General features: G+C 40.8%; 2 protein-coding genes across 15 annotated transcripts; one reads left to right on the top strand and one right to left on the bottom strand.

Annotated features, from left to right (window-relative positions):
- The first annotated feature begins 6,131 nt into the window (after positions 1-6,131).
- NFE2L2 (NFE2 like bZIP transcription factor 2) lies at positions 6,132-37,421 on the top strand. Of its 8 annotated transcripts, XM_062005057.1 has the most exons (7): positions 6,132-6,521; positions 7,492-7,629; positions 23,083-23,211; positions 32,064-32,333; positions 32,503-32,607; positions 33,243-33,422; positions 35,162-37,421. In XM_062005057.1, exons 3-7 carry the CDS (start codon positions 23,209-23,211, stop codon positions 36,356-36,358), a joined length of 1,755 nt encoding a protein of 584 aa, XP_061861041.1. In that variant the 5' UTR covers positions 6,132-6,521; positions 7,492-7,629; positions 23,083-23,208; the 3' UTR covers positions 36,359-37,421. The 8 variants fall into 8 exon arrangements, with proteins under 8 accessions (XP_061861041.1, XP_061861044.1, XP_061861045.1 ...); XM_062005060.1 differs by lacking the exon at positions 23,083-23,211; XM_062005058.1 differs by lacking the exons at positions 6,132-6,521; positions 7,492-7,629 and adding an exon at positions 12,202-12,348.
- Positions 37,422-39,045: 1,624 nt separating this feature from the next.
- On the bottom strand, positions 39,046-57,318 carry HNRNPA3 (heterogeneous nuclear ribonucleoprotein A3). 7 transcript variants are annotated; one of them, XR_009819462.1, is made up of 13 exons: positions 57,212-57,318; positions 54,066-54,178; positions 49,342-49,464; positions 49,103-49,249; positions 48,810-49,020; positions 48,472-48,561; positions 48,303-48,410; positions 48,104-48,184; positions 46,912-47,058; positions 45,947-46,072; positions 45,788-45,860; positions 42,655-42,729; positions 39,046-39,481 (listed from the first exon to the last, which is right to left on the bottom strand). XR_009819462.1 is itself a non-coding variant. In XM_062005066.1 (12 exons), exons 2-11 carry the CDS (start codon positions 54,129-54,131, stop codon positions 45,808-45,810), a joined length of 1,152 nt encoding a protein of 383 aa, XP_061861050.1. In that variant the 5' UTR covers positions 54,132-54,178; positions 57,212-57,318; the 3' UTR covers positions 39,900-42,729; positions 45,788-45,807. The 7 variants fall into 7 exon arrangements, 4 of the variants coding, with proteins under 4 accessions (XP_061861050.1, XP_061861048.1, XP_061861051.1 ...); XR_009819460.1 differs by lacking the exon at positions 39,046-39,481 and adding an exon at positions 39,900-42,454; XR_009819461.1 differs by lacking the exon at positions 39,046-39,481 and adding an exon at positions 39,900-40,553.
- Positions 57,319-65,001: the final 7,683 nt, after the last annotated feature.

Here is a 65,001-nt window from a genome sequence, read left to right as displayed (position 1 = left end):
TGCAGGAGTCAAGGGATGCTAGCTGCATTCTGCTATAGTTTCTGACATGCACATAATTACTTACTGTAATTACAGCATAAATTAGAGCCACAATAGGTGTGGAAAACTGAGGAACATTTATTAACTAAATATCCTCACCAATTTTCACAAGAAAAGTGATCAGTACTTGGCATCTGTCTCTCTTAAGCATAATTTCTGTTCCTAGTGAGTAACACTAGAAACATTGTACAGCAATCATGCAACATCTGGAAGGTTCTAGGACCACAGTCACCCAACATTATGGTCTTATTAAAAAAAAATCTTGCTGTGCAAGCTTAAGTGATCTGTTCAGACAGATTTATCAAAAGGAGTAGCTGAAGAAGTGGCAGTGGATGTAATGTAGTAGATTTTTTTTAAAGGCTTCAAATAATCTTCCATAAAAATCTTATTGTGAAGCCTGACATCAGGAAAGGACAACCCCTCTCAGCTCAGTGCTGTAGGTGCTAGAGGCAGGAGGCTTTGCAGGCTCTAGGTGCCAGGCTGGCCTCCTCCAACAGTCAATCTGCAGGAGTAAAGTGACTGCTTTATGGCTTCCTCAGAACACTCCCTTAAGCACAATTAACTCTTAACACTGGGAATGTTATCAGCTCTGCAGCTGAATCTCAAATGGGGGTTATGATCGTATGGGGTGGGCCTTGTTGGGACCATTTGACACCAGTCTTCTGCCAGTCACATTTGCAGATTTGTGTCTCCTGCCTCCTTATGTCCTCCTGCTGCTACTACTGACACTCTGCCAGCAGCAAGCTATTTCCCTGGGAAGCTCTCAGGCTGTTTACAGCCCAGTTGCCTCCTTCTGCCAGCTCCCAAACTGCTGCTCCCACTCCTATGTAGGCTTCTCACTCTCAAACATGGCTTACAGTATGCTGGAAACCCCAGTACATACTGGGAACCTGAATGCAGTGCTGCAAAGACATATGATATGTTGAACTGTGAGATGTTTGGGATATGATATGGGTGTGAGGGTTGATTTTTTAAAACTATTTTCATCAGGAAAATAAACTTCAGCATGCTGCTGATGTTTACAGTTGTACATCGCAAGAAGCTGCAGATACCAATGAAGACAGAATTACAGATGGTGTGTAAAGAAGTAGTACACTCAGAAAGTAACAGTTTTGATCTAGAAAAAGGGAAGTAAATAGCGTACAAATAATCCAAATAATTTTTTTGTGAAAAAATATATCCTGTAAAGCATGAATTGGAAATGAGAATGATGGGAAATTCCTTCTTCTCCCTTGGCAACTAGATGGGAGTTTGCATAGGATATGGCAAGGCAAAAAAGCAATGTCATTTTGGACTCCACATGAAGAGCTATAGCAGCATCAGGTTAAGTAATTTTCTTTATGATTTGGGACTAAAATATCCATTTCTATCCACAGCACTACCTAAAAGACAAAAGATAAATGAGAAAGAGTTTTGAAAAAAGATGGAAAACCAATCAATGGCTGGGCACCAGATTTATATGTAAATATGTGTATATATGTATATATATTTAACTTGATGAAACGTTTCAGGGTGATTAAGGGGAACCCATAATGGATGACTTCTCTAGGAACAGAGTACTTAGAAATACAAAGTAGAAATAAAAAAGGTTAGTAGGTCATGGGCTGCCAGAGATCTCTACACTGTGTTGTTAGCTGCTGCTGCTGAGAAGCTGCCAGACTGCTCGAGTAGCAGATCACAAAAGAATGCATAAAAAAGGAGGATTGCATTTATATAATGAGAATTAAGCTTAGCTTTTGTTTCCTCAGAAACACACTTCCAGAGAAAAGCCTTCCTTTTTCTACTACACATTTAAATACAAAGTAGGCGCAAAGTCTAATATAGTGCTGAGGATCACACCAATTGCTTGATATTCAATTATAGTCTTCGCTCATCCCTAGGCCTCTGTGTTACCCTCTCCCTATAGCACAGTAATGGAGATGAGATTTGGAGTAGGGCTAATGGATGGCAACATCATGTACATAACAACATATTTAGGAGAGAAGAAAGAAAGGCAAGTTAAACTAGGGTGGAAAAAAAAATAATAATAAGAAGAAGGACCAGGCAAAATACCAACAGAAACACCATGAGTCCAGGGTTTCTGCATTTCTGAACTTTGCCTTCATGCTGAGGCACAGAGGACATGACACTGTTAGCTGGTCTGTGCAACTTGCTCTATGTATTACCTCTGCTGCCTAGCCAGCAGGGGGGCTGCACAAGCATTCCTACACAGCATCGGTGTCTGCCCTCCCGCCTATGCCCATCTTCAGCAACCTGAGTGCATTTAGCAGTCAGCACCCTGCCAGGTATGTGAGGACGGGCTCAGCACCGGCGGCTGCCGACAGCTAACCGGCTGCCGGCAGAACAGCCCTGCGGGTAAGAGCATCTTGTGCGTTCGGCTGCTCCGAGACACAGCAGCGCGCTTGCACAACAGCGCGAGCAGAGTCAGCAGGTTGCTTATATTTTAAACATGGTCAGTAAGGACTGCTTGCTGGGTTAGCAGAATATATGGGGCGTGACAAGAGGCTGACAGAGTAAACAACATATATTCCCATGTCATCTGACTATCAAGAGGAAAATCTCAAAAAAGGAGAAAAGGCAAGAAAAAACAGTGGCAATAAAGCAGCCAGCTTCTCCCTTTCTCTTTGAAAATCAGAACAGGAAAAGAAGGTTTCCGATGTTCGGCAAACGCTTTTGTTTTAGCAGAGGACATACCGAATGATGTTAGCAGATAAGGCATTTCCTAGAAGACACTATAAATGTAGCATTGATTAAACATCATTTGAGTTACTCTATTTGTACAGATACTGCTGGTATACTAAAATACTTTGATGGAACAGATGTTCTATTCAATGTTTGTGCTACCTCTTGCATCAGAAAATGAAAGTCAAAGAGACTTTATTGTTATTCTTGTTTTCATACTTTCTGGATTTTTGGGGGAGTGGAAGGGGTAACAAAAACCTCGTGAAAAATTATACTATTCATTTGAGAGGTTCTCTGAGCTCCTGGGAAGACTTGAGAATTTAAAGGGAAAGACAGATAGTCAGGAGCTGGATCAGATCACCTATGGTATAAATGTATTCCAGCACTTAGGATGGTGGGAAATTCGATAGCATGTCAGACATGGGGTCTTTACTCAAAAACACATAATGCACTTGGGACTCTTTGAGTATTTTTATCTATAGTTAGTCTGGCTTCAGCAGCTGAAGTCACAAAAGTAAGTCTTCAAATTATTCTCAGGATATTCAATTCAATGCAGGTTGCAAACTCTTCTGTGCATGGAATTTAACTTAGATTTTAAATCACTGTATATACACGGTCATTCATTTTGGAAATAAGTTCCATTATCTATTTTAGCTTATTTCAAAATTTCATTCTAGTATAGTTGTTTGATTCCAGAGCTATTCCAGAAATGCCTTGGTTCCAGAAGGTCACAGAAGTATCTTTCACCAGACGTACTGATATTGTAGTATGCCCTGGCTAAAATAAGAATTAGGATCATTCTAACAAGAGTTAGGAGCACAGATCATATAATTTATTATCTGCAGATGCCAGGACATTAAAACTTTCAATTGTTTTCCCACTGAACTGAATGAGGTGGTTCATTAATACAATTACCTCTGTATAATTGGAAACTAAATCAACGACTGCGTGATTTGAATATTACTTTACATAATTTCATTTTTATGATGCTGTTTTGTTGTACATGGTATCACCAAATAGCTTATTCATTTTCCTGATGACTGTAATTTGAGTTTGCACCTTTCTTGGAGAGGGAAGAAGCACATTTTCAACTTTTCTAGTTTTTTGGGTTATAGTGTGTGTTGCTTTTAATTACTTAGGCTGACACACATTAATACAAAAAGTCCATAGTCCATATTGAGTGAAACAAGAGGGAAAGACCAGATGGATTATATCTACCCCAGGAAGAGGAGCAAGCATCAGAGGTCTTTGGTATGGTCCTTAGGGGAAAATAGGAATTTATGGTAGACAACCAACACAGAACTTGAGTGCCGTGAAGAATTTCACCTGCTCCTTTCAGAGAAGCATCCATAGTCACCGCCAGTTCACTCTTTTGGAAAAAGCAGTGTTAAAGTATTTGGATAGGTAACAGGGAGAAGGGCCACATACTTCTCACTCTGTGTCACAGTCTGTTTGGAATTCTCAAATTTACAGGACAATGTACTCTGTAAATAAACTTTATGTTATGATTAGGAAAGAAAACAAATGAAATTAACAAGGGTTAATTCAATCTCCTTTTTATAGGCTGATCTAGGACATCAATTCACTAATTTATCACTTAAAACTTGTGGTTTCTAACTCATAAGTTCTCTAATTCATTAACTTGTAACTTTTAACTTGTAACTCAGCAAAACTCATGTAACTTCTAACTTGTAACTCATGTAACTATGACCAAAATACCTAGTTAACAGAGTACTGATTCTCCCCTGTTGTGGTGTGGGAGTGCCCTGTATCACACTGGGAAATGCAAACAACACTGTTTTATCAACATCATTTTCATCACAAATCCAAAACATTGCACAGTAGAAGCTACCATGCAGAAAATTAACTCTGTCCTAGTCAAAACTAGTACAATCTCCACACCTTATTTCATACCATTTACTTCATGCTCAGGTACTACGCTAGCTCCCCATTAACCACTTTCTCCCTTCCCATCCTTTGATATATACACAGATATCATTCCCTGAGTCTATGGACCACTCTGGTAAAATGTCCATAAAATGTCCATGAAATCTCCATTGAGTTTGTTACTCCATGACTTGGATTTTGTCTTTTATGGTGGTCACTCAGGTCAGGGAAAGTGGTATGTTGTGTGGAGTTATTTGGCACTCAAGCAAGCTCATTCTGTATCACTGCTGCAGTCACACTGCTTCTTGAAAGGCTCATCCTCCACGGGGGGCTGTTCCTGCTGTGGTACTTCCAGTAACATGTAACTCAAATAATGGATTACAATAATTTTAGGGTATATCCATTACAATCTCCACCTCTTGGTCCTGTTGGACACCACAGTGTACTCTTCCTTTTGTCTCTACTCCAGGATGGACTTACTCACAGACCATAGTCCCACCTGCTCCAGCATGGGCTTACTCATGGGCCACTGTCATGGTTTAGCAAGGAGCAGCTTTTGCTTGGTAACAGGGTGAGGGAGTTGCAGTGAAGACCCAGTAAAGAGTTTGTGGACTTTCCCCCAGCTCTTGTGTTCACACCCACCTCTGGCCCAGCTGGGCCAATCTGACACCTCTGTAATCACTATTTAGGGATGTGAATTTGAAGTGCTGGCAGGAGGTGTAAGAGGGATACAAGATGGAGGCAACCATGTGGACACCACAGACAGAGAAGGAGAAAGGAAGGAGAAGCACTAGACCAGAGACCCCTCTGCAAGCCGTGGCGAGAATGCAAGCTGTACTCTTGCAGCCTATGGAGGGCCATGGCAGAACTGAGAGTTACCAGCAGCTCCATGTGAGTGCACCCGGATGGGCGAGGGAGAGGAGGTGTGGCAAGAAGGTGTTCTTAAAGGGCTGGTTGGACTCTTCAGTGTTGTTTTATTTTGGTTATGTTTTGGGGTTTTATAGTTATGTTTTAGTTGATGTTTCCCCAAGCCCAGTAGCCTGGTCTGTTTTGTCCTGAACCTTAAGCAGCAATTAGGCTCTCCCTGCCCTTTGGCAATTCTCAGCCTCTTTGGTACTTGAGGCTAATCGTGGTCTTTTGTTCCCTGATGGGCCTAAACCACAACAGCCGCAGCCTCTTCAGGAGTGTATCTGCTGTGGCATGGACTTATCCACAGCCTAAGAACCTTTGGGATGTCCTGCTTCCATGTGGGCTTATCCACAGGCCATCATCATAATCATCTCGACTCAAGTTGTCACTGGAGCTCCAGCCTGTTCAGCACAGCAGCACAGGAACAGCAGTGATACCCTGGCCATCAGTTACCCCACACACATGGCCACTGCTGTTATCAAAATGCTCCCAGGAACAGCAGGGTGAGGTGATAAGCTCTACAGGAAACTGCCAGAGCAAAAAGCAACCACTAACAAGAACTGTACTGTAAAGTACTATAAGGCAAACAAGCCCAATGGCAAGCATAAGAACCTGCTAATCATCAGATAAACAGCTAAAACAGGTATCAATTTGGTGTTGCAAACCCCAGTCAAGTCTGACATTACCTCAAACCCTTCAGGCCCCACATTAGGCAAAAAGACTGTCAGGGTTTAATCCTAGTGGGCAGCTCAGCCCAATGCAGTCACAGGACTACTTTCCCCCAGTGGGAGGGTGTGATAATCGCAAGGATAAAAGTGAGAAAACTTGTGGGCTGAGATAAAGATGGTTAGTAAAAGAGATAAAGATAGTAAGTAAAGCTGTGTGCACAAGCAAGGCCAAACAAGGAACAAATTCATTACTGCCCAATGCCAGGCAGGTGTTCAGCCATCCTGAGGAAAAGAAGACTCCATCATCCATAATGGTGACTTGTGAAGACAAATGTGGTAAGTCTGAACATCCCTCCTTCCTCCTTCTTCGCTTCAGCTTTTATTGTTGACCATAATGCCGTATTGTGTAGGATATCCCTTTGGCCCATCCCAGCTGAGTCTCCCCTCCCACCTTCTTGTGTACCCCCAGCCTGTTGTGGCAGCCTGAGAAGCAGAGAAGGCTTTGATGCTGTATGAGCCTTGCTCAGCTGTAGCCAAAACATCCTGGTGTTATCAATAGTTTTCATCACAAATCCAAAACATAGCACCATACAAGCTACTGTGAAAAAAATTAACTCTATCCCCACCAAAACCAGTTCAGTAAATGAAAAAAGTTTTTTAATTGGCCAAAAAGTCAACATAATTTTTCACTGCATGAAAGACATAATGAGCTCAACAACTAAGAAATGTCCTTGATCTTGTTTTTTATCAAGCTAGTAGTGAGAGTGAATTGTTAATGTGCAATGTTGATAAAATGTACACCCAGAATTGCCTGTACATAAGTATCTGTACATTACAAAAAAGTCTCCTGAAAATTGTTATCTGCTGAGCAGATCAGGCTGCTCTTGCAAAACGAAATTACCACAGAGTGATACTGTCACAACAGTCCTTCCTCTTTGTGAATGAAACCGGGGGGGGGTCATGCAGAGTGCCTCCAGAGGCTTCTAAAATACAGTCAAAAAGCGGCTATATCATCCTTACAAGTTCTTTCCTTTCTGAAATGCATTGTTCACAAGAATTTTTAAGCTTGAAAAGAAATTAATTTCAAAATCATCAAGCCACAATAAGAAACTCTGACAATCACTCATTCAAAACTTTTCAAAGTCAGTTCATTCTACAGGATGAGACAAGTATAAGCAGAAGATAAACCATTTATGATTCCTCAGAGCTAAATTCAGATCTGAACTTTCCTTAGGAAGAATAAAGGTCTATATTCTTCTTGTTCTTACTCATGTGGTAAGTCCTGCTACTTCTTGTATTTCTGCAGTTCCTGGGAATGAGATCATAACCAATACCTAACCTCTGGCATGTGGGAAAAGGTTGTAGACATATGGTTACTATTTCACTAGGACTAAAGACAGCATCTTCTCCATGAAGTGAAGGACCAGCTGCTCTACATTAGACTGTAAGTTAATCTCATCTAATTTTTAGATGGCAAGGGTTAGGGAAGATGAATTCCAACCACTGTGGCTGAGGGTATACCATTTTATGCTGTTCCCTGCCCACAGGGTAATGGCAGCAAACTCGGGAAGTATAGCGAATCAGGAATTTATATTTACACAATAACAGTATGATTGCAATTGGACATCTATTTTATGTACAGTCTCAATCAGGATAAAAATACAGGTTTTCTGTTTAAGTTGGCAATATGTTAGAAGAATATTTTCTACACAGTACTGTAGAACTTGTTATTAACTGAATTAACAGTTCAAAGTAGCTTAATCATTACTTATTTCATAGATTACTTTTTTTCATTTCTAGAGAATGATGTTACCCATATTGCTGACAGTGGGTTATTCCCTCAGTGAAAGGGAATAACCCTCAGTGGCTCTAGAGGGTAATCCTGAATCCTGTCCCCACTCAAGGAAGGAATTTCCAGACATATTCCAAGGAAGAGTATGTAGGAATCCCCAGCCCTCAGAAATGGGACTAGGCCTTTAAAGTGATTGACTGTCAGTCATCTCTTGCTGAATTTACATCTCAGCAGAGCTAGCAGAAACATCTGTTTTCTAGCAACAATGTTATCTCAGAGATGTTTCACAGCCCACTAGCTCAGGAATTTTCTTTTCCTCTCCTGATATTATTGGGAATAGCCAGGTCAGGCTGGTCTGTAACTGCCTTTGCCACTAAAGACAGCAGTGACTTTCCTCATCTTGTATCTTTTCACTAGGCAGAGTGCCCTGCTACAATACTAACACCCGAGTAGGGATCCATTTTACCACTTTACTATGTAAGAAGGGAACAGAGCTTGTGCTGCATGTAATGCTGGTTCCAGGGCCATTGGTTTACAACTGGTGCGGACCTCTCTGAAAAGCAGAGGATGTCTCCTTGTCGCCAAGTGAAAGATAAGTTTTGTTTCACCAAGTGCTTTCATCAGTGTTTTTCCAGTACCTCACAGGGACCAATTTTAAAATGAAAGTTTTTATTAAAAAGGTAACATCAAAAAAACTTCTTATTGCTGTCTCAGTCAAAAGACTCACCGATTCAAAGCTCAGAAATTCAGTGTGATGAAAATTCACTTCTCAAGTCAAGAATTGTCCCTGTCATTTTTCAGAGGTTTGAAAGACTCTATTCCAACAGATATTTTCCTCCGTTGCCCTTTTATTTGAAGGTACCTAAACTAGCAAGTTTTTTAAAACGTGTATTTTCAGCAGTAGGTGGCACTATGAAGTTTCTTTCTTCATGTTATAATAGAAAAGAATTAATATAATATAATTTAATTTAATATAATATAATGTAACATAACATATTATAGTTATATAGCTACATTGGAAAGAACTTCAACAAAACATCATCAGTCATTCATTATCTGAAAATATGACCAGATCTTTCCACTTTCCTAACATCTAAAAAAGAGCATGAAAATACATTAGAACAAATTCTGAAGAGTAAAATAAATGTTTTTCTAAGTATTATGATTGACAAAAGCCTAGTGTAAGAATAGGAGTAATTAGAATATCTAACATAAACCCAGGCAACTAATAAAACTTTAAATTATGTGTGTCATAAAAAGTTTTCTATACTCTTTGTCACATTTCAGTAAAGCACCACTGTGGATTCTTAAATGTACTAGTTTAGCTACTTCAAATTTCCTGGAAATTATTTCTATCCAGATTGTATATAAGCCCTAATATTGCAGCAATGAGTGTCAATACATTTAGGCTAGGTATGTAAGAAATAGAAGGTAAATGAATATATACTAACAGGAACATAGGAAATAGAAAAGTGTCTGGATTTTTCTGTGCTTGATCAAAAGTTCATATTTACAAGTGGAGACCAAAGAATTACATGTGGGCCTATATTCGCTTCTGTAAACCGTATGGAGATGTGACTACATCCCAAATAAACTCCAGGATTAGAAAGATGCAATGTTAGTTTAAAACATTTTCTTTGGAACTTTATAAAAAAATTATAAAGGGCAACTAACAAACAAGCCTGTATTTCCAGGTATTTCATGTTGTCTAGTCAAATGAAAATGACAATGTTGCAAAAGTATTGCTCACGGGCTGTTTCAAAAAGCTCCTGATGCCATACACCTCATTCATCAGCAGCACAGAGTGGGACTAGCGCAGTGAGATACAGCATTTTCATTAAGCTGATTTTTGAATGGTTGCTTTGCTCATCAGACGGTTGGTCTGCCTGAGCTCAAGGTACGAAGATAAGGAAAGGAGAAAGAAATTAAGCAAGGAACACAAATGAAATATATAGTCAATGCACTTTTATCTGGCCTGGCCAGAAAGTGTCCTTGCCTTTTTTTTTTCACCCCAGGCTCCAAATAAGCTGCTTAGCTTTGCATATTATTTCTGTTCTATGATACAATCTATGCCAACACCTATGATTCACGTCTGCTTCTATTTTGCTTTCTATTAAATAAAGACTGTAGAAAAGACACCTTTATAGTTCAGGGCAATTTTTCACAAATTGACATTGTGTATTACTCATTTTGTGCTAACATGGTCTGCTTGCCGTTTCTTTTGTAATAACAAAAAAGTAAAAAGCTGGTTCTTAATAAAAATGTAATTTGCAAAGAGCTGGCAGCAGCTGTACTGAAAGGTTTTTAACTTGTGACAGCCCACTTCTGTTTCTCCAGAGTCTCCAACAGAGTCCTTTCAGTTGGATTCAGCTGTGTTCACTTTTAGACCCCAGAATAAGGTGGTACTATAAAAATAATACACAATAATATACTTTATACTTTACTGCCAGTTCTCCATTACAAATGATTTATTGTCACCATGCATTCTCCCTCCAAGGAATCAAGGCCATAGTACTGTAAGACCTCCTTCAATACACCTTGATCATTCAGTGATGCAGCACATGTTGGGCTTAGACCTCCATAATGTTTACTGGCACTACAGATGTGTTTTAACTAAGCTTTCATTGTAAGGCAAGTGCTTGCACTCTATCTCGTAGACTTATCAAACATGCATATAATAAATCTACTTAGACTGCAGGTTCTTCTTCCTTCAACTGGATATACCAATTTCATATAATCACAGCAAGCAATATATTTGGGTAGATACACACCTTCAACGTGATGGTGCAAAGAATGTAATTATTACAGATTTATCAAATTGATACACTTCTGCTATTTTTAATTTATAAAGTCGTGCTTTTATACCTTGAAGGGCAAATGTGAAAATGAGATGTTCACACTAACGGCATGTAAATTGCAAGGTGCAGTAACACAGCACAGTGGTTGTGAATACCCAAAGTGGGCTTAGTGCCAGTCTGAGAAAGGCTATAGCAGCACCCCAGCTGACAGACACAGAAGCTAACTTAGCACCTGCAAAGGAGTAGTTAGGTCTTCTCTTATGGCTAGTAAGTGTCCTAATTCCACATTATTTAGTTCTATTAGATTGTTGAAAGTAGCCTCAAAAGTGAGCCTTAAGGGTGACCAAAGGATCATTTGAAAGGTATATATTGTCATATGTTGTCAGCCAGGCTACAAACAGAATGGCAGTGGTCATACTCTTTTCAAAGCTGTATTCAGTGCACTGAACTGAACAACTATTTTACTGCTATTTGTATTTCCAAGCGGAATTGGAAACAGCTTGCTCTCTGATTAATGTCATTTACTAAATAATGACAAATGTTTTAAGACAAGACACTGATAATTTGGTAAGTATGACATAGAGGTAGGAATCCAGGCCTGTGGCCTGTCTGCTCTAAAGTTTCCTCTCCTACTTTTAGGAGTGCTGTAGCACATGCTCACTGTTTCCCCTGAGCAATACACTGTGCTGCTGAATGCCTATTATATAGTTGAAAAAGCCAAAAGGTTGACAGAAATATTATCAGAACCAGTGACATTACCACTCTGTGGCACCCTCGTCTGAATGTACAAATAGATTCAAAACAATTTGTGGCTATCGAACCCCAAATCCCTTTATCTTTGCCTTGTCTGGTTTGCGAGTCTGGTCACTGTTCGGCGTTTCCCTGCGTGACCGAGGGCGATCGGTACCCAGGCTGTTACAGCCTCGTTCTGCCTTTCTGCTCCACCGCACGCTTCCTAGGGCTACCGCTGCGCCAGCCCCAGGTGTATTGCCGCACCAGCCCCACGGCTTCTCTTCCCCAGCGCGCTCCACTGCGTCCCGCCGCCGCTGCCATCCTTGCCGCCGCAGCGCCCAGCTCGCTGCCCGCTCACACCGGGGTGACGAGCGCTCTGTGGCTATGACACAGATATAAGCACGTACGAGCGCGGACGGGCAGCTGCGTGAAGGCACAAGGAAGGACATAGCAACGCCTGGCCAGTGCAGGGAAAACACCGACGGCCGCCAGGTGCAGGCGGCCCAGACGCCGCTTGCCGTTACTGCGCTGGCCCCGCGGCGGGGGCCGGTAGGGAAAGCCCCTCACGGGAAGGAGGCGCCGGAGGCGGGCAGGGTTCCCGGCACGGCCGCCGCTGCCGGGAAAGGAGCCGCCTCCCCGGGCTCCCGCTGCCGCTGAGTGGCTGGGCGGCGGCGGGGCGGAGCGCGGGGGCGGCCGCTGGTCCGGCCCGGGACGCGTTCGTCCCCAAACAGCGGCGGAGCGAGCCGGCAGGCGGAGTCGGGCAGTCGCCACCGCGCCGCAGCGGCCTCCAGTATTCTCCCGGGCCTCCGCCATGGAGATTGAGCTGCCCGCCGCCAACCAGGTGAGAGCACGGCCAGTGGGCGCGGGAGGGGGCGCGGGGACGGGCGCGTGTCGCCCCCCGCTCCTGCCGCGGGGCCCGGCGCGGTCCGGGCCGGCGTCCGGGCACGGGGCGGGGCGGGCGGTCACGAGGCCGGCGGAGCACGTGGCGCCGCCCCGCCCCCGCCAACGCGCTGAGTCACGGCGGGGGCGGGGCGGCGCCGCGGAAGCCTCCGCAGCCCTCCCCCGCAGCCCTCCCCCGCAGCCCTCCCCCGCAGCCCTCCCCCGCAGCCCTCCCCCGCAGCCCTCCCCCACCCTGTGACCCGGGGAGCGGGGGTCGAGTCGGTGCAGGGTCTCATCTCTTCGCCCCGGTCGCGGACAGGCCAGTTAGGGCCTCCCGGAGTCGGCGGCTCAGCGGTAGCTGTTTGCTGCGGGCAGCCTCGGGCGGCGGCAGCGCTCGGTGGAGCTGGGGAGGGCCGCCTCCGGCCGCTGCGGGAGCGGCTGGGAAGGCGCCCGCAGCTCGGCGCCGCTGCCCGCGGCGTCGCTGCCCGCGGCGTGCCCCAGCGCCGTTTGCTCCGCACCGGGTGAGTTCCCACAGGTTTCCTTCTACTGCATCGCGACCTCACGTCGAGGATGCTCCGGCGGGGCCTCGTCTCCGTTAGCGTGCGGCCCGGGCCAGGACCGCGGGAGACGTTGCATCATCATACGCTTCTCCAGGGGCGGCTCTGGGTTGGGTTCGGCCTCTGACACGCAACCGGAGGAGCCTAAACCGCAGTGACCCCGCGGCCTCGGCCGGGGCCGCCGTGGGGCTGTGAGCCGGGAGCCCCCCTCTCACCTCAGCCGCTGGAGACGCCGCCCGAGGGGTTCGAGGTGGAGCGCTGCACGGGGGCTGTGACACGGGAGGAGGCTAAGCTGTGGTGATCTCCTCCAAGGCAGATCTCTTCGAGACTTAGGGTGGTTTGGGTACATTTGTGTCTTGGTACTCTTGGATTGTGAAGTCTCTTCTCAGCGAGCCCGGGGAAGTTCGGTACTTCTGTATTGCAGGCTGGTTGCACAAGAGTGGGGTGAATAGCTGAAAACGTGACTCCATTTAAAATTTATGTAATAGCTGCATACTTTTCTTGGGCTTTTAAATGGGAAATGTGCCTTTATCAACTAAGTATTAGGTTTCAAGAAGCATTACTTGAAACTTAATCTGGAGCTGTTTTAATTCTTTTAATACCACAAATTTAAGGTTTGAGAGTTTTGGGGCTCTTTTAGTTGTTGTGTGTACAATATGCTACATTTCTTCTAACATTGTCAATTCTTTAGGACATGCAGGGGAGTACTTCCTATAACTACCATCTCTTTAGCAGTGCTGCTCTGCATTCTGTTCCTTGAATTATGTTTTTCTGTCTTAGGCCACTTGTAGCTCTGCCTGGCCCATCTGTTTCTCAAGCCTCAGGCAGCACAGTCATAACCTCCACCTTGCCTCCTCTGCTTCTTGGACAATCCTGCAAAAAAAATCAGGTTATTGGCCTGTGCTCTGTAAACACCCTGTGAATTTCTTTTTACCGTGGCATCTTTCTTCTCATTTCCAAGAGAAATTTGACAGACTCATTCCTGTGTACCTGCTTTGCTATGTTCTTCCTCAATCTGCAATGACTCCTTTGCCAGCAAACCTAGCTTTTGTTGCTTGTTTACCTGCTTTGTCAAATGCTTTCTACCAAGCCACCTGTTGCAGTTTCTCAACAGTTACTGGTTTGTTCTTTTGCAGACTAGCCTGAAAAGGCACTGCATTTTCTATATAGTAAATGATTACTATCTTTGATATACAGTTTTAAATGTATTTAGTAAATGGAAAATACAAATACTCTTTCCTGTGAAGTGTTTACTCAAAATGAGAGAAAGGGAACGCAGTCTTCATTTAGCCTCTCAGATCTTGCACAGCAGCAGTTGGGAAGGGTGAGTGCTTGTGCAAATATGGTGTGAGCTCTTAGTCTTTTATGTGCCTGGTAGCAATTGTCATAGTAGTGAAGGACTTGAATTGATCTATTTCTTTAACCATATCATAAAATTGCCACTTTGTGTTCTGTACTTCTTTGGGAATTAGTGCTATCACCTGCAATATTCTTTAAAAAAAAGTATTTCTCTACTGTGCCTGACTGTCTGGAAATAGGATGCACCTCTGTATGCAGAGGTGAAATGGGATGTTGCCTATTACCTGCTAACAACACAGACATCAAAACATCTAAGACAATAGAATGCAAGGGAACAAGTGTCAAGATGTTTGAAATCGCACTAGCAGAAGCAGGGTATTCTCATAGTAGCTTCGAGTAAATGTGAAGTTATCAAAATGGTTGCTTGTAACCTTGTAACAAGCTCATCAGTTATTAAATTTCAAGCTTCACAATAAGACCAGAACAAAAGGAGTTTGCTTTCCAACACAAAGAATAAAGCTGTGGGTTGCACTTAGGCTAAATAAGACCAATGGTAACAACTGGCAAAACCAAGTGGGCAAATAATTGTGTAAATGTATCTGTTAGATTTTTCTATGTAGGTAACTGTCCTGAAGAGTCTCTAGCTCAATTACTGTGATCCCTTTAAAGGGCTTTAACAGGGAATTACATGTGCTTTTTACGACATGCTGCATTAAATTGTCAAGTGAATGAGTTTCCTTTTTATTCCCTAGTGGCCTATAATTTCCACATGAGGTAGTTTCTGCAGGCAAACAAGTGCACTGTTCAGGACTGACAACTAATCTGTTTTTTGGGATCAGTTGTTTTTTGATTTTGTTTCTTGATAATGAGGTTCAATAGCCACGTTGAATAGGAATATCTGATGAAGATATCTACAGAAATACCTCTGTGTCTGTGTATGTAGGTAAATTTAAGGAACCTCCACATTTCTGAATATAATCCTATTTACTAAAATTATAGCCAAGTTTGAAGGAAGTAGGTGAGAGAGTATCACAAGCTCTATATTAAGTAAAGTGTGTTTCTTCTGTACTCAACTTGATGTCAGGTTGCACTGGTAGAGCTTTCTTCAAAACTCACAAAACAATATTTCTCAGTTAAGTTTGTGGTAGATGTGATGCAATGGTGTATGTTTGACTGAAATGGATGTAGACTAATAGGAGCTGACAGTGTCAATTCCTTCAAGAGAACAGCTAACTTGATATTATTGTTATTGTAGTAAATGTCCATTGTATGAGTGCTGTTCTGTACTTTGTCTTTAAAATGTGCCAAGAATTCACAATTATAATGGCAGCTGATGAAAGTGCAAGAAGTTAACTGCCTCTGAAAATCCAATTTGAAAAAGTTAGCATTCAAAGTTGGGGAAGAGTTGGCTTTCAAAGTTTGTTGGGAAATACTTGAAAAACCAAAGTGGGGGGAAGAAAAAAACCAACCACAAAAACATGCAGTGTAAGCAGAGGGCAGCTGGATGATCTTGTGTGCTTTAAAGAACTTGAGACGTTTTTATAGTACTGTGTGGGTGGTTAGAAAGACTTGTGTGCACTTCCCACTAATATTCATGGGCAAAAATAAATTTGGGCTTGTTCTCCCTTCTTTTTCTTTGTTTTTTTAATTGTGAAAAGAGAGACAGTAGAGAACTTGTCTGAGCAACACAGCAGGTTATGTATAAACCCTGAAGGACAAGGATATTGTTAAAAATGTGTCAGACTATTTTATCTATTGTTGCACTTGAATACCCTTTTGATTTCATTTGGTTTCTTCAAGTTCTTATCTTAAGTTTGCAAAGCAGAAAAAGACCTCTTTGATAGGTGTTGCTACTTTTGTGGTGCTGATGAAATTAATGTAGCAATAGCCTATTGAACTGACTTATTTCAAGAAATCTCAGATACCTTTGTGGAATATATGGGCTTTGTGAGATGATGTTGAGGAATAGTAGTTTGTCCATTTATATTCTCAGTAATATCAATTCATACTATTGTTTACTAAATTTTGTCCTATATAGTTGTAAAATTGTTATATTTGGTATTTCATTAGAATCAAAAAACTCCCAAAGAGCAAAAGTTGTCCCAAGTTTGTCACTGAAAAATTTTGGAATGCTTTAGACACTTAAAGGAGAGTGAAGAAGAGTCAATTGCAGGCCCAGAAAAGGCTGAGCTTAGGGGAGAAGGAGAAGATGTTCAGATGATGACAGTAAATGATATCAGGTGTGCTCATGCCTGTAACATTGGACGTGTGCTTCATTGGAAAGAAGGCATTTTGGGGGTTTGTGGGATTTTTTGTGGTATATAAAACACTACTACTTTATCTTTTCTTCCCCCTTAAAATCATAAAGATAAGCTTCAAAATGACTAAAGCATTCACTAAAATTAAGCCAGTTTGTGAAAGTGTGATGTATTTGCAGTGATTGTGTTGATTGAGACTAATGCAGTACAAGTCCGGACAGTAACCTGGTGGCATGAATTAAATATTAATCCCCTGCTGCTGTTCTTGAGTTGCAGCCAGCAAAAAGTCCTCCAAAGTCTTCAGGTTAATCACCTAGTTAAAGTTTGTTTTGGCCTCCATCTCATTCCAATGCTAAGTAACTTGTTATTTTAATGTAGGACATTCCTAGAGAAATTAAAAGGGTTTGAAGTCCATTCAGTTTTCTGATAGTGTACCAGAGTTGGACTTTGTGTCACAGAATACAACTTCAGATGAATGGAAAAAATACAATTAGTTTTTTCAGTAATAATCTAGTTTGACTGGTTTTGGAATCGCTTCACCTGATACCTATGCAAGTCTTGCTACATAGACCAATGAAAACTCAGGGGGAAGTAATGACTTGGAAATTGTGTTATCCACAGATAAGTGATATATAGCGAACTGGAATCCTGCTCAGGATTGCTCAACAGTAATACTTTTATAGCATATTTGTTAAGGTAAACAATTAAAGCAGCCAGTAAGAAAAGAAGTGAATGCTATCTGTGGTGTATAAAACTGCTTTAAACTGTCAAAGGCCTATCTGAAACAGATAACAGCAAATACATTTTAAGTATAGATAGGCATTGTGTACTTTTATCTTTCCTGCCCAGTAACTGCTTTCTGTAGAGGAGAAGCAAAGCCAGTGACAGTCACATTAGTTGAGAGTAGCAAGAAGTTAATTGATTGTATAGCACTTAAGTTTTTCCAAAGTATAGGAACAGTATTACTACTTTGTGCAGCACAGTACTGAAGCAAGCACAGAGACAGTACTGGCTCAGCATTTCCTTGTTTCAGTGGGTTTTATATATATATTTCTTAATTTTTCTCTACCACCTCTTAAAATAAGGAAATTTTAAAAAAATTCTCCAGCAGAGTATCTTGGCTTATTGTTAGTTTAGTTTTACCTTGACATGCATAGTCCAACAGTACCTATTTCAAATAGAAGCAAGGTCTCTCAGAACTGCACATTTAAATGAAATATTAATTTGGGTAACCAAGCAGTCTGTAACAACATCAAGTAAGGACAAAAATGTTTGATCACTTGAACAATGTGGGAGTTGAGCTACTTTTGTGGTCCTGTCTTCAGCTTAACGAAGCATCTCCTGTTTTCTGTCTCTTGCCATTTGGATTCTTGGTGAAATATCTGCTCAGTTTTCTTTAACTAATACACTGTTTTGGTGTGTGTTTTTTTTTTTTTTTTAAAAATCATATGTTGATACATGGGCTTTGTATTAGGTCTTAATTTCTACTTCAGTATTCACCTTAAAAGAATTAATGTATCATGGAGGTGTTGGAAAGCTAAGAGGACTTAATAGGTGTATTAAGAACTCGGGGTTACCATTGTTTTACCAACAGTGTAACTGCTACTTAGTGGTGTATTAGTAATCCCTAGCACAAGTATTAAATGACAAGGCTGTAATAGAAGGGGTATAGGTTAGAAATAGTACTTAAACAGATGCAGTTTATATTCTAGTTCAGGTTGAAGGTTTTAATTATGTCAGTTTGGATTTCTGGTTTTGGCCTGATAAGCTGCAGTTTTTATACTGGGGAGAAGAAATAAAATAGTGTTTATTTTTGGCTAAGTTGTGTTGAAGGTGCTGTAAATTACGTTTCCTATCTTTACATTTAAACTAAACTGTTTTGAGAAGTATGTCTGATGCTATTATAGTACTGAGGGAGTTGGGACCACCTGAACCTTGTACTTGTCTTAAGACTTTTAGTCCAACTTCTACAATATTATTATGAGCAATGCAGTTCAAAAAGAGAAGAGAAAGGAAAATGAACTTTTAAGTTTGATGTTGCAGCAGCAAGTTATGTAAGACCAGTTTGAAACCATCTCTTTCAAACCTTTTAAGGAAGTATCTTTGGTATGACTATGAAACATAAAGATAATTTTTCCCTCCTTGCCCCCACCTCTGTCTTGCAGTTTCAAAGTTTTATTGCTGTTTGCTGTGTTAGTTTTACATGCTATCTCTTGTAAGTATAAAAGAAATCTATTCCCAGAGACTGGTTGCAAAACTAAGTTTGCATATCTTGAGAAATTGACTCAGAGGGAGCCTGGTTGATAGCCTGTCTTTAAGAGGAGGTTTGTTTTATGATTAAGGGTGTGCCTATTTTCTGTATTTGACATTAATACCCACTAAATGTCGAAGCAATGACTTTTCTGCAGCTGAGTTACATGGAAAGCTGCTGTGACTTGGATTTGTGTCTTGCTCAGATCATCACTGCTGTGTAGACATAAAAAGCTGTAATGGGAAGATCCTAGGGGATTTGTTTGTCTGAACCCTTGTGGTAAAATTAGTACCCCCTACATATTGCTATAATTAGAGTGCTGCCTGGGCTGTTGGAAAATCCCCCTTCAGAGTTCCCAGGCAGCAGGTGGTCGATGCAGGTTTGGCACTCTGGGAAGGACTGTGCATCCTACATAGGAGCAGGCAGTTCTATCTGCTCCATGGCTGGCATTGCATTTTGTGCCACCTGGGCCTGGGAGCTCAGTCATTTCATCTTTCTGCTTTCAGAAACTGTTGCTGTTGGGTAAGATGGCTGAATTTGGCCCTAGAATGGTATTTCTGTTTAGACTGTATGCTCTTATGTGACCAGCTGACATGTTCTGCAATCAGGTGCATAATAAAACAATGGGCAAACGAGTGGTGAGGGTAGGTGGGCAGCTCTGAAGGTTGATGCAGCTCAGCTCAGATGGGTAACAATCAGAAGCTTCATGGCTGGAAGGAGAACGTGAAGACTTTAGTGGTAGATGTCAGCTGAGATGTGTTAGTGGGACTATTCTGTCCCAGCTTGTTACAGTAACGTTTATCTTCACTGGTATTGCTGAAGTAGTGACTGATAAAGTGTGCACAGTGCAGATAATATAGTCATTGAGTGTCCTTGGAACAAGTGTACTGTAGACCTTGGTACTATCTTCTGTGAATTATTTGACATGAGATGCACAGACATATTTTCTGGTTTATAACATTTAATTATATTGGCTTTTTTTTTCCTACTGTAAATGCGTCTTGAGCAGATCTGTGTTAGCTGAGGAATCTCTGGAAGACAGTGTCACTGATATTTGTAAAATAAATCAAACAATCCTGAGTAAACTTTTAAAACAAGTATGATTTAAGATATCTAAGGATGAAAATGGAAGTACTGAAATTACAGAAATGGTACTATTAAAATAGTGTAATATGAAAAAAATGAATTTATATTTGAATCAAAGTTGTAAATTCTGTCAGCTGATCTTCCAAATGATTGAAATTTATTTCTGTGGCTATGGAAACGAACATCATGCTTAGGTGCCTCATAACTGTATGCTATCACAGAGAGAGTTTTACAGCACAGTGACTTCTGATACTGTGCTTTCTGATTTGGCTTTAGTATTGAAACTAGAATATTATCAGGTCAGTTCTTCAACTGGTATGAATTGTTGTCACTCTGTGGAATGTTGTAGTTCTGTGGAATGTTTTGCAGCTTGATTTGTGATCCTTTGTTATCTGCCACATTTGACTTTTTTTCCCCACTTTTCCACTGTTATCTGCATAAAACTGTTAAGAATTCAAACCTAGCATTTCTTTGCATTTCATATTTTCCGATTTTACAAGTGATCTTATCCTTTTTACTCAACAAGGTGACTCTAATTAGATCTGGGAAGCAATCAAATATTCTGTAAAGTCTTCCATCAGAAAAAAAAAAATCAGCTCTAAGTACTGATTTTTAGAAACAGTATGCTAAATGTACTGTGCTGTAATATACTTGCAACTCAGTAGCCTCTCCCCCCGTATGTTGACATTTTTTAAGCATAGTAACATGCCTGGAGCATGTTTGCTGAATATGGATAGAAATATTGACTTATTATTTGTGGCAAGCAGTCTTGCTTTGGTCATCGTAGGTGTTGGTAGAGTGTGTGAGGGGACATACATCAGGAATTGGCTTCTAGATTGATTTCTTGGGTACATCTTCCCATTTAATCAGAAGGCTGAGAGACATCAGCTGTGATAATCAGCTGCACAGGCAGTGGGCCTCTTCTGTCCTGTAAGAGGACAGACCTCAGCCACAATAGTTAGTGGTGGAGGCTCTTGCTTTAGGCAGAAGGACTCAATGGTTGAGTTTTGGGATTTTTGTTATTCTTTTGAGGATATTGAGAATTACTGCTTTTATGTAACTTGGTAAGAGGTATGAAACCATTTCCCTACTCTGGTTCATGCCTTGTAAAGTAGCTCCTTTTGCTTTCAGAGTTTAAAAATCCTATACTACACAGAACTTCTTAAAGGTGGGGCTAGAGCATACCACACAGAAACAAAGCTTTTGTTTTGTACACAGCATTGTTCAGTTCCTCAGTAGGTTTATACTTTTTAAGCAAAAGTTGTCATTGTGTACAAAACCAATAAATTGGCCGTGTGGGTGCCTGACTTGTTGGCCTTTCTTAAGCTTTCTGGTTTAGTTGTTTAACGTTGCAGGGCCTTCAAATGGAAGAGCTTCCTGAAACCTTTGTGGGGTTTGATGACTTCTAAAGTTTTGCTTTTTGCTGAGAAATATGTGAATTTTGAGTACTTAAGAAAAACAGTAAAATCTCTGCTTGCTTCATTCTATAGAAAAACAGCCCCCACCTAGGGGAAGGGGAAAAGCTACACAGACTCCTTTCATGCAGATTAAATTGTGATTTCTATGATGCTTCAGGTAAATTTAGAGAGAGCATTTTTGGTCATCAGTGCACTGTTGAATGGTATTGTTATTTGCTGAAGCTTTTATGTGTTATGTCACTAATGAAGGCTGCACACAGTGTCAGACCATTAATCGTGAATTACTTGTTTGGAAAGACAGTGTCACCACAGCAAAAAATTTGCCACACAGAGCCTCCTTTCCTCAAATCTCTTATGACCCTGTACTGGTCAGAAGCGAGCAGTTGAACAACGATATATTTTTGGCTTTAAAAAATTTTTTTCTTTCCCATTGTAGAAACTAAATAACCTTTCCAAGGGTATTTGAATGCTTAGAAAACCCTGACTCTGATTATTTTTTAAATTTATTTCTTATATTACATTATTTATTTATTTATCCAAAATCATGCACTAAGTTCCCAGCATTGTCTATATAAATTATGAATGTGAAAAGTGTGCATTAATGGCAAGTCTCTGATCCACAGATGTATTTAACACCTGTGGCCCACAAGCTGCCATGGGAGCTGGGCACCTCCATACTCTGCCAGATGTGGCTGGAGTATACAGAACATGTCACAGCTGACCACCACTGTATTCTTAAGCTTTTAGCCTTGAGATAGTATTTCTAGGCTGATGAGGTGTTTGCGTGGCAAGTTCTCCCAAGTTTGGACCATCTCCGCTCTGTCAGCTCAGCTTGGAAGCATGAACAAGTTTAATTGATGCAGCCTTTTGGAGCAGAAGGGCGGATGGATGTGTGCTGGCAGTACAGTTAGTGAACCTCATTGCTCTCTAACTAACCCACATGGATATTCCTGTTACTTGTAGCTGTAGTTTGGCTCATGAACAACAACAAAGTTGCTTGTGAGATCAGTGAAGTGAAACTTGGCAAGGTATGCCTGTGGTAATGCTAGAGCGTGCTGTTTCCACATCCAGGTGGTAGTGCAGCTGTAAATGTCCTGGTGATAATCAACTTTTCTTGAATAAATTTAACTGTGTCCATAACTATGCCTTGCCCCATACCTTGCCCAGCCAACAGCAAAATGATAGCTGAAAATGGAGGCTGTATGGCAAGATCCTAGAGCGCTGAAAATGTGTAGTACAAGAGAGGTTCTAAATAATCCCAGATAATATTTTGACTCAGAACACACACACACTGTTTTTGTATTTGATTTGAAGTGTGCTTTTCCAAAAAGTTTGTAATCCCAATGAAGTCAAAAAGGGGGCTAATGGGTTATAACCCAAATTTAATACAACCTCATAAATATGTTATTTACAGGTGGTTTAGGTTCTTTTCTCTGTTACTATGAATGTCTTTTCTTGCTTTCCAATTTATTTCATTGGATCTAAGAGCATGCTGTAATTTGGACTGTGTTTCCCAGATGACTGAGCCATTATTATAAACAGATCCTCTTGTAGATAAACTAATGAGTAGCCTGTGGCAATGTCCGAACACAGTACATGCCTGGCTGGGTACAGCAGGATAGCTTGAAGATAATCATGTAACAGGTGATTGTTTTCCAAGTACTGGAATTTCAATTTAAATCGGGACACAACAGGTTTTGTATTTCTCTGGTTAAAAGATCGGCAGTGTTTTCAGATACTGTACACTTGTTTAATATTGTTTGCTCACGTGTAGGGTAAGGATCCTTTTTCTATTATATAAATGACTATTTTTTTTTTCTGATGCAGTTTTGACTTGGGAAAAACCTGAAACACAAAGCCATTAGGATCAGCATTTCGTGAAATGAAGCAGACTTCTGTCCGAGATGGCTGTTATTTGAATACCTTTCAAAATGGAGTTGCGTGGTGCAGTACATGGTGATTAGACAACAGTTAGAGAGTCAGCCACAGCAGAATCACACAGTTTACTTGTTGTGGCAACTCAGCAATGTTTTGTTAATGTATCAAGCATGTAAAAACAAATAGCCTAACCCCCTCTTTTATAAAACAGTCCTATGTTTTTGCCAGCCTCCTAACTTCATTATGCAACTTGTATAATAGATTGTAACTTCAATACATATTAACTTTGTGTGCTTATTGACTTAATCATTTTGTAACACTGCTGATGCAAGATAAAGAAGCAGCAAATAAATGGCTACGTTAAGCTGGAAGAGGGATTCAAAATTTGAGTGGAAAGGACCACAACACTTTTCTATCAGCCAAATATACTGTGAAAAAGTAACATTTTTATTAACACAATATAATTAACACCAAAAAGGGAAGTATGGAACTCAACTAACTGAAACAGCAAAGCTCTTAAATCATCTAAGATTCGTTGCTGTCCTAGTTCAGGCCCATCTCTGAACAAAGGACCACGATTAGGATGGGGAGGGCCCAATTGCCACTTATAGTCCCAGGCACAACAGACAAGACTACTCAGTTTGGGGAAGAAGGCAGAAATTAATTTAAGCCACCACCAATGAAAAACATAAAGCCCCAAAAAATAACAAACAGAAAACAACACAAAGTGACATGATGATGAAGAGCACAACCAGCTCTTTAAGACCACCTTCTCCCCACCCCTCCTCTTTTCCTGGGCTCAGAGCTCTGATCCCATTGTCTTTATCTCTTCCCCCACTGAATGGCTCAGGGGGCTTGTGTGGGTCTGCTCTGCAGCCTCCAGGCTCTCCAGCATGGCCTGTGCCATGGCCACCTCCTCACGCAGTCTCTTGCCCGTCCAGGCTGGTGGCTCTCAGCCCTGCTGTTGCCTTCCATGGGTTGCAGGGGCACAACTGTGTTCTCGCCACAGGTTGCAGAAGGGTCTCTGGTCCAGCACTACTCCTTCCTTCCCCTTTTTCTGACTGTGGTGTCTGCATGGTTGCCTCCATCTTGTACCACTCCTACACCTCCTGTTTAACTGCAGATTTCCATCTTTAAATAGTGATGGCAGAGGCGCTAGATGGGCCTGAAGGTGGGTCTGAACCTCAGAGCTGGGACGTGTTGCGAGAACTGCTTACTGGGATCAGCACTGCAGCTCCCTCCCACTGTTTCTGAGCAAAAAACAGCTCCACACAAACCCATGACAATTGCTTTACATGCTGCTGTTCTAGAAAGTGTTCTGGGATGTCAAGAGATTTAGGACTAAGCTTGAAGGAGTGAGATGACACCTGTGATCATTTTTGGCTTTTTCTTAGCAGCCAGGGTAGTGGTGGTAAATGTGGGTGTAGTTAAATTTATTCAAGAAAAGTTCATCATCATCAGCTCACAACATTAGACCTCATTCAGCCTTTTACTTTAGGCTAAGGGGCGGATGCACTGCATGGTGGGTTTGGCCATGAATACTAGAGAATAACTTTTGAAAAATCAAACACTGTAGAAATAAGTTCCAATGTTTGCTTTCTGTAAGCCTTGCAAATGAGATGGGTTTCAGATTTTTTTTCCCCCCATTTTTAAAATTTATTTTCAAGATGTTCAGGCAGGATCAGTCTTGGGACCATTTAGCCCCTGCAACTGTTCTCTGTATTAAACTATATTATTTTAAAGCTCTCTTCTGAAAGTATATATTGATTAAACCATTTAGAAAAACACTGGTGCTTTTGGAGTGTCTGAGACAGAGCACCAAACAATCTTCTGCAAAAAGTTCTGCAGCACTGAGTGAGAGTCCCTTTATCTGTTGTAACTGAAATGGTCACCTCATGGCAGACCGAATGTGCTAGGAAAAGGATGTACGTATGTATTTCTTACTCTGGAGACTAAAGAGCCAGGGAGGAGAACGTGGTTCCTGCTGCTGTGCCCTGGGCTGGAAGGGGAGGCTTTTGCACACATTCTATATGTTAAGGAGTGGCATCAAGGTGAGGATTGATTGATTTTTTTTTTGCAGAAAAGCTCTAGTCCAAGTAAAGAAGTAAACTACTTTTCATGTCTCTCATTTTCTTTCTCTTTCATAGAATAGTAGGGTTGGAAGGGACCTTTAGAGATCATCTAGTCCAACCCTCCTGCAGAAGCAGGTCAGTCTAGCTCAGGTCGCATAGGAACGTGTCCAGGCAGGTCTTTGATGTCTTTCTGGTGAGGGTATTTTTCTTGCTGTGGTCTTGCTCTTATGTTAATGTTAGAATTTTTCAGCTTTTGGAGTTGGAATGAAGTTAGTACATTCATGGCCATAAACACCCTACAAGGGCTATTCTTTATTGAAATTACATTTCTGCTCATTTTACCTTCCAGGCTTAAAAAAACCTGTCTTTTCACTGTTACTGGAGAATGTGAGGTGTATGTTTTCCCTAGCAGTTTGAAAGACTTGCTTGCCGTAGGAGTGTCATATGGGAAACCTGTCATATGGGGAGCTGTATAGATCTTACAGTCATAGCTTTTGTTGATACCATTCGTGGAAGATGATGCTTCGGGAGAAGTGAATAAATCATCTGCCTCTCAGAGGAGTTATTTCTGAAGTGAGAACTCGGAATGGGGATGGGTAGTGAGCAGAATTGCACTGTTAGGGGAAGATTGTCCTACCAGCCAGCTAGAGCCTCTCCCTGGTTTTGTCAGAATAATGCCCAGTCAAGTCTCATAATGAAACATTCTTAAGAATGCAGCCAAGGAGTTGTTCAACTAATCTAATTTGTAAGAGTAGTTCCTGACAATTTGGCATTTATTAGGAGAGCTTGCTGGAATACAGTAGGAGTTAGTGTGAAATATGAGATGTGTGTTAGGAGAAAACAGAGGCTAATGCTTCTACCTAATGAACTATCAAGACTACTTCTGTTCCTGGTACAACCAAACGTGCTAGAGGTTTCTTTCTTCAGAAAATGAAATTTGCCTATGAACACTTAGATTTCAGGGACTGAGCTTATCTCATATGTCTGTGTTCGAGCAGAAGAATGTCCCAAGAATCACAGTCAGCATTTCTCAACAGGCTTATTTATAAAGACACAGAGTGGAAATTCTCTTACAACGTCAGTTCTTTAAAACTGTGCCTTTCCAACCCTTCTATGATTCTAAGATAGAATCCTTTTTCAGGTAAGTTAGCCTACCAGGGCTTAAAAAGAGTTTGTTCAATACGTCAGTCATCCAAAGACTGTTTAGGGCCAGGAAGACCATGTGGGCATTAAGAAGCAGAAGCAGGCTGATTTAGTGTCAATCCAGACATACAAGGACTAAGTGGCACAAATACGAAAGACAGAAAGAAAGACAGCCCCTACACCCACTCAAGTACACTGTTAACCTCCTAGATTGCCTGGAAAGTCTCAGTGAAGAATTTGAGACAGCAGGCAGCTCCACAGAGCAGTCAAAGATTTAACCTTGTGATTTCACAAATGACAGGTTGTCATCACATGGCTTTGACAGCTGTCTGTTTTGTCACATTTCCAAATCCTAAATCCAGGTACTTAAACTTGCTATTGTACCCCTGTGCTGTCCAGTATGAATAGTTTCTGCCATTTCCTTTTCCCCATTCTTCTCACAAGGGCTGCTGCTCACTGAAATTTTTCACGTCCTTACTGTACCTTCCACGTTCTCGAGCTAACTTTTGTACTTCAGTTTCCAATTGTAAGGGACTGAAAGTTATGGGTCAGGTTTCAAAACTCAATTGTTTTTGAAAAGTTACGGTGTTGGGCTAACTTCATCTGTTTTCTGAATTTTTTTCTGAAGCCTGAGGCTTGTATCCAGGATTTTTTTCTGTAATTATGACTTGCAATTAAATAAGTAACTTACCTTGAAAAGTAATTGGAAGACAAACCACTAGTTATGGTGATTTCAGACAATACCTGAAAACATGAAATGATTTATAAATCTTTCTTAAAATCTACTTGAACAAAATCAGTTCCTCGTGAGGATAGTGAGGGGAAGACATTCAGCTGTTGCTTCCACAGCCTGTGCTTTTCTGAAGTGGTAAGACGCTTCCAACTCCTTCCTTTGTGCTTGCTTTAGTACTCGATCCCCTCCTTTCCTTTCTTGCTTTGATCCTCACTTTCCACGTGTTTGTGTTTTTTAATTAAGCAAAGATGTAAGGTGGGTTGGGTTTTGTGGTTTTTTTTTTTTTTTATTATTTATTCTTTTCACTTTCTGGAAAACAGAGATTAGGGGATATTTCACCATTTCTCTGTGAGTAAGCCATAGGAGTGTTTTCCTGCTGCTTGTAGGGTTCCAATCTGAGCTTCTGGCTGGATGCAAGAGCCACTGATTCTGTTGGTCTTTCATTTATTCTTGCTGGCAAGTGAAATCTTTGCTCTTCTTGGAGTTAGGTGCTAATGGACCATGACAAAGAGATACAGATCCTTGTCTGGTAAGAGATTCTGGTAGCGTTATCCTCAGTCATATTGCAAGAGAGTCATATTGCTCCCTGTAAATTACTTATATTTCAAACAAAACCAGTGAGATAAATCAAAACTGGGATGAAAAGAAATATTAACATTTTGTTTAAAGCACAAAAGTCAGTCTATGAAAATGACATTAAAACAAGATCTCTTTCCTTTGTTTACTCTACTGCAAATATGTTTGCTTAGGAACAATAAGAGTTAATCGTCAACCTTTACAATGTAGTCAGAGATTTTCTCATAAAATGTATAACAGACTCTGCCCAGATGGCAAATGCTGATATGTAAATCCAAAACATGAAAATTTCCACTGGGGACAGATGGTGACTTAATGTGAATTGTTTAACATTTATGTTTATCTTATTAAAAGTGCCTTTATATGTCCAAACTAAGCTATCAAACATGGCTGGAAGAGCATATTGCTAAATGAAGAAAAAAAATTCAAACCATGAGCACAAGGCACCTCCTGTTTCCATGTATCATAGAAAACCAAGGCATGTGCTTCTGTGGAGAGAAGTTCTTTCTCTGTTTACAAAATTGTGAAGACAATATGGTAAACAAAATCAAATCACCATTTATCTGCTTGGGAAAATATGAAAAACATATTCCTTTCCCAGGTGCTGGACAATGAGCAGCACACGCTTTAAATACCATTATGTATTTCCCCTCCAAATGGCCTCGGTGTTCAGCAGGGAAGAGCTGAGCTGCAGACAGGGGAAAGGTGGTGGGTGCAGGCCCTTCCTCCCACAGCAAGACCTGGCTTGCCCCACGCTGCCTCTTGGCCCTGCCAAAGCCCTCACTTCCTCTGAGGCAACTCAAGAAATTGCACAATGGAGGAAAAACCGAAACAGGCGCTTGTGCACCCTGTCACTTGAGGGACTGTGGGTGCCTTTACAGTAAATACCTCGGAAATTAAGGGAAGTGGTTAGCATGGCTCCTATGGGCAGCAGCAAGCCCTGAGTCAGACGAGTCTTTGACAAAACTCCCAGTGCATGTGCTCCAGTTTGGATGCAAATCTGGGCTTGCTCGTCCCTCCAAATAAATCTTTCTGGAGAACAGCACATCATATTAAGGCGTCTAAAAATCAGAGGGTAGATGTTGCACAGGCAAGAAGTAAAATACCTTTTAATAGCTTAGGTTTGACACTCTAGGCATCATATGCATCTTTATTTCTGTGATGCTTTTACAGTGGAAGGGGAAAAATGCTTCAGTGATAAAATAGAGTGCTACCTGTGTGTGTGATAGCACTCAACAAGGCAGAGAAATAAAGAGGAAGGCTCGGGGAAGACTGAAGGAACAAAATTGCAAAATATTTTAGACTGCAATCTAAAAACTTTTTTTAGTTCTTTGCCATCACTTCGTGCTGCATGGTGTTGTAATTCACTCCTTGCTGAATCACTGGTCAATGTTGACTCCACTAACTTTGACCTGAGGTTTTGTACTAATGCTCAGAATTATTTGGTTGGTTTTTTTGAAGGGCAATATTACTAAAAGCCTTGGCTGAAATTACAGGTAAGTGTTGAATGGCAGGTTAATATTTAAATTAGCATGCTGTGTGATAGTATTCCGTATTCACACATCAAACAGAATAACACTTCCTCCATATAACCTATCCATGTGAAAAGTAATTACTTTGTTACTTGAAATTAAGGGTAATGTAGTAATTTATTGTATATTTATATAGAACTTTTCAAAATGAAAATAGGAGGGGTCTTTTCCAATTACATGGTGATAATTAAAAATCCTCACCCTTTTGGTTTTATGCCACAAACACAACTACTAAATTAAAAAAAGGTACTCCTGGCAATAATAAATAAATACATTTTAGAAGAAATTTAGAAGAAGGTGCTCCTTATAAGCATCTCTAAGGTGGAGCACACCACCTTTTAGCAAAGCTCGGCCCTTTGCCAGAGATAAGATACTGGGCCAAGCAGGTCCCTTGATTGATGCCAGGAGCCAATTGGTGCTGTTGTATTTCTCAAAGAGCAGCCCAAGATCCTGAAAATCCTCCAGACTATGCAAGTGTATTCATTCAAACAACAGTCCTGCTTGCTGCGTTGGTTGCTGCACAAGAGGTGCTGGTGGGCAGCTGCAGCATTTTTTTTGTCCAGCTGGTGTCTTTGGAGTTCTCTCTTCCCGCAAGAGGCAGCACCCAAAGCTACTGAAGCTTAATAAGGAATACAGCCAGTAGTATGGCTGAAAGTAGCTGTACCTTAAGTTTCTGCAGTAGAGATTTGTGGTTCTTCAAGTAAAACATATTATGCCTTCTGTATTTCTTTATTTGATCACTTTTGTTTTTTGTGATTTAAAGTGAAACTGAACATCAGTTCTGCTATTTTTGTAGTAGTCTGCTTGCTGCAACTTAGGGAGGAAAACAACTCTCTTAATTTACAGCCTTGTCCATTATATACACACACAAGAAGTCTTTTTTCGTCACGTTTTTAATGGTGCTTTGTAAATGAATAATTCAGAAGTGAGCCCTAAAATCCAGATCCCGCAGTTTTATCCAGAACATATTGCAAATGCTCTGACACTAGGAAACAGTTTTGAATCTGCTGCAGAAGGAGACAGTGAGCAGCTGGCAAACTAGTGGCCCTTAATGAATCTATACCATATTGCAATATCTCCAATTACTGCAGAACTTAATTAGTTTGTTTTCCCCTGCCAATCTGGAGAGACCAAACATTGTCTTGGGCAGCCACTGTAATTATTTCAGCTTCTTCATTGCTGGCCATTAAAGCTGAGTTTGGTAACTCCCAGAAAGGTGTATCAGATATGTCTTAGACTTGAGGATACCTGTGTTCAGCAACACTCAGGCATTTTATATAACTCCTTGATTTTAGAGAAAAGTAATGTAGTTCATGCCATGTGTAAATATGAGTGATAGTGGTTACAGAATTCTTAACAAAGAAACGAGAATACTGAATTGGGTTGTTCAAATGTAGGGTTGCCCTAAAGCTTTCTTACCCTAAGTGTTGTACAGAAGGAATTATTTTGAACAGCAATGTGACTTGGCATTCCGGTTATTTTGCTTCTCTATTTGAAAATAGTTTTTAGAGATAAGGGTGTGTTAAGAGTGTGTTTTAATTTGATAGGATGGCAAAAAAAGTGTATTTTGGGTGTAGAACTGCTAACCGAATCAGTATTCTCTTTAAATGAAATGTAGTGTTTGCCATATTATTTGTAATGTCCTAGTCCGATGAGAATGCCCAGCACTGAACATCATTTTTGTGTGCTGGGTAATTTTAAAGAGTAGTGAAACATGCCATAAAATAAAAATTCCCAGGGGCTGGCTGGAAATTGTTAGCATTTATCCATCTGAAAAATGTAGCCACCAAGTCCAAATGGATAATTTATGAGTGATATGTTTACTTCACAGAAGAAAATAGTTCAAACTTCAGCCCTTAAAAACATTGACTATTTGAACGGTAAAAAACACAATCCACTAACCTTCTTCCCCCAGTCAAAAACCTTTGTGCAATAAATTAAAAAGACACTGTAGTCAAATACAATAATATATAACCACTTGGTTTTCTCAATAGCAGAGTATAATTTGTCTTCTGAAACACTGCAGGTGCAAGCGTTAGCTGATTTCCAGAACATGTAGGTCAAAGTTAGCTGTATGGTAAGGATTGGCTCTGTGATGAGCCAGAGACCAGCCGATTATCAATATTTGAGACCTGTTGATCCCTACTTTATACTCAATTGCTCCAAACCAACCACACTTAGAACATCAGCTCAGACTAAGCTTTAATATTTTCATTGATATTTTCATTAATAGTTGTAATAATTGTGTTTCATGCTACAGTGACGTTACAGCCATTGGTGACTTTGAAACCAGGTTATGCTCTGACTCTGAAGCCTGGTTCTGCTGATCTTTAAGATTAATACTTAATAACAGAAAGGAACATCAATATTTTAAATTACATTTTGCAATATGACTATTACAGTTACTTCAGACAGTCCCCAGCGTGTCTTTAGTTAGCTTTTACAGTTTTGTAAGGTCATCAGAAGAAATAAAATGTACATGGGCAAACTTTCCAATTTCTGTTCTTTTCTCCTAAAAATTACTTTCCTACTGTGACATAATTAATTCTATAGCTTCATATTCTCTGTGGGCTAACTTTGGAAAGAATAATATATTTAGCCTCTGGCTAGTTCATGTATTACCTTCCCGGTTGTAACAAATTGCTTAGTTTCTGTCAGCCTGTCTGTGGGCCACAGCAGCCAAACCATCGGTTCACACACTTCAGACAGGTTGTATAGAGCCATATTTTATTTAGTGAATTTTGTAGGATTAGGAGAATAAGCCTCAGTTACATGAGTCTATCCGCTTGTTACAGAAATTAAAAGCGTTGCTACTGTTCTCAACCAGTTTTGCTGGGGAGGATGCTTGCCTAAAAAAAACCATTTCTATTACAGGACATGAACTTGATCGACATCCTTTGGAGGCAAGATATAGACCTTGGGGCAAGGCGTGAAGTTTTTGATTTTAGTCAACGACAGAAGGAGTATGAGCTTGAGAAACAGAAGAAACTTGAAAAGGAAAGACAAGAGCAGCTCCAAAAAGAGCAGGAGAAAGCCTTGCTGGCTCAGCTGGAGTTAGATGAAGAGACAGGTGAATTTGTTCCTGTTCAGCCAGCTCCGCACGTTCAGTCAGAAAATATTGAGCCACCAATCGGGTTTTCACAGGTAAACTCTAATATGTGCTTGTAAGCGTGTTTAAACCTTTTTCCATTCACAGGAAGACAAAATGCTAGTGGTTACCTAAAATGTATTTGCATTCATTGCTGTAATGGAAGATTCTTCAGTTATTCAAAGATGAAGTAACCCTTTTTTTTCCATCAACTTTCCTGTTTAGACCACACAGACTACAAAACCAGAAGCAGAGGCCTTGTCCTTTGATGACTGCATGCAGCTCTTGGCAGGAGCATTCCCGTTTATAGATGACAATGAGGTAAAAATGGTCAGTGCAGTGGTTTTCTCATGTGGCCTTCTGGGGCACCGGTGCCATGGCTTCTCTTACGTGTCCTCAGTGTAGTATTAATTTGTGATATGATTTGAGTTTTGTTCTCAAGCTGAGAGGATCTTGTGTTCCTTCTGCTTTCTGAATCCCAGGATCCAGACAGGACTGGGTGCACACAACACCAGCTGATGGCAGTAGTCCACTTATTGCAGATAATGACACTGCACTCAGTCTATTACAGTGAGCTTAGGGCAGCTCTAATTGTTTATTTCCATGTGCTGGCCTAGACTATTTAATGTGTAAGGATAAGCCCTTCATCAGCCAGTTTCTAGTTTTTCTTTTTTCCCCCCCCATATTTCTTTCCTTAACACAAAAATGCCTTCAATGGGAGTATTCCTCTATTATTCAGTTGTTTACCAAAAATGCTTTTGTTAGCAAAAAACTGTCTATTTGTTCTGCAGAACTGGTAGAACACTGAAAACCAGATTTTTGCTTCAGAAAATTCAGTTGGGTTTTTTGAATGGATTTTTTAGGGGGGAGGTGGTGTGGGTGATGGTGATGGTTTGTTGTTTATTTTGAGTTTTCAAATTTTAAGTGGTTTGTTGTTTTGTTTGGGTTTTTTTTAAACACTCCAGGCTTCTTCAGCTGCATTTCAGTCACTGGTTCCTGCTCAGATTGATAGCAACCCAGTCTTTATTTCCTCTGATCAAACGCAGCCATCTGAAACACCTGCTCTAGTTCCACTTGCTGGTGCAGAGGATATGCAGAACATAGAGCAAATTTGGGAAGAATTATTGTCCCTTCCAGAATTACAGGTAAAGGTTTAGTATGATAAGCACCTGAAAAAAATAGCATATTTTGGAGAGTGCAGTACAGTAGCATCTTAGCAGATGGTGATTATGATTATCATGTTGGATTCTCTACCTGTAGGGTGTCTATAACTCAATAGAAGCTTTAACCTTTTAATAATATATTAAAAAACACAGAGGAGGAAGGAAATCAGTTGTTTATCAAGAGACCTTAATAAAACACAATCTGTTTTCCCCATCAGAACTTGCCATGTTTAGTAAGTCATTGCTTCTGTATGCAGCTTGTTACAGCATGACCATGGTTGAAATTTCATCTGCTTACCAATGGACGCTTCTGAATTATGGCTCTAAACGGGAATTGCTTCCAGAAGCGTTACTGTAAATGTTTCTTTTGCAGTGTCTGATTGTGTGAATCATTTATGGTTACCTTTGTGTTCAGATTTTATTTAAGGGAAATGTTTTGTAAAGATGATAATAGAATGTACATTTAGATATGTAGAAGAGTCAGGTATAGTATATAACTACTGTTTATATATGTTCAGTAAGAACTAATTGTGTAATGTAGGTGAACTGAATATTTCAAAGGAAGAAAAAAATCACCTTGCTATATTTTTAAAATGTTTGCAGGAGACACTTTACATTTTCCCTTCATCTTTTTATAATTCTTAGAATTTTCTTAGTTTCCCGATCTTTGCTGCTGTGATAGGCTTAAAAACCCCACACAAGTAACAAGGGTAATTGGCTGTGAAGAGGCAGCAGTGATGATGAAAATACATTAAGAAACCAAAAAGTATCTATTGCAGTACTTCTGAGTAGTAATTGAATCATCTTCTGAAAGGAGATAAAATGAGGGCATTACCTTTTACAAATTTTGTCTGAAGAAAAGAAAAAAGCTTAAGTCTTGAATGCTCTCTGGTTAAATAATCGGTGTGTGATCTCTTCTTAAGAGGAACAGAATCATTTCAGTAATTGCCTGATTCTTTGGGGACAGCAGGCACACTTACTTCAGCTTCAGTTAAGAAACTGCCACCCCACTGGAAAGAATGTTGGTTTTGTAGGCAATGAAAGCCCATCAGTGTAATATGTCTTTGATGCTCACACTGATGTCAGGCAGCTTAACTAAAAATATGTGGGGTGAGTTAACGTTTGTGAGGCCTCATGTTCATGCTCACTTGACTTCACCGAGAATTGCTTTTCTCTGCACTGAACAGCTGCTTCATTCAGTACATCCTAAAAGAATCTTGCTTTTTGAGGAAAAGAGATTCTGTCACTTAACATGAAATTAGGAGCAGTAAAGGTCACTGTTTTCTACTGATGCTCACTAAGTCTCATTCTGTAGTTTTACATTTGCTGTACTCATGCCATTCTTAGCAGTGGTGTCTGTGAGCAGCTCAGACTTGGCAGCTCCAGGATTCCCACAAGCAATTTACCAGAACAGGAGGGCTCGGTGCAGCTTCCATAGAGCCTTGGAATGGGTCTCCCTAGGATCTTGCCATGAGTTTCAGAGGCTCTGCTCTCTTAAACTAAACAGCTCTGTCCAGGACAAGTTGCTTAGGCATTTAGTCTTCTTCCTAGATTGCCTTTGTAGTATAAGCATGTCGTAGTCATCTAGGTTACAGCAAGGCTGCAATGCCCATTCTATGTGTATGTTGATTGCTAATATATGTAATGTTGATGGGTTATAGAAAAAGGTTTTATCCATCAGAGATGTGTTGCTAAACTACTCATTTTCATTTCCCATGTAGTGCCTTAACATTGAAAATGATAACCTGGCTGAGGTAAGCACAGTGACAAGCCCTGAAATGAAGCCAACAGAGATGCATGACAGCTACAACTACTACAGCTCATTACCCATCATGAGAAAAGATGTGAACCCAGATTTCCTGGATGGTATTGAGAGCACCTTCTCTGGCATTTTGCCACCAGAAGACACCAGTCAAATGAGTGTGAACTCTGTAAATGACATGTCCCCTTCAAACTCTGACTTCTGTGAGGACTTCTACACCACCTTTATTGATACAAAGGCAGACAGTGACACATCAACGACACACACCATCAGTCAGTCACTTGCAGAAATCCTAAGTGAACCTATTGATCTTTCTGATTTCTCACTCTGTAAAGCTTTTAGTGGCAGCCACTCAGGAATCATACCAGAATGTAATGATTCTGACTCTGGTATTTCATTGAATGCTAGTTCTAGTGTAGCATCACCTGTTGAATCATCTGCCTACAGAGATAAGACTTATGGTTGTAGCGATTCTGAAATGGATGACACAGATAGTACTCCTGGAAGTGCGCCCCAGAGCAATGCCAGCGCTGCTGTCTCTTTGCCCTTCCAGGATCAAGCCTTTTCTTCTGGGGAGCCAAGCACTCAAACACCTCATTTGCAGCATCCAAACACACCAAAGAAAGAACCCCCTGGCAGTCCAGGCCACCCCAAAGCTCCATTCACAAAAGATAAAACTTCAAGCCGCCTTGAAGCTCATCTCACAGTAGATGAGCAAAGAGCAAAAGCTCTGCAGATCCCTTTTCCTGTTGAACAAATCATCAACCTCCCTGTAGACGACTTCAACGAAATGATGTCCAAGGAGCAGTTCAACGAGGCCCAGGTTACGCTTATTCGAGATATACGCAGGAGAGGCAAGAACAAAGTGGCTGCTCAAAACTGCCGTAAGAGAAAACTGGAAAATATAGTGGAACTGAAGCAAGACTTGAGTAACCTAAAAGATGAGAAAGAGAAGTTGCTTAAGGAAAAGGGAGAGCATGACAAAAGCCTTCGTCAAATGAAAAAGCAACTAACCACCTTATACCTCGAGGTCTTCAGCATGCTATGTGATGAAGATGGTAAGTCTTACTCTCCTAGTGAATATTCACTGCAGCAAACTAGAGACGGCAACATCTTTCTTGTTCCTAAAAGCAGGAAAGCAGAGACTAACCTTTGAAGGGTGGCACAGCTGGCTACTGTTCTCCGAGTCACTGTTTTTGTATTGTTATCCTGATAGTTTTTACTGGGAGGTGGAATGCAGAATGAGGTAGTATTTTTTTCCAAGTAATTCTATGCAATGATGATTTAAAAATTAATAATTAGTTGATGGAAGAGGCAAGTTTAAAACTAATAGCGTGATGCAGATGGATGTATGCAAAATTTGTAATCTCACTTTTATAACAGACCCTGTAGCACCACTTTGACTAATTTCCATATACATGTAAATATTTAAAGATACCGTATTTATATACAGTTCCTATCTCTTGTTATATTCATAGATTTGATATATATAAAAATGATTTTAGCCTTCTAAATATAATTTCTTGCAAGACAGAATATGGCTTCTGATGCTTTTTTATAAATATGTGGTAGTGTTTCCCATTTTTATTACACATTTATACTTGCTTTATATTTATGTATGACTTTGAGTAAAAAAGTTGATACTTGGGTGTTTGATTTTTGATTTATCAGTTCTTTAACCTTTTTTTTTAACTACTTCATACACACTTAATTCCTTAAAGAAGGGAAGTCCCTGGTAGTTTTCCAAGGCTCAGTCTTCATGTAATAAATAACCTTAATACGCAGATGTGTATCACCCCCTGTTGTCAGCGCTACTTATGCTTTGCTCACTGTAACTTGAACTGCGACTTGGAAGGATTGTATAACCCAGAGTTAAGTTTCAGGTCTATGCTAAGTTTACATAATCTTTGTTTTGCTCTGTGAACACTACTTAACTTCATGAGGACATCTTTCCTACAAAGGCATTTAAAAAAATCTATTAATGAAGGAAGACATTGTCAGCATTATACATTTTCCCTGACTAAAAAATTCTGAGTGCTTTTGAGTAAATTTTGTAGAAATACACTGTGTGTGTCTGAGACTGAACAGTGAGGATTGTTTGTCACTGATAGGATGGTGGAGCTTATAGAAAAAGGCAAGTGCCATTTGGAACCTGTGATCAATAACTGAAAAATGCTGTGGAGTTTAAATTATAAGAGAATAAAAACTGGGCAAATAAAGAGCATTGGTTTGTTTACTTTTCAAGTGGAATCAATTGTACTTGATCACGGTATATTTTATTACAGAAAACAGAGAAGTAGTAATCTGAAATATGTACTGATCTGAATACTGAAACCCAGCTCATCTTCCTTATAAAACTCTCAAAGGACACATTTAATCTGAACTGCTTTTTCTGCCATGGGTGTTCTGTATCACTTGAGGAATATTTTGTCTTTGACAATATTTTACATTAAATAGAGGTATGCATAAGCACACAGTTGTGTTGCAAGACCTTATGGCACATTTATTTTTAAAAGAAACTGGAGATTCTGCCAAAGGGTAAAAGTAGGACTCACAAAGATAGTTTAATAATGTTGTAGGAAAAAGTGTTTAGAGAGCAGCTGAGGAAAGTAGCCTTCCATTAGCTCATTATTCATAAAGTTAAAATAATGCTAAATAAACTGATACAGTTGTTGTTGAACTCACTGTTGACATTTTTATTTCCCCAACTTTTAAACTGTACTAGAGTTTCATATCCCCCAGAACGCACCTCATCTCCTGGCTGGTTATCAAAGCCAAAGGAACAATTTTAGATCATCATAATCCCGATACCATCCTACTAACACTTTTTATGGACCCTTCTGTGTGCAATCAACAAAAAAGTGCAACGTAGAGAAAGCCACGGTTCTGCTGAAGCATGGTCTGGCTGCTGTGGAAGGTCTCTTGTGTGGGTTGCTGCTTTCATAAAGCTCCCCAACTCTAAGCCCTCCCCCCTCAATAGCATCAACTCTTACGGAGGTACCAGTTTTCTTTCTTCCTGGGTGTTCAGGATTGCAGCTGTGTTTTGTCCAGCAGTATCTGTGTAACCCTTCACAAACAGCTTTTGCTTTTATTGCCCCAAATAATTTTTTATTTCCAGTCTCTGTCACCTTGTCATTCATCTTCCCCCTTAACTCATTTACTGATTCTGAACAGCAGAGGCCTCTCTTTAGTACCTGGTGCAAACACACTCACATTCTCCCTCACACTTCATCTGCAGTGCAACCTTAGCCAACCCAAGAGCAGCAGGGGTAGGAAAACAGAGCAGTAAGAGCAGCTTCACTAAGCTTATTTTGCTCCAGAGCTAGGAACCATGAACTAATCAGCTGCATCCTCTTTAAAGGGCAGCTGTGATGGCCCACTGCCAGTACCAGAAGAGTCTTTGGGACCTGGGACTCTCCCATGTTCCAGGCCTGCCTACCTTAAGGAAAAAACTAGGTTTCATGTAACAACTTAGACTGTGTCACCTGTTGCACACTTTCAAGTGAGGTCCTGCCCCCTAAAATATCTGCTGTGTTGCCTCAGATGAAAAGTTGTGAAAAAAAAAAAAGCACATAGCCTCAGTTTTCCAGCATCCCTGGAAGTGCTGGGAACCCTGCCCCATACATCATGGAGTGACCTGGTGGTTTTGCAAGAAGACTTTAGGAAACATAAATCCAGATGACCGAACTTGCCCTTCGAGGCTGCTTACCTTATGAGTACTGACCTGCCTTACTCAACAGGCTGTCAGTCTATCCCGTGGTGCAGTCTTGACACTCCATGCAAGAGCACACCTCTTTTTGGAGCAAATGGTCAATACCCGTGGTTGAAAATCTAGAGGTTGGATTTGATGGACAAAGCAGATTTATTTGCCCTAGACAGAGCACCCGAGCACCAGCTTCACAAAACCAAAAATATTGCAGCTGTATTTTTCTTGCTCCTGCTGCTGAATGGTATCCCCCTTGACTTTGCCACCAGCACTGCCCTGGAAGGAAAACACCTCTGACATCACCCAGTCTGGCTGAGCAGTAGGGAAACACGTGATGTTGCTGTCATTTCATGCAGGAGGATCTAATCCAGTTTCAGAGCACAGGCAGAAGGGGGAAAGCACACCAAGCTATGGCCCCAGACAGTCTTTTCAACACTGATAAATAGTAGCTCAAATACACAGGCAAGGCTGATGGCAAAGCTCAGAGAACTTAAAGAGGAGAGCTCCTGGGTTCCTCCCCATCATTAACTAGGCTGGCTGATGTCAAGCTTGCAGAAAAGATTTTCTCACTGCCTGCAATAGAAATACTTAAATTACAAATTGGTTAAAAAACAAAGACCTCAGTAAAGCCCTTCCCTCCACTTCAACTTGTTCCTTGCTTTAGCACTAACGCCAAAGGCAAAAGCAAACAGCACCCTTACAGGTTCTGCAGGGACCATGGTATTTGTACCACCTTCTCATTTAAAACCCAGTGCAGGGATACTTATTCCATTACCAAGATGAAAAGAGCAACAACAAAAAAACTGCAGTTACTGCAGAAGCCTTGTTTGAATTCCACCAGGCAAAGAATCAGTCTGAAGTAACTCGGACCACAACATGCGTTCAGCTGGGACCATGTTTTTCACATCACCACAGCCAACGCTGCACTCGTATCACAACACCCAACACCAGTAAGGAAAAATATTCCACATTATTTTGGTACATGTTATAATTTCAGATTGCAAACAATATGATTCATTTTATTTTTACTGAGGTATCTATAACCAAACAATTTTGTTCCCAAACCCAAGAGTGGCCAGTGGCATTGTCAGGTCCAATGCATGACAATGCTGACCTCACACACCCACAAGCCTGCACCTGAAGACCACTTATTTCTTGACCAAAACATTCAGTTTTAGAACTTCGAAAAGTAAAACTGAAGAGCTGGGTCGCATCAAGGTTTGTTTCTGGCTGGTCATCCTGAGTTGGAAAGGTGATCCTGTAACTCAAAGCGTGGCAATAATTCAGACCGCTTTGTGTTCCTCACAGCACTAAAAAAACGTGATGGCAACGCACTACAGATTGTTACAGTCCTTTGACAAGATACACTTTATTCTGATACAAAATTGAAATATTTTGACAAATTTCAATCCATTATGGACCATACTGGAATATAAAATTTCCATGCTATTTTTAAACTTGTTTAACCACAAGTTCTAAGATTTCAGCACATTAGCACCATTACTCCTGAAGTCTTTGCCAGTTATAACATATTATTCTGTTTCCAATCTTGCGATATTATCTTCTACATGAAGGCCATTTTCTTCTACGGAGACACTTGGATTACTTTAGTTCAGGAAAAAGCTAATCTTAGTGAGATGTCAACCTGTAGCACCCACAGCAGAAAAAGAATAATCCATCAGACGTCTTTTAGTGACACTCGAGATGTTTCATGCTCCACACCATTTAAGATACAAACACTTGTAAGAGACCACAGACTAAGATGTAAGTGAATATTCCACTGCAGTGCAGGCACCATATGAAAACACATGAATGTCTTAAACACAGGAACCAAAGACAGCAAGTCAGTACATCACACAATCAATGCTGGAAAGACCAAGAGCATATTCCTCTTCCTGCCTTGAATAGTGCAAGGGTATCAAGGGCAAAATGCTGTGTTCAATGTTAGTGCTCTAGAATAACAAAACACTTACCACATCTGCATCAACCTGGGCCCTACTGGGGGAAATAAATTTTTTACTACCTGGAAGTACCATTGCTTTTAGTTGAACACACAGGTTTAGGTATCAAATATACTTCTGAAGTACAGCTTCAGGACCAACACTTCGTTAACTTTACATCTTTACATCTCTGTCTCCACTTACAGCTGTGATTTTCAACAGCAGCCACTATAGCAAAACCTAAGCTGTGAAACAATGTTCGTAACTCTTGGAAGTGCCTCTTGGACAAAGATACACTTGACCAAGTACTCCTTAAGGACATGTTTGTCTTTGACAAGGTTTATTTCTAAAACTGGGGTATGGAAAATCAATGTTAACCAAATTATTCTAGTAAAAATGTTGTAAATCCAAGCATGAAAATGGTTCTAACAGTGACCATCCAGTTCTAAACGTGGTGGAAAAAGACCCCTTTAGAGCAGAGAACAAGTCTGTAGCAACAGAGAATCACCTCACGTTAAGCAAAGTTGGGAGCTCTGCTCTATTCATGGGCCTAGTATCAGAATGCAAACTGAATCTTGTTAAAATATTTTTAAGCTTTTACGGTTTAAGATTTTACTGTTACCTGTCAAGTGCAAAATCATTTGCCTTTGACTGACCTCACTGCAGCAGCTTCAAATTTTGGCTCAATCTTGGCCAAGCAAAAACATTTGTCAACACTTTAAAAACCACACAGTTGTTGTGAGATTTCCATATGTATCTCATGACTATACAAAAACCTCAACATTCCCACCATAGACTAAACCGAAAAGTTAACTTGGGAGTATGTTACCATGTGAAGAGTTTACTTTCTGGATGTTTACAGTCAGTAGATTAGTTTACAAGCTTAAATCAGCCTGTGAACATGCCTAAGTCCCATGTTAAAACTGAAATGCACAAGTTCCACATGGCTTTATTTTCCAAGAAACTGAAGCATAAAATAGCACCGAAATAGAAACCCGACTTCACAAAAATAAACAGCACACAAACTGAGAAATGTACTGGCAAGTTTAAATAGATAACAGACTACTGCTTAAGAAGTTTAAGATTTTCCATACCTGCAACAATGAAAGATGCAGAAAATGGAACACATGTTCCAAGAGTTAAGAACCAAGGAGTGTAAAAGAAGTTGCCCTGAAAAGCTCTTTTATTGCTGCTTATCAGGTAAGTGCAGTTGTGCTTTCAGCCCAGTACCACGGGACAGTGTTAGCGTCCACAGAGCTACCTGGCCTGAGAGCACCAAACATCTGGAAGGGAACTCTTATCTGTACAGGTAAATGCAAACCCACGAGCCAGGATTCCTTTCCAAGGAGGGAAACCACCGTCCCAATTGTTGGACACATTCCTGCAGCAGTGGCAGCAGCACATCACATAGCACCGGGAGCTGTGAGGAACCCACTGCTGCAGCACTCACGCCCTCCCGGGTTCCTGCCAGGCACCTCTTCCACTACAAGGGAACAGCCACTTCCCCAGGGCCCCTGCAGCCCACACCCCACCACAACTACAGCACAGACTCCAAAACATTGCTCATTTCCGTCTTGATCACCTTGGCCCCGTGGCGATTTTGCACCTGCCGGGAACAGAAGATTCTTGAATAGTAACTATGTCAGCAGGCCACCCTCACCCAGCACAGCAAAGACAGGATGGCAGATGCTGGAATACTTGCTCCTTAATACTTAAGGCTTTCCTTGGCACAAAAAGGCTGGCAAAGGAAAGCCTCCAAGGAAACAAGGGTTAAACAAGTGTTTTACTATACGCTACAAATCTTACCCAGTCAGAAACCGTCAACGGAAGAGGATGTGCAAGACATTCCCCATTTTGTCAAGCAGCAGCTTCTCATTCAACCTGAAAATTAAAGAAATTACTCTTACCTTGTTTAAATACCTCCCGGTACTCTTTATAAATCATGAAAAATTTTAAAGGCAAACCTTACCTATGCTCATTGCCCTTCCTTTCAGGTCTAAATGCTAGACCTATTGATTTTGAGTCAACTCAAGTAGCTATCACTCAAGGAGGCTCCAAAGGTGAAGAACTCTTGCTAGACTTTCTTCGATATTTCAGCTGTGATAAGCAGATTTAACTAGCCTTTGGAAAGCTGCTCACTATCAGCACAGTATCTTATGCCTTCACTTTTCTGGAAGTTGAAGCTGTTGCTCCTGCTGCCTCGTCATTCTGCAATTATGCTGACTTCTCCACTCTCAATAGGCGCCTGAAGTCCTGTCTTATGGGTCTCCTTAGCAAAGTACGGATCAAAGCAGCACATCCTAGGTTCTTTATGGCTGGTTAATCACTGTCCTCACGGCTCACACTTGTCCACGTCACAAAAAACAGCTACGCTACCCCACCCACCTACAAAGCGGTCACTTACATCCGTCTCTTAAAAGGTTGCATACAGATCTTGTTCATAAAGTTTATTATGACACTAGTTTTCAAAGTTAACATTGTTGTCACCGTACAGCTACAAGAGGCCCTGTTAAAAAGAACACTGTCAATACATTCTAAAAAAAATCTAGCAATACCAGATCAAGAGTCAGAAGGGACATCGACCCCATCCTCCAGTTGTCCCTGCAATCAGAGGCAGGCCCCAGGTACAAGGCTACACATCTTCTAAGCGTAGGAACATACAAAGCAAGTCGGTAGATGGGTGGCTCACTCCCTAGTGAGTGGTGGTTTAGTTTCCAACGTTTTCAAACTCCAAATGGGTTGTTTAAAAAATGCCTTTATTGAAATACAGCCTCCTCTCCACCCCGAGCCCCAATTAATATGTACAGCAACAGAAGCGTTCACTAAATCACCAATTCTTGCTTTAAGAGATATTTTTTAAAACTCCACAGAAAAGAATAAGCAAGCTTTGAAATCCAGTTTGGAGGCTACCATTTTGACACCAGTTCCTCATTTTTGCATACTGCAGTCTAAATACACTCCAATAACAGCATTTAAATAACAGCATTTCATTTTTTGTTTTCAAACAACACACTCATATTTCTACTGCTTCTTAAAATTGCAATTCATTATCAGTATGACTGATTGTGCCTTGAGCCATTCCATACATCTTTGCAGATTCATTCCTACACTGGAATCACATTTACCTTATACTGCACATCGACCCAGAAGTGAAACAGGCGTGAGCAATTCCAACACCACATTGTCAAGTGTCTGTTATTTCTTCTATTGCCTGGGTCCCTACTGGTCTGAGCCTGAATTGACAGCAAGCCCTGTCCTGGCAACAGGCGAGAGAATTCACATCGGGTGAGAACAAGGACAGACTGTAGTGCCTCAGCCTGGGGGTGGGCAGTGGGAATGAAGCGCCATCTCTAGCCGTGTGCACAGCTAAGATTTGCTACTGCAGTGCCGGGGAAGGAGCTGGGACACGCCAGCGCTCTGCCTGTGGGAGGGAGGGAGCCCACGGCTGCCCCGCTCTGCGTGGCGGAAGGCGGCTCTGGGCATGCAGACACAGCCACACTGTGTCTGTTTGCTCTTCGGCTCGCGGCCAAGCGCAGGCACTCGCCAGGGAGGAGGCTTTGGCAGCTACAACTACCCAGGCTTTGGGAAGGCGTTACCTGGGACTGTCAGGGCTGACCCCTGCGCTACCCTTGGCCCCCGTCAGGAGAATGTGTCCAGAAAATTGCCTAGGGTGCATGCAAGAGAGTATACAGCCGTTGGGTTAGTGAGGAACACGCCTGTGACTCTGTGTCGCCCCATGGAATCGGAACAGCGCAGTCTGGCACGAGGGAGAGGGAAGCGGGGACATGGTGGGGGGGATGAAAATTCCAAGTCACCCTCCCCAAAGCATAGTTTTATTGAAACAGAATCATTGTGTATCCCAAGGAAACAGGCACTTGATTCCCCCCACCTCGACTTCTCGGGAAGTACAATAAATATAAAGGTAAAAAGCAAGTTTTGTTTTTCTCTTCCCCCAAGACTTAAGCAACTGCAGTTATCCCTCAGACATCTCAAAGGAGACGGGAGACAGCTTTAATGTGTCTGAAGTTGGTCTTGTTAAAATATTTATCATGCCTTATTTTCTTGAAGCGCTAGTACTAATACAGAACTACAAATTAAAAAAATATGCACAAACCAAAAGGTAATTTGAAATTTTCATTAAGGTAAAGCTTAGTTCTATAATTCACAAACACTAATTTGAGTAACTCAATCCTAGTTATACATCTAAACAAACTATAATGCAACATACAGATGTCTCCCCTCTGTATGCCTATGTAACTCATGTCAATGACAGTTACATATATACACTGAGACTAGACCCCTTAAGACTGCAAATCAATAGGTGTTTCTATTGTTAACTTTAAATTAATACAAAATAGTAATTGAGAAATGCATTAATCCTCTCTATTAACTAACAAGGAAACACCCTAAACTACATTTTTATTTCTGTTATAGAGTTCTCTGTACTAAATGTGGAAAAACTGAACTACACAAATATTGAAAAGTTAAAATTTCCTTAATTTGTTTATTCCTGGTACCACTACCACAATTTACAGGGCAATATACCTGATGTAATGGGAAAATAAAAAGAAAAAAGAAAGACAAAGCTACAACAGAGAAAGACCTCAGGAATGTACATCTAATCGACACTACATTGCATTAATCAATAGCTGCACTTTTTGCAAACTGTGGCTATGACAGTCCTGAACAAGAAGGGTTTCCTGTTTAAGCTGCGGTAACTTTTCTGACTATGGATCATCGCTCCTTCTGTGGCAGATTTTACAGTTCCTCTAATGCATTTGGGACGACTGTCTCAAAGTAACCTGCAGCTTTCCTGACAACTCCTCGCTCTCTCTCCTGCTAAGAACTGTAGCCTGTTGAATACAGGATAAGAAAATTATTACTCTCAGGGAACAGTTGCACATTCTTAATCATCATTAGAAAAATGCATGACACCTACCCTTTTTCCTGGTAGTATTTTTAGAATCTTCTACCACCATAGCCCCCACTTCCACTTCCAGATCCATAACCACCTACAAAACACAGGGTGCATGTTGCCATACAAACAGCGTGAGAAATCTGAACCCCCAAAACACTTCTGAAATAAACCCATATTTACCACCATAGGGACTGCCTGAACTTCTGCCACCAAAGCTGCCACCACCTTTCATGGGACCATAGTTAGACTGCTGCTGTCCACTGTAATTGCCAAAATCATTGTAGTTGCCACTTCCACCATAATTACCTGAAACAAACACAGACTTGTAACCCCACTTTTGTTCAGTGCTTTGGACACAAAGCTGGCTAAATTATGACAAGCAGTATAAATGGGAACCATAACTGTCTGCAACATCTTGGAACAGAACTGTGAGCAGTTTGCAGGGTGCCTCTACTCACAGGGCACATGGCCCTGAGTGCTTTGAAGATAAGGAACGGGATTTTCGTTGCAGGTCAAAAACGCACAACCTGACATTTCAAAAATTTATATGCATTTGAGCAGGCAATTTGAAGTCAACACAATTAATTTAAGGCCTTCAAACTCAAAGAAAGTGAGTTTCACCATCATTCTTCTACCGTCCCACATTCCTGTTGTAAATGCATAAATGAGACAATGCGTTTGTTCCAAAAAGTGAGAGCTGCCAACGGGCATGCTGCATACACACAGAGGGTAATAATAAAAGTACGTAGCAGATTTTGCAGCTTAACTCCCCAAACTTGGGGACAACAGTTCAAAAGCTGATATAAATTTGTATTTCTAGTCATCACAAGGGAGGATGGATGCAATGGACACGCTGTGAACCCACATCTGGCAGAAACAGCATACTTCAAATGGCCAACAGCTTGACAATTCTCCTGCTTTCCCTCCACACATTGATTAACAGCTGCTGCTCTTGGAAAAACTTCCAGGCAAAGCAACATTGTACAGCGTAACAAAGCTGACCCAGACAGAAAAGAACTTTCCCTATGTAACATGACATTTGGCATTGAGACCTGACTGCATAGCTTATTTTATGCAGTACCATACTTCAGGCACCGTCCAACTGCCTAAAAGCCACGGATGTCTAATTAAAGCTGGCATCTTACCACCACCGAAATTCCCTCCTTCATTGTAGCCATCATATCCTCCTCCTCCACCTCCATATCCACCACCTGGGTTTCCATATCCTGGTCCTCCACCACCACCGTAACCTCCTCTGCTGCCATAGCCAGGACCACCTCCATAGTTGCCACCTTTGAACAGAAGGAGTCAAACTGAACTCATCAAAGTTAAATATTGGTAACAAAAGGCCCATTTAAAAGAACAAAAATAAAACGGCAACCAAACCCCACAGTGACAAAAACACGCAATAGAAATGTCCCACCCTGTTTTCAGTGCAGTTGCATCATTTATCTATTTAATCCCTCCCATTAGTTTCTGTATACTCTTTGTTTCTTGGCTTTCAGAAAATACAGACATGCCACCACCACCCCGTTCCATGTAATAACTGCCTCTTTACACAAATGGTTTTGCCAGTAAGTACTGTGTATCATCCTCTCAACTGAAATGACTCAAGTAGGCAAAGCCCTCAAACACATTCTGGTTTACAGTTTTTATCTAGATGTACTGCTTTATTTACATGTGCGTCAAAGAGACTGGGCATTATTCTTTCTAATCACATAATGCATATCTGAAAGACTTCGTATTCCAGATGCTGATCTGGTCTCTAGTAGTTTGATGGAGTAGTTCCCTACTGCGATATAGTTCCCAAGAACTCAGCATTACTACATTTATCTGTTCTGAATTGGGACATAAACTAACTATACACTCCTCTCATTCTCTCCCCTCAAAATGTAGCCTCCAGAGTCATTTGACAACTCTACAGTTCTCTTCAGATGCATTTTGGACACTCATCTGAATTTCATCATGAGAAAGGTACTACTGAGCCATGAAAAGCCTTGACTTGTTGACTGTTCAAAACAGTTGACTGTAAAGATTCGTAGTATGTTAGTCAGTCACTGCTTTATTCAGTTTCAGTCATCAACTGACACATGAATCTTTACAGTTCACAATAAACAGCTGCCACGTGAACACAACGTGAGATTACTTAAAAGTATAGAGTGTGTTTTTCCCATCCATCATTTTGTAGGGAAAACAAATTACCTTTAACTCTTCACAGCTCTACAATGTAGAAAATTACGACCAAAGCAAACTTTGTTTCCAAGGTGAAGGCAAGACTTACAGTTGAGTATAATGTTGGGGGAAAAACTAACAAACAAAAGTGAGCAGAACACTTACCATCACCAAATCCATTGTATCCATCACCACCCCCAAAGCTTCCTCTGCTCCCACCACCACCACCGCCACCCCCGTAGCCTCCTGGAACACAGAACAGATGAGAACGGTTTCCTTAAGATACATGTTAAGTGTTTAAGTCAGTTGTCACAGGAAATAAAAACCAGAAATCACATTCTATAGAAAACTGCCAGTCATTTACCTCTGCCACCAAAGTTTCCTCCTCGGCCAAAGTTCCCTCCACCACCTCCAAAGTTTCCACGACCCATGAAGTTGCCTGAGCCACCCCCACGACCTGCAAAATATTTCACTTCAATTACATTAATTGAAAATCAGTTACACAGAATAACCATGCACAACTCTAAACTCACCTCTCTGGGAGCTAGCAGTTTGCATCTCTTGTTTTGAGAGTGCTTTTTTCACTTCACAGTTATGTCCATTTATAGTATGATATTTCTGAACTAGAGAAAATTGAGAAATAGGAAAGCATTAGAGAATCAAATCGTTGACAGCAATATGCTGTAAGACTCTTGTAGAAAGCTACTGTAAGGCATGACCACACTTCTAAAAGGAACATTAAATCTACTTTGCCTCTTACAATAGTAAAATGGATGACAGTGTCAACATCTTGCATTCCACACACTGCAGTTCTGAAACCTGACGCTGTGCCCTCATCCCATAAGTCAGTTCTTGCTGAAGAGTTACATACCAACAATTTTGTCAACTGTATCATGATCATCAAAAGTTACAAAAGCGAAGCCTCTCTTCTTTCCGCTTTGCCGGTCTTCCATGACTTCTATGGTTTCAATCTTGCCATACTTTTCAAAGTACTCCCTTAAATTATATTCTTCTGTATCTTCTTTAATTCCACCAACAAATATCTTCTTTACTGTGAGATGTGCCCCGGGCTTTACAGAATCCTATGACACCAAAAATTACACTCAGCATTGTAAAATATTTGGTAAAGATTAGGACACAAGGGTAACTGAAACATTAACTTACCTCCCTCGAAACCGCTCTCTTTGGTTCAACCACACGTCCATCGACCTTATGCGGTCGAGCGCTCATGGCAGCATCCACCTCCTCCACGCAGGAATAAGTCACAAAGCCAAAGCCTCTGGAACGTTTTGTTTGGGGGTCTCTCATCACCTGAAAAAGCACAGGGAATTACTCGGCATTTCTGTGCTAGATGAAGCACCTTTGTCCTTTCAAAAAGCACAAACTCAGATTTGGCACTTTACCACGCAGTCCGTGAGTGTGCCCCATTTTTCAAAGTGTTCTCTCAAGCTGTCATCTGTTGTTTCAAAGCTCAGACCTCCAATGAACAGCTTTCTCAACTGCTCTGGCTCCTTTGGCTCATGGCCCTACAAAATAAAAAATAAAAGAAGTATTTTGAATACAAATCACAGAGTTAAAATCTCACAGAATTAATAGGAATTACCTGTGCAGATTTTAACTAAATAGGTGGAATACATTTACATGAGAACAATGACTTCTAATGGGTTTAAACAGCAGTACAGCAGAAATTCAATGAGGCGTGACTTTAATTAAAACACTAACTAGCTAACAGCTTACAGAGTGCTCAAGTGCAAACAACAGTAGAGATTTCAAGATACTAAATATTTCGGTTGCCTCTTACCCTCCCCTGGAAGCACATTCATTTTACACCTATATTATGTTGGCCTTCCATATGGCTCTATAGGGATTAGGGATCAAGCACTGCTAGATACAGGGAAGTTCTAACAGTTTATGAAGCATCATCATGAGAAGGAACTACAGAAAAATTAAGAACACAGTGTACAAGAAAAAAAAAGGGTTATTGTCTAAATTGAGGTTCTAGCCTTTTGGAATATCCTTTTGAAAACTTATTTCTATGCATTTGGAAGAAATTGATCAATTCCTTAAAACTGCAGAGTTGGTACTCAAATAAATTTGTTAATTGAGTGCACACAAGGAAGAAAGTAGAAACACATAAATGGGAAATAGCTCTCAAACATCAATCACCATGGACTTCCATCTATCAGATAAAAAAAGTACCCAGTAGTGGGCAAAACTGCTGGAATACAACTGGCACCTTAACAAGCATCTGACCTGGTTTCAGCTGGGACAGTTACTTTCCTTCCCAGCAGCTGGTACAGTGTTGTGTTCTGATATTAACACATCGATGTTTTAGTGTCTGCCAAGCAGTGCTTATCCTAAGGTGAAGGTGTTTTCAGTTTCCTGTGCTTAGCCAGTGAGGAGGTGCACGAGAAGCTGAGAGGGAGCATGGCCAGGGCAGCTGTCCCAAACCAGCCAAAGGGCTACTCCATACCACAGAGCATCATACCCACTATAGAAACTGGAGGAAGGTAGCACAGAGGGGCGGGATCGCTTGTCAGGCACTGGTCAGCAGGTGGTGAGCAACTGCACTGGGCATCCCTTGTCTCTTTTTGGGTTTTATTTATCTCTACTTGTTACAATCCTTTTCATCACAATTATATTATTGTTATTATTTATTACTATTTATGAAACTGTTCTTATCTCAGCCCACCAGTTTTACTTCCCACTGTGAAGGGGAGGAGTGAGCAGGTGGTGTTCCACGGTGCTTAGTTGTTGGCTGGGGTTAAACCAGGCCAGCATCATAAAACAAACACATTTCATTTAAGTTCTTGGACAGCATTAGCTATATATGGCCAGCCACATTTTAAATTGTGTTAATTTTCAGAGCCCAGTTTTCTCCAGCATGATTGAGGTAGGGTTACAAGTGCACTAGCGTTTCTGCTGTCTTTCAGTGTTGTGTTTTTTTCCATTGGGCTTGGAATACTCCCCATACATTTGACAGGGAGCTATAATGGAACATTGTTTTGACAGAGAAGTACTATAAAAAGCAACCAGATTAAAATCTTATTTAGTAAGCTGGTACTTTTGTACATGTAAAACACTCCATAACAAAGTGCTGGCCAATTATACTGCTGGCTAGCTGTGCCACGTATGACTTCAAATCTGCATTATGAATGCAGAACAGGCTTCACTGTTTCTGCTGCAGTGAGTTAACCTAAACTAGAGGAAGCATTAGCCTGAGACCTGACCAGACACAGACTGCTACACCTACATGTCTGGCTTCAAACCTGAAGGTGATGTGCTTTAACCTCTGTCACAACTTAAAAATAATAATGTATACTGTGAAACAATACATGGCAAAAGAGAATTTTTGAATTGTACGCTGCTTTAGGAAATCACTAGTTTATGATGTTCAGGCTGTACTAGCAGAAACAATGCCCAAGATTTATGAAAAGCTGTCTGGGAAGTAACTCCCTGCCCTTAACACGTGCTAAATTTAGCAAGAAAAACCCCCAGTACCTTCCCTAACAACTTTCTATTTAAGGTACTAACGTGGTTACTACAGGAACATTACATAAACGACTGACAGTCAATGGTAACATGACTGCAAAGTAAAACTTCTTTCCTCCTATCTTCAAAGTGGTCTGGGCTAAAGAATAATAAAATCACCCTTCTAACTATACCTAAATTCTTACAGGGTAGCACACGTACTGCAAATAAAAACTGCTTTAGGTCATGTGAAATATTTTTCTGTGGCTGCCTTTTTTTTAAAATCGACTGATAGTACTTAATTTTTAGCTGGGTCCTGTTAAAGATGGGAACATTTGAAGTGTTAATAGACATTAATATAGTATTAATAATATTAATACATTATTAATAATAGCATACATATTAAAAGAAGTCTACTACAGGAAGCCACAGAGTTTAGACTCTTTCAAGAGAAAAAAACCTATAGAAAGAAAAATTGGAATTTTTACAGTTCTGTGACACCTCTCAAGGCTACGACGTTTTCAGTTAGCAACTCAGACTGCTTTTACCTTGAATGAATGACCACAGAACTCTTCAGGTCACTCCTGAAAAGCTGCGTCCTTTCCTGCTTATTTTTATTATATGCATATAAACTACCAACCCCGCACAGGAAGAAAAACACTTGCTGTTAACAGTTCCTCTCTTCTACTGGAGAGAAATTAACCTCAGGACATAACTATGGCATAGGAACTCTTCACATGTATAAAAGGCAATATTTCCAAAGGGAATTGTTTAGGGGTTTTAGGCATTTTCTTTTCAGTGGGATTAAGCATCTCTAGGATTTTCAGAGTACCGTCCTCTATCACAAAAGATGTTGTTTCTCAGTCCTTCTGCTGTAAACTGGTTATATCAGCAGTCTCTCCCGGGCAGCAAATTTGCATAACACATCTCTCTCATCTTCCCTAGCATAACTACCACGCGGTTTCAACGAGATCTGCAGGCTCCCTCCCACTCAGGTGATGCTGCAGACCACACGCCACCATTTTGCAGCACCACTTGAGGGGTGAGGGAGAGGGTAGGAGGAAGAGCATGCAGCCTACCTTCAGCTAGCAAGCAGCTTTATTTCTCTCTCTGAGCTCTTTGGGGGACTTCCCAAGCATACTAATAACACTTAGAGGAGGCAGGGAACTTTCTTTCCAGCCTTGACTAACGACTTTCTCCCTTAAGCCGAAGCGCTTCGCAACTCGGACCGCCGCCATTTTGTGAGCGAGCGCCTCTCCTCCACTCAATATGGCGGCGCAGGGGCGGGGCCAGCGGAGCAGGCTGGCGCCCGGGGCGGCCCCGGAGGCGGGCAGGGAGAGGCCGGGGCGCCAGCGGCTCCCGCTGCCTGCAACTCTGCCCAGCCGAACCCGGCCGCGGCCTCCTGGGCCGACCGACAGTACCGGCACGCAGTGCGGTACAACTGTGCCTCTCCCACATGGCACAACACAAAAATGGCAACTAGCACCCCCTCGGGATTCCCGTAAAAATCCCTATCTTTGCAGGAATCCCCGGTCCTCGTGACAGTGCTGCTGCGGGTACACACTTCCCAAACAGAACTCTGAACTGCCTTCTGAACGCTCACAGGCAACTGGGGCCTCATCGACTTCCTCTGGAAACTTAATAGCTTTAAAACACATTCCAGGGCAAGCTACTTTTGTAACCTACAGGACTGAGGCAGCAGGCAGCTGAATGACCCCAGTTACATTCTATCCAAAGTCCGGAGTAGGGAGACAGTTGCGACATTCCATCTGGAAGGACTTTATAGCCATGCTTCAATACAGAATAACCACGCGCTTCCAGTTACATGCAGCTTGCAAGATTTGTTCGTAATTCAAGTATATAGGCCCTCCCATATTGCAGTAACATATAATCCCCCAAAAGCTGAACTGGCTAAAGTATTCAGGCACCTTGGAAAAGTAACATTAGAACGCAAACAGATCAAAATAAGCAATCAGATAACATCTCAGACACATAAGCATATGCAATACCTTCTTGGCTGATCTTAAAACTTTGAGTTTATTTTCTGAGGGGTATCAAGACTTCTCCCTCCCCCCCACCCCCTTCCACACCCTGCCCCAAAGTAACTAGCTCCCATCCTCCCAGAAGAGCCCCAACATCTTCTCTATACTACGCACCTTATTCAGTCTACGGTATTTCTGCTAGAAGCAAAAGAAAACAGTTATTTTTACTTAGTACAGCCTCGCTTTCATTTGCAGTGACTATCAGGCAACCATTTTTTAACAAAAAAGAAAAGCAAAAAAAAACCTGTCTTCACTCCCACTAAAAACTGGATTTTGAAGACAGAAAGGAATCAAGTTCCTGCTGATAGTCTGAGGTTGTATGAATTTCTTTAAAGAATTACACCTTGCTTTAATCACAAACATACATTTTATCAGTTTTGTTAGAACAGAAAACAAAAAAAGCAAAATTTACCCACTATGCTTAATGCTCCACCCCTTAAATTGTAAGCAATGCACTGCAATTTAAAGTTACTCTGCTAGTATGGGGATGAAGAAGGTAGAGGAAAAAAAAAAAGCTATGAATTAACACATCACAAAATTGGATTAGTTGGGGGGCTTTTTCTTTTTTCCCCTTAATGCTACTTTAATTAAAAAAAAAGAGGCAATTCTCTCACCTGTGAGGATCGTCTTCCTTTCCTCTTGTAGTCTTCCACATCTCTCTCTTCCTTAAGAGCTGCCATTTTGGAATGGTATTCTAAACTCGGCCTGTCTTTTATATCTAGGAAACCTAGAAAACAGGTTGGGTAAGTCAGTATTTACCCCAGCTCCTGGGAAGTGGGGCCTCCTCTGGCTGCAAAGCACAGGGATTGCTTTTACAGGAGGAATCGTGTCAAAGTTGAAAAAACATGTATTTTAAAAATTAAAAGTAAAAATGCTCATCCTGTTTTGTTCACAATTAAGAAGAGCTGCAAAAGGAACATCTCCTATCCTAGAAAAAGTCTTATTACAACTACAGAAATAACTAAGTACAAACTAATGCTAAAATCTGTAGAAGACCACCTATGTAAACTAATTTTTTTATGTAACTATCATGAATACAATTGGTGCAGGGCAAGCAAATTCCACTTTTGATACCCAAAACTCTTACATAAACCAAATTCTCCAGATTTTAAATAAAAAAAATATTTAACATTTTGCAAATACGGCTACTTAGAATGATCATGTATGTAACGTCCCGTGCTCAGTGATCCAGCAGCCTGGGACTAGCATGAAACATGCTTTCTGTAGCAAAAAATATCTTCCACTAACACCAGTGCAAGAACCTTTTACCGGTTCTATTCTTGCAACATCAGAAATGTTAACACTGATCCTCGGCAATCCATAGCACTAGTCATCTTGCACTACTTTTGCTTTCAAGTGATATATTTATATACTACCTTGTACTCTCTATTTACACATCCAACTTTGCACAATGAATGTTAACAGTTATGTACATACTATTACAAAAATCAAGTACTTTACACTACAAGCTCAGTGAACAACTCCATATCTAAGTATTCAAAAAAACCCACATCATGTTCCCTTTAGCTCTTATTATTTCAAGTTTTCTGAGATTGTCACTTGCCTTACTATGTTCTATTACTATCTTTAGCTACAATTCATCATTACTTTCGATGTTTCTTGTAACTTTATTACCATTATTTAATGCATTAAAAAATTTAAAGGCTTTACGAAGTAACATCAAAGTGCTGGTATTATCTTCATTTTCTCTCTACACAATGTTAAATCTGCTCTTGAAATTCTCTAAATAAAACATCAGTTCAACTTAGGAACCTGAAGTAACGAAAAGCGTACAACTCCTCTGATTTTGTTACCTGCTGCTTTCCCTAGTGAGGCTCCATTCTGGCCAACATCAAGCTCTCTGGTCTCTGCCATAATGGCCTCTGAAGGCCCTTATGGTCAAAAGAGTTGTCTGCTTGCTAATGCGCACTATCTGCTGAAATGAGAAACTGCTCTTTTCACCGCTACTTTTCCTCATAACAAGTTGTTAAGCTACCAACATTAGCTTTTTCTATTCCTAACACCGAAAAAATATCCGTATTCGACTCCAAATAAAAATATTCTGAACATTTTTATCAGCTGAGTTAAACTACCACTGAAACAGCTGTACATTGCAATTTAACCACAGAACTGATGAAAGGCTCAGAACAAATCTGTTAGTTATTAATAATGAGAAGTCACTAGGACGTGCCTCATTACTCAAGGAAACTTACAATGCTACTGTAACTCTTACAGAGCCAAGATAATAGAGGCAAAAGAAACATTCCAAAGATGGAAGTTTACCCGTCCATTCAGAGAATAATATGGAGATATACTAGTACTTAAAATACTTGAGCAAAAATACCTAGGTTTTGGGATGAGAAGAAAGCTTGGGGGGGGGGGGGGGGAAACATAATTACAGTATTTCCCTCCAGGTAGGGTGTGGGTGATTGCCCTAGTCTCAACTTTTTTCCTCTTGACTTCATTCAAGTTGAGCAAAATTTGAAGCAAGATTTGTGCAGGACTGATTCAACTTCCAGGATCATGGCAGGATACCACATGTGGTGAGTCTTGTACAGGTGTGGTTGGAGAAGTGGGAGAAAGGCAAAATAAGCACAGAAAGCTTGGCACCATACTTTCCCCACCTCCGAGGGCAGCAAAAGCTCACTACACGTGCTAACCCTCCTCGGGGTGGGGTGAGGAATGTGAGGGAAGCATTGTAACGTGTACGAGCATTCCTCAGGGAGAAGCAGCGCACTGCACTAAAAGACCCTGGGAACAGATCTTTAAAGCAGTAGGAAGTAGCAACGCACTACTCCGGGTACCTTAATACAGGAGTTGGGGGAGGGCACGCAGGGAGGACAGAACAATGACACACACATGTGTGGGGCCCTCTTCTCCTCACTCTCGCCCGAATATGCACTAAAGTGCCTCGGTGCCTCCAGGACAGCTGTGAAGAACTCTGCTACCCACAGCCGTATCCCAAGCCGAGGGCCAGGTCTCCCTCACCCACACGCCGGAGAGCAACGAAATGGCGGCCGCAGCCGCTGCGCCCGCAGCCGCTGCGCCCGCGGGGCCACACGGCGGAAGCGCAGCCTCTCCCGCACCCTCCCTCTTCCTGCCAGCAGCCGCCATTGCGGGCTAATGCGTCATGTCGCAGGGAAAAATGGCTCTGCAGCGCTACACAAGTACTAAGAGGAGGCGGAGGCGCCGGCCGGACCCGCGAGAGGCGCCACAACGCGCTTCTCCCCCCGCCCTCCCGCCGCGCCCAGTGTTCCCCTTCCCGCCCCGAGGCGCTGGTGGGGACCTAAAGCCTCTCTTCTCCTGGAGGAAAGAGGTGTAGAGGCTGCTTCACCTCCCCTTCCACTCCTGCCTCAGCTTGGGCGAGCAAGCCCCGCGTTCCCCACGCGGCGGGCAGTTACCTCCATTTTGTGACCGGACCCGCAGCTTCACTACCAATATGGAGCCGAGAGGAATAGGAGGGGGAGGGCGAAGGACGGGTCACGTGGCGGGAAGGCGGGCTGCGGGCCCCGCGCGACGGGGAGAAGGACGAGGGGGAGGGGAAGGCTGGCCGGCAGCCGCGCGCGCGCAGCGGCCCTTAGTGCTTTCTTCTCCGGGCCCGCCACCCCTCCCCCACCCGCCGCGCTGAGAGCTCCGGGCCGCGAGCCTGCAGGGAGGCCCCGTCCTCACCGGGGCGGGGAGGGGAAAGGACGGGAGCGAGGGCAGCCCGAGAGGAGAGGTGCAGGGAGGAGAAGGGAGGCGAGAGAAGATAAGGTACAACCGTGCCAGCCTTCAGTTCGGCGCCTTCCCGCCCTCGTCGGTCCCACGCCGGCAGCTGGCCCACTGCACTAACCGCCGCCCGCTGTGGGGGTGGCGGCGCCGGCGCGCAGCCGTGACTGGTGCGCATAGGCAGGCACCGCCTCTCCGCTCCATGTAAGGCCGCCCGCCAGCCTTCTGGCCTCCCCCCGCTGTGGCTGCTTGCCCCCGCCTCGCGCGAGCCCAGAGCCTCAAACGCGGCCTGTGAGGCTGGGGGACGTGGCGATCACCATGTGAAAGAGGACTCGAAATACAGGCCTTGAGGGAAATCGTTACTTAGCCGGGTTATGGTATTTTGCAGGAAAGAAAGGAAGATAAAGGAATGTGATGTTTACCCCCAGAGGACTTTAGCGGGAGTATCAGGGTATGCCTGAGGCACCCAGGACCTATTTGTCTCCACGTATTGTTCTTAACCTTTACTAAGCCGAGGAAAGTATTTACTCTCCAGAGGCTGTTTAGCATCCGCCCTTTGAAAGTGAGAGAGGGTAGGTTAGGATGCTTCTAGGGGTTTCTGATTGAATACCAAAACAAATCCAAGTGCTAAGTTTTACAAACTTCTCCATACCTTTTTAAGTGGAGGCATGCTCTGTATGTTTTAGGTTTTTTTATGATCATAAACTAGCAGAGAGGGTTCAAAAGAAAGGATCATCTGCAAGAATTTTGTATAGAATAAAGCATGGTTAAGCACATAGGTAACAAAACTATCTGGAGAATGCCATCAGAAAAAAAACCAAACAGCATTATAAAAACCTACCCTTGAAGTTTCTTCGGTCTTGATTATCCTCTCACAGTATTGGCAGCTATTTCAGTATTATGACCTAACCAAAGCAGGAGGTGTTGCCACTTACTCCCTTTAAAAATATCTTTTTGCTAAATAAAGGAGTAAAGCGGTTGATGTAGTTTTACTGAAAGGTTTTCAGGTGAGTCCCCCCCCACATGAAATGGGTGACTGAAAGGGTTGTGAATCACGGGAAGTTTAGTATTAGCTGTTAATTTATTTATATCTTTATGCTGCAGTTCCTACACACACACACACAAAATATTTGAGTTTCATGTTAGCATCATTTATGCAAAGTGTCAACATCTGTTTAATTTCTACAGCTAGAGAATTTTTGTACTATGTAGATAAATTCCCAGTAGGTTTAGGAATATTCTAGTTAGTATTGTGCAGAAGTTGAAAGTTTTTAGATTACTCCTATATTTTGATCTCTGTGAGAAGGTACAGGACTTCCTAGAAAGTCAGCAGCCTCCAGATACACTTTGCACTAGGGCCAAAACCAACAATTTCTTACTTTCCTTCTCCCAAACAATTAAAGCACACAATGTAACTTTTTATTTCAAGCAAAATTCTTCGTGTCTGTGCCATTTAAGTTGCTTGTTCTCTTGCCTCTGTTACCGACAGGGTGAGGATACTGTGAGACAGTTTCCAGCTAAATATGATATTACTTTCAAAGTTTCTTGTAGTTTACACAGGAGCTGCCTCACTGAATTTGAAGAACGTTGTGCCTTTATTTAATTGTCATTCATTTCACAGTTGAGTGTCACTCAACGAGGCTGATTGTCTTGCAGTCTCATTTGGTTGCACAGCCATAGGCAGATAGCGTTTGAATTCTTCAGATTTGGTTCATGATGATCTTATTCCATGTTTAATCAGTTGTAGAGAATGTAATAATCGTATAATATTATACTTACTGCACTGATATAGAAGACAAGCCAGTAAATGAGAGATACACATTTTGCAAAGATTCAGAGTTGCTGATAAATTATCCACAAGTTTGAGATCTTGAGTGAAAAGCTGTAATTTTGGTTTCAGGCATAAAAATATCTGCTAGTAAAGTGTTTTCCAGTGGATTGTTATCCTGTAGAATATTTCTCCCCATTTCGGATCACGCATTTCCCTAAGAGAAAATGTAGCATTTGGTACACTTGTATTTATTCTCGCTGATGTAGTTTCATAGTCAGACCAAGATCCATGTTATGTAGTAGATGCAGTATTGGTGACCTATGCAGATGACTAATGTGCTTTTCTTTTTTTCCTAGCAGTGTTTGCAAACATATACTATTGTCTTTGTAAGCCAAGGGAACAGTTGTGTGTCTGGTCCAAAAAATGGTGGGAATTATAGATTTCTGTAGCTGAAATGTCAGTTTCTCTTAATTGTCTTTTTTTGTTGTGGGTTTGTTGAAGATTTTTGCTGCTTGATTCTTACATGGTATTTGTTTGTGAAGCAAATCTTTGAATATGTAAATATTGATGAAACAAGGTGGGTTTTATAGTGTTACACAGAGATTAAGATGCAAAAAATAAATTTACTTTGAATACTCGAGTCCAGAATAGTAATGTTAATGGAGCCAATTCACTGAACCAAATGTATTTTCTGTAAGCCTCTTAGATTTCAGAAATAGACTCATTATTAATGAAATGTTAGTATTGTAATGATAGTTTTGCAAATGTGTTTGGTTTTAATATATTTGAGTGTGGTACTTGGAAAAGAGCACAAACTACAATTTTGATACGCAGGCCTGAGTGCTGTATAATAAAACATTCATGTGAGCTTCAAGATGAAAGATTGTTTAATGTTCAGTTATTTTTTCTGGGTTTTTTAAATATGGTATATTTAAACACGGGCAAGTATTACTGCAGCTTCTACTGTCTTGTTCATTTGGAAACAATTGTTTTCATCTCTGAATTTGATTTAAATTTCTGAGCTTTGCTGGGCAAAGACAGGATAATATTTTATGGTAATCCTGGTAACGTTTTGGCAATTCTTCTTATACTTGCATGCTGTGTAGGGTGCCCAAAAACCTTTTACTTCATTAATTAACCGATAACCTCATTCTTGATATCAGAATTAGTAGTATGGTTATGCTACATATTTGCTTTATTTTTGAAATGAATAATACTTTTAATATATATTTACATATATGCAGGCTTACATACATTTGTATACACACTCCAGAAACAACAAATCCTTTGAACTTCAGATTGTGCCAATGCAAGTGTATTATGCCTCAGAATTCTGCCAGCCTCTGGAGGACTTAGTTGCAGTGGTAGCAAATGGATAGCATTTCCCCTTTCTGTCTGCTTTTTTTCCCATGGAAATCACTGAGTGCATGTAGATACATCAACTGCTTCAATTTACAGTCTCCTATATTAACTTTAATAATTGATAAAGGTGCGTTTGAAGCAATATGTCAGACTATGAGCTAGTTTAAAGCAAAACCACACATGTCCACCAGCCTAGTACAGATTTAACAATCTCCAGCAAACATTTGGGGAAGTAACACCAAACTATTGCAACTATGTTTGTTTAATTGCATCTATCAGAAACTTTAGATCAATTTTGCATGACTTGTATTCCTCAAGAACTACATCTCAGAACTGTGATCGAGGAATTGAAGGAGACAAAACACTTAGCAACTTTTAAACTGCTTTCCCTTTGTATATTTTGGTTTCATTCACAGACATGGGATTGGTTTTTTTCTGTAAATGATGTCTTTATGTAGAAAGCTAATTCCTTAGAATATTTTATATTTGTACCACGTCTGTAATATGGAAAATAATCCTGCATTTTGGATCGCTATAAAAATGAATCGTTTCCTTAACCTTTTTTTTTTCCCATTTGTTCTGCTCTTCCTTGGATGCTAATTAAATCTGAACATACTAGACTCTGTTTTATTCCAGAACCCACTCTTTCGATGTTTTATCTGAATTTTCTTCTTTTATTTGCTTGAAGACTTCTGTCAAAAAATTGAAGGAAGAAGCATGCATTGGGAATGATATTAGGACTAACCAAACAATAAAACCTTTAGCAGTGAAGGAAAGATAGCATGCTGAGATGCCATTATGGCATAGTTGTCTCTGTAACTTTATGCACAAGAATTTCACATGTATTGTCTAGATCTTAGGGGGGATTGTCTATATAGGGGGAATTCTGTTACTTGCAAAATTAGGCAATGTGTAAAGGTGTCATATCAAAGTGTCAACAGTTGTATTTAAGGAGCTTACTTGAGCTAAAGTATTGTATGCCTTGCATTCTGTGCTGCTTTACACACGGCTCTGGGCTAAATTCAAGGCTTTCTTAAAAGCAATATACATTGTTTATGCTGGTTTTTGTTGTTGTTGTTTGCTTGCAAGCATATTTTTTTTAATATGTAGATCAAATAGAAAGGAGTATATGCATTTCTGGGGGGGGGGGAGAAGAATGTGGTAGCTGTTTAAAAAAATGAAATTTAATATATTGTATTTGAGATGCCAGCACATGAGGAGTCTGTTATGCTAAAATTTATGTAATAAAATAACCATAACTGGGATTCTTGTTGTCTACTCAGGAAGGAAAAAAAGTTGTAGAAGAAAGAAGAAAAATGGAGGATGTAGCAGTTAATATTTGCTGTCTTATAATCAAAACTGTAATGTATGATTATACTTGATCTTAGTATTTGTTCTTTGTTACTAAGATTTCGAAAACATTAGCTAGCAGTAATTGTAACTAGTTAAATATTAAGTGTTATTTGGTACATTTCATTAAGGCAAGGAAGTATCGATGGATTTCCTGCTTGCCCACGTATCTATGCAAGAGATTAGGGCAGGGGAAATAAATCTTGTTCTTTCCTTGACTGCAATGCAGATCTGGCTCAGGGAGGGGTTTTCATATCCGCATGGCTCAAACACATGGTCAGTGCTCAGCCAATAGTTAGCCTGACATCTGGTACCCGATTTCTGTGGCTCAAAATGCCTTTTCTGACTGCTAAACATGAAAACATCCCCCCCTTTTTTTTTTGTTTTTCTAAATTGAATTTGCACACATTCTTCAGACCATGATTTATATCAAACATAATTTTAACTGTTTATCTGGCATACGCTGTAGCTACCCTAACAACTACTTTGCCAAGGACTGTCACAGATAGGGTTTTTTAAAAGCAGCTACACAGATGATTCCTTTCCTGCACTTACTCTCCCAGCTATGCTTAAGCTGCCGGGATCATGCTATGTTTTAATCTTTGCAAATGGTACTCCACCTTTAGATATTACTCCCCCCCGGCAAGTCTGATATTTAAAAATACACCTAATTGGGTTTTTTACATAATGATTTTCTGGTGTATTTCTGATGAGATACTTTTTATTCTTTTTATAATGTGTATTTGAGATTTGAGATTACTGTGATGCCAGGACATATGTACAGTTCTTTACATATAGTATGAAATGTTTTTTGTGAACAAGGTTATGTCATTCAAAAGCAGCCAAAATAAATTGAAATTCCAGTGAGTAACACCACATGTGCTAATGTTTGCATATGGAACACTAAGGCATATGTTTTAAAAAAATCATCAAGTTTTCTTAATGAATTCCATACAAGTTTTCTTTTTTCTTTCCCAACATAGAGATTTTGTATTCAATTAGAAGTAAATATTGGTAAATAAAAAATATTATGCTCTAAAATATGAGTGACTGTAATGTAAACCAATATTATAAGCATTATAGTAGTTTCTGCTAAGTATCTTATAGTTCTTTCTCATTACAAGTCAAATGATTGTACTGCCCAATACCAGGAGTTCAATGGATATGCAGGGGAAGTACAGTAGAACTCTAGAGGCTGTCAAGAACCAAGCTACTTGTTGTGGCCAATTAAATCTCTTAATTAAGAGTAATACATTGAAACTCCTGGAAGAATATAGCCAAAGGTGAGGGAACTGCAGCTGGTAGTCATTTGTACATTCAGAGACCTCAAGATTATGAATTGAATGTATTCCATGGAAAATTGTGTTAAGAGTTTAAAAAAAATACCCCATAACTCTAAAATATTTGCCATGGAAATGGCCATACAAATTTGTTTACCAAATATTGTAGGTCATGTGCAATAAACACAATTGGCAAATGCTGAGTAGGGAAAATATTTATGGCAATTTATAACCCGATGACATTTCTGCCTCCAGGACACACAGGGTTTGAATTCATTGGCTATATAATTAATCATTTTCTATGTGTTAATAAGAGGATGGTAATATAAGCAGATTATGCAAGAGAAATCTAACATAAGGTCAACTATCTAAGTCATAAAAATCCATTAATGTTTAAGGCTGTAACTTCCAAACAAGTTACGTTGCTTAAGTGGGAACTATTCCCATTTAAAATATTGCAGTTTTGCTTTTGGAAAAATGACAGACGAGTATTTTTTTTGTGGCATTTCCCCAGGAAGTTATCACTCTTCTTAAAATGCAATATAAAAACTAGTATCCTTTTAATCTTTGCAACACTGCTGTAGCTTCTGCATTTAACATGTATTTCATCAATCTACATTATCCAGATGTCAGAGGCCTTTGTTACAATATCTTGTACCAGATATAGCTTAAATGTAGTTTGATTTTGTGATGTTTAAGGGATTTCATAAGTTGTCTAACAATGTCCCCAAAGTGTACAAAAAGTTCTGGATGCAGGTTTTACAGCTGTAAACTCAGATTCTTGTCCAATATACATTCCTTGCGCTTTACACTGGCTGAGGATGAGGCCTACAATTGAAGCAGGCCTATGTAATTTGCAAACATTATCCATTTTCACATTCTTTCTGCATACCATTTCAGAGACTTGTTACTCAAAACATGCAAATGAATGGGTTTATTTGCTTTCCTTCAGTGGGGCCAACTCAAAGAAGTATCACCTGGGACTCTGACTTTGGAGTTTCTTTCCAAGTGTAGTCAACCAAGAGGGCTGTGCTATTTTGAATGCTAGCTGTAGTTGTACCACAGAATTTCCCATGATAAAAATAGTTTCTTATGGTTTTGTGTCTACCAGCATACAATATTTTATTTTAAAATCAAGAAAGCCACTTTTAACATGTAAATATAGCAAACATACAGATGACTATTTCTGTAATTTAAAGTTGCTATTTCATCTGAGAAAGAATTAACTGGTTTTTATGTCCTCATGTGGACATGTGCTAACCCTCCATCACACCTGTTGCTTTTATTCCGTCCCTCTTGTGGTTAGCTATGAGATTAACGGAATTGGTTGTTTTTTTCTTCTGTTCTATATTCCAGTGCCCCCCAAAAAGGCTCTGTCTTGCCTTAACACTCTCCCAAGAGTTTTAAAAAGCAGACCAATGAAACTGTATCCCAGTGGAAGTCTAGGACTACTATGTCAGGCCTGGAGCACTGAGGCAATATTCCAAGCTGACTGCTGGCAACGACAAATCTTGACCATTATTGCAAAATTTGTGGTTGGAACACAAAGAAGAGATATTATTAGCCAGTCATGGAGTATTAAATTATACATGAGTACAGCACTGCTGACACATCAGCCACCAGCCTGAAGCTCTTCCTCTCTCTATTTCTTTAGTGACAAGTTGTGGATTTTCCTGTTTTGACCTTTGGATTAAATCTGTCAACACTGATTTTAAAATCTACCTATAGTCTATCTGTTGAACCCATATTCTTTTGTTTTGTTTTGTTTTTCTTTTGTGAAATCTGTAGCTCAGATCCCATTTACACTAAAATGCAGGCATGTATGTTTCCCAGTGGTTTACATGCATTTTGATCTCAGGATGCTGAGAGGATTGTCAGTATGTAAGTTGAAAAATGTCTGTACATATTTTCTCCTGTTATCAGGGTTTCACTTTGGTGGTACTCCAGTAAGAACAGAAGACAAACTTTAGTCTGTTTTAGCCTGCCTTCTGTATGTCTGCCATACTACACTAATTGCTGGACCAAAGAAGCTGTTGCTGATTTGCTTTTCTGTGAAGGGTAATGAGGATAAGGAAATAT

Source organism: Colius striatus, chromosome 11 (genome assembly GCF_028858725.1).
Source record: "Colius striatus isolate bColStr4 chromosome 11, bColStr4.1.hap1, whole genome shotgun sequence".
NCBI lineage: Eukaryota > Metazoa > Chordata > Aves > Coliiformes > Coliidae > Colius > Colius striatus.
The sequence above is the reverse complement of the archived record's forward strand: the minus strand, read 5'-3'. Positions and strand labels throughout refer to the sequence as shown.

Bases quoted from the DNA above. Each gene is read 5' to 3' on its own strand.
- HNRNPA3 (XM_062005066.1), bottom strand. From the start codon at position 54,131: ATGGCAGCTCTTAAGGAAGAGAGAGATGTGGAAGACTACAAGAGGAAA. The intron at 49,250-49,341 runs GTAAAGTGCCAA...GTGCTTTTTCAG, and splicing joins GCACACTCACGGACTGCGTG to GTGATGAGAGACCCCCAAAC. The intron at 48,185-48,302 runs GTAAATGACTGG...TCTGTGTTCCAG, and splicing joins AGGAAACTTTGGTGGCAGAG to GAGGCTACGGGGGTGGCGGT.
- NFE2L2 (XM_062005055.1), top strand. From the start codon at position 12,319: ATGGAGATTGAGCTGCCCGCCGCCAACCAG. The intron at 32,334-32,502 runs GTAAACTCTAAT...TTTCCTGTTTAG, and splicing joins CACCAATCGGGTTTTCACAG to ACCACACAGACTACAAAACC. The intron at 33,423-35,161 runs GTAAAGGTTTAG...TTTCCCATGTAG, and splicing joins TGTCCCTTCCAGAATTACAG to TGCCTTAACATTGAAAATGA.